Raw genomic sequence first — 72,089 nt, forward strand, 5'->3', positions numbered from 1 at the left:
CCTCTGGGTTAGCATCCCAATATCAGTGACTGCATATTATGTCTGTTCTTTTGTGACTGGGCAATCTCGCTTAGGATGATATTCTCTAGATGCAACCATTTTCTTAAAAATTTGGTTAAGTAATTGTTTCTGATTGCTGAGTAGTACTCCATTGTGTAAATGTACCACAATTTTTGTATCCATTCATCTACTGAAGGACATCTGGGTTCTTTCCAGCTTCTGGCTATTATAAATAAGGCTGCTATGAACATGGTGGTGCATGTATCTTTGTTGTATATTGGAGTGTCTCTGGAGTATATGCCCAGAAGTGGAATAGCTGGATCTTCAGGTAGTACTATGTCCAATTTTCTGAGGAATTGCCAGACTGATTTCCAGAGTGGTTGTACCAGTTTACAACCCCACCAACAGTGGAGAAGTGTTACTCTTTCTCCGCAACCTCACCAGCATCTGTTGTCATCTGAATTTTGGATCTTGGCCAATCTGACTGGTGTGAGGTGGAATCTCAGGGTTGTTTTGATTTGCAATTCCCTGATGGCTAAGGATGTCAAGCACTTCCTCAGATGTTTCTCAGCCATTCGATATTCCTCAATTGAGAACATTTTGTTTAGCTCTGTACCCATTTTTTAATAGGGCTGTTTGATTCTCTGGTGTCTAGCTTTTTGAGTTCTTTGTATACCTTGGATATTATGCCTCTATCTGATGTGGAGTTGCTAAAGATCTTTCCCCATTCTGTTGGCTGCCATTTTGTTTTCTTGACAATGTCTTTAGCCTTACAGAAACTTTACAGTCTCATTAAGTCTCCTTTGTTAATCTTTGCCCTTAGAGCTTGAGCCATTGGTGTTTTGTTCAGAAAATTTTCTCCTGTGCCTATGTGTTCTAAGGTTTTCTCTACTTTCTCATCTAATAGTTTCAGTATATCTGGTTTAATGTGGAGATCTTTGATCCACTTACACTTGAGCTTTGTACAAGGAGATAAGAAAGGGTCTATTTTCATTCCTTTTCATGCTGAGTGCCAGTTGGACTAGCACCATTTGTTGTCCTTTTTCCATTGAATGTTTACAGCTCCTTTGTCAAAAATCAGGTGAGATATATGTGAGGGCTCATTTCTGGATCTTCTACTCTATTCCATTGAGCGACGTGCCTATTTCTGTACCAGTACCATGCAGTTTTCAGCACAATTGCCTTGTAATATAGCTTGAGGTCAGGGATAGTGATTCCCGCAGATGTTTTCTTGTTTTTGAGGATGGATTTCGCTATTCTAGGTCTTTTGTTATTCCAGATGAAATTGCACATTGATCTTTCCAACTCAATGAAAAACTGGGTTGGAATTTTGATGGGGATTGCACTGAATCTGTAGATTGCTTTTGGTAGGATGGCCATTTTTAAAATGTTGATGCTTCCAATCCATGAGCATGGGAGATCTTTCCATTTTCTGAGATCTTCCTCGATTTCCTTCTTTAGAGGTTTGAAGTTCTTGTCATACAGGTCCTTCACTTGCTGAGTTAGAGTCACACCAAGGTATTCAATAGATTTTGTGACTATTGTGAAGGGTATCCTTTCCCTAATTTCTTTCTCCACATGGAGAGTCCTCATTTTTAAGAAGCTTCTGTAAATTAGTTTAGTGGATGATATACTTGCTGCTTTGCTTTTCAAAAGAATGGATGCCTGGAACTTTCTCTAGTGTATTGTGGAAACTGAAGCTCATTGTCCTAAGATTTCTCTCATGTGGTTGCTGCCTTGCCTTAGTCAAGGGATAATGATAAGTTTACCTGTTTCCTGGTGATATGAGTAAATTTTCAGGTATATAATGATGTTCAGAGTGTGATAGAAGTCAAAGAATGTTCCATGTGACTATTGCGACCTTGGGTTCTTGAATGCATCTTCCTGTTAATTAACTTAAAACAGTTTGGAAACAAATATGTATCCTTGACAACTACCATGTTATACCTATTTTTAAAAACTTGACTGTGGATTAGAGGGTGATAAGAGAGAGACAGAGAGAGATAAGACAGAGAGACAGAGGAAGATAGAGTGAGAGATAGAAGAGATGGAGACAGTTAAATAGAAAGAAAAATATGCACATCCTGGTCCTGATAGGCCAGAACAAAGACACCTACCCCTGTTCCACCGGCCCCGGGTGGCCTAAGGGAAAACACTCAAGAACCCAAGCCAGCCCAAGGAAGTCAAAAGATGGCAACCAAGTATCTTTTGTGTAATTCCACTGAGATTGATATAAATGTGATAGATAAATGGGAAAGATAGAGCATATGCTGGTTAAATAGAAAAGAAATTAAAGCTGTGTAGATTATACACGGTAGTGCCAGGAAGTAAAAATTCTTCAGCTGTAAGGAACAAGCAGATATGAGGAGGCTATAGGGAGGTCCTGGCCTGGAGTGCTACCAAGGACCATTTCTGGGTCTATGGTCCTGCTGCAATTAGACTCTATAATGATATGTGAGAGCTAAGTTACTAACAAAGGCCAGTCAGATATCCACAGTCTAATTAAGCTGCCACCAGAGACAATGTCGATATCTGATGGCCATGTTTACTCGGTGGGACATACTGATCTTAGTGCTATGTTTCCACCTGTGGCCATTAGGACATCCACGAACATGCTGCTGCCAGAGGCCATGTCTGTGTCCGTGGCCCATGTGACAAAAAAGAAAATGCAAATATCCTTGATCTGGACTGTTGGTGCTTGGTTGGTTCTGTCCTTTGCCTGCCATCACACTTAGGAGACTAGTCCCTGCACTCACCTGAGCAACACATTAGAGTTGATCCAAAAGCAAGAGAGCTGACCCTGTTCCTTGCTAGATGGGGCATCTGGTAAGCTAGTGAGGACTTTGCTGGAGAACACGCCCTGATGGTACTCTCCAAGAAGAGCTGGAGGTCTGACTAACTCAGATATTTGACTAGATCCAGATATTTGATATGGCTCACTCCAACATCTATTCCATGTATGATCTGCTGGAGAACATGAAAGGGCTGGTCCTATACATCCAAAGATGCTGGATCTTCATGACATAAGGCAACAGAAGGATAATCAGGAGAAGTTCTCTTGAAGATCCAGTATTAATAGTGTAGCAGCAGCCAGAGGCTTTGACACAGACTAATTAATGACTCATTGCAGTGAACTTTTGCAAGTGAGGAGTTCAGAGTTTAACACTATGAAACACTACAGATTCCAGGACAACAACATTTGGTTGTTATTGATAATGGTGCTGAAACTGGTAGTTGTACGTGGTGGTGGTTGTGGTGGTGGTGGTGGTGGTGGTGGTGGTGGTAGTTGTGCCTGGTGGTGATGGTGGTGGTGGTTGGTTTTCCCCTTATTTAATGTTCTTTGTAGGGGAAATATGAAGGGACAATAAGATGAATGTGATTGTGGTACATAATGTGAAATTTACAAAGAATCAACAAAACATTAAAAAAGACACTAAAGCAAAGGTCACATTCAATTACTTTTTTTCTTGGAATTTAGAGTGTACTACAAAAGTTATCTTTTTAATACTGAATATTTTGAAATACAAAATTTTAAGAGAGGGCAGCTTAAAATGATTGTCTTAGTTTCTTAATTTTTATGACAAATACCTAAAAAGAACCAATGAAGAAACACCGACGTTACTTTCACTCACAGTTAAGGTGGAGCACAACCACGTGGATGGGAGGACAGAGCATAAGAACACAAGACCCTGGTCATAGTATAACCCAAGTCAGAAAGAAGCCTATTTTGAATTCCAGTAATGCAGCTTGTTGCCACTCTTGTTATTTCTTTTGTGTTTCTATGACCATGATGGCCTCACCTCCTCAAGTGTCCCTGTGGAATGAAGAATCCTCATTGTAAGCTTCTGGTGGGCTGTTTGCATCAAAGTCTGACTTCCTTCATCACGAATACTCTCCTTGACCTCACAGCAATATCTCATATTTTTATCCAATGTCCCTTCTCCGCAGCCACCTGCACAAACACTGAAATCTTGATTTCTTACTTCTTTCATGCTAGATGTGGGGGAGCCTTTTCTATGTAGCAAAATTCATCATCTTAGTCAACACCTTTCACACTAGTAGGATATCAATTACTGTCCAAAATACCTGTTCTTATCAAATCTTAACTTTTAATTATTTAAATTTATATTGATTGCCATAATTGTCTGGATATAAAGAAAACATTTTTATTAAGCACAACTAAAAACAGAGTAAAAGGCTTATCTATCTAATCTAAGCACTGTAAGGATTTATATAGGGCTTGGTTTGAACCTTTGCACCCTAAGATTATGGAAAAGCAAGCTTACTTGATTTCCTTATTCCACAGTAAACATTTAAAAATGTTCTCAAAGTGAAGAGGCTTTTTTTCTTATGCTTGTTTCAAGTTAATATAAAACTAGCCAGGACAGCACCCAACTCCTAATTCAAGATGCTGTAAATTGTACCCCAGTGTCCCAGTCTTCCATATACTGACTCTGCATTGTCTAGCTTGTAAAGTGCCATGTGTTTCCCCTAATAACTGCTCAGTGGAGTTGTGTTTTTAAGTCCCCTTTCTTCCTTACTAGACTGCAGCTTCTACTGTGAATGCAAAGCAGGAATGTATCTCTTGAAGCTTCAGCCACAGTGCTGCTGATAGAGTTCATAAACAGGGAAAGAAAACCAGTAGTTGAAAGCTATTCCTTTTTTTTTTTTTTTTGCTAAGAATTTAAATAAAGCTTATGTTTCTTGAATATGCATGTTACAATAAATAAAACAAAGAAGCCAAGAACTAAGGCATCTAATCACAAGTGTGAAAGAAAGTTCTAGAGAAAAAGCTGTATCTGGATGTGAACAGAAACATCCTGGAACAGGGTTTTGTGTCTGCAGGGATGGGCAGACCAGTTGGAACTGCTGTGGTATAGAAAAGTTGGAATTTTGTAGGTTCAGAAACTAATTATTTCATCTTAGACTAGCGTTAGCCTTCTAGAGCAGCCATTCCTTGCTCCACTCTACATCAGAAGTAATGTCTAGAGATAATAAATAAAGACTTCATAGAAGTTATTAACATAGAACATGTGATTTAACGAATCAGAAAGTTAGGACTGTCATCAGAATACATTTTATGACTGTAACAAAGCTTTCCCCCATATCAATGTATCTGCCTTTTAAACTTGCTAATGCAATTTAAACTTGCCTTGATTTATAACTTTCTTTGTTCTCTAAAACTAGAAAAGCTTTATAAAATTATTTCAGTGTTAAAACTTGAAATTTGGAGTAACCTAAATATGTGTTTTGGGGTGCTGATCATTCAAAATGGCTCCAAAATGAACTCTCTCTTATTACCTTTAAGCTGAGAGCTGTGTTTTTGTTTTGTTTAGTTTTTGTTTTTTTTTTTTTTTTTATGATGTAAGCAGTTCAGCTTGATGTATCCTTATTGACCCTACCAAGGCCCTTTGTCCTCCCCCTGCAGACACCCTTGCTAATTCAGGAACCTCCCGTTCCAGGGAAACAAGTAGTTTGACATCAGAAACACACCTTTGCTTCTGCCACTCCAAGTCCATTTCTTCTGTCTGTCTAACTCTGCAGCTGAAATGGAACGGAAGCTTCAGCCTACCTTTCCTGCCCTGCCTCCTACCCCTTTTCTACTACTCATTACTTAATTCCAGCTCCCAACTCCAACAGGCTCCCCTGGTAGCTCACAGGCATCCAGACCAGAAAATAGTATATGGACTACAGATCTTTTCTCCCTCTCTTCTCGCAGCTCCAATCCCAGAGTCTCAGCCCCAGCCCTGCAGCAGAAACATCTGTGGCTACCTTCCCTACCCGCTTGCTCTGTCTCCTGCAGATCCCAAAGAATTTCTACCTTCTCTTCCTTGTCTTGTTACTTTGTCGCAGTTCATTTCTTTCTTGAAGACTAAGACTCACTCCTTTTCTTCCCTGAGCTCTTCCAAGTGTTGAGAAAAGATCATGATTCCTTGGCACTTAAACCTAAGTTTAATTAGGAAAAGAGACATGCGCACACAGCAAATGTGGTTATTTCTCAATCTGCATTCACGCCCTGTTGGAAAGGAACTAGCTAGATGCTTTCAGTTTCAGTAGCTCTGCACTATAGAAGAGAAACGCCATGGCTGGTGAGTTTTCTCTATTGTTAAAGGAGCTCCTTTGGGGAACAAGTTATTTGGAAAGGGAATCATTAGGCTCTGGAGTTATTTAGGTGAGCTGAATCTCGGCAAGGGGAAGACTGTGTAGAAATCTTCACAAAAGATCCTTGAAGCCGTAATCTCTGGCCCTGTCAGAAAGGAAATGGTGCTTTGGTGTATCCTGCCATTGTTGCGACCGTTTTTTGCAATCTTCGTTATTAAGTTTCTCTAGTCTGGCAGAGGGGACTGAATGAGTGACAGAAGAGGTAGGAGAAAAAAAAAATGCTTTATTCTTCTTGAGTTCTAACAGAAAGATGGTAACTGGGTACATGTGCCTCACACTACATGCTTTTGTGTAATGTTGACGAGCAAATGTAGCACAGAGATCAAAAAAAAAAAAAAAAAAGAGCAGGAGAAATGCTGTATGTGGGAGGGACATTTAGCTGATTCACTCTGAAAGATTGTATGCCTTTTATTACTACATGCAAAGAGCATGCAACTGTTTTCTTGACTTGAGAACTCTTTCTGCCTAAAACAGACAAGATCCTGAGGACAAAGAGGAGGCAATTTATCAACTCAGTGAGTGGAGGGACAATAAATGGATTGCTGGATGAACTTTTCGAGAAGAGAGTGCTGAACCAGGAAGAGATGGATAAAATAAAACTTGCAAATGTCACTGTAATGGACAAGGCTCGAGATCTGTTCGATCATGTGACTAAAAAAGGGCCCCAGGCAAGCCAGATCTTTATCACTTACATTTGTACTGAAGACTGCTACCTGGCAGGAATTCTGGAGCTTAAATCAGGTAAGAGCCTGCATCTTCGGCCAAGTTGAGAGTCTATGCGTTTGGGTACACAATGTCTGATTGATATATTTCTTATGTGGTGTGAAAATAACTCTCTCACCTCCAACTCCAGACTCTCATTTCTGTGTCCTTGGTCCTGTTGTGTGTCTCAAGGCTCCTTTACTCCTATTCCTTCTGCCTTGTCTCCTGTAGCTCACATTGGCCTCAGTCTCATAAAGGATGACTGTGCTGTGGTGAAATAATTTCTGTTGTCTCTCTTCAGGTCCATCAGCTGAAACTTCTGTTGCGACAGAAGATTCTAAGGGAGGACATCCTTCCTCCTCAGGTACGTATACCAGTAGGAGAATATTACCTGGTGGGCCCTCAACTCTTCTGCCATTATATTCATGGTGTGAACTGAGGTAGCAGTTCTATGAGTAACTTACACTTTTCTTTTCTGTATATCTGTATATCATGCTTAAGCACAGCACTTCTTGTGTTTTTATACTAAAACTTTCTTAGTTTGTGTGTAATTCTTAACTCCCTAGTTAGATACCAAACCTTACCTTTAGGTTCCTTACACATATATCTCCATTTCTTCTGGAAATTTTATCTAAACACCCCCCAAACATACAGTTTCCACCCTTCCCCGTCCTGCTTCTTAGCAGTTTTCTTAGTCAATGCTGTCATCACTGGCAGTTGTTTAGACCTGAAACTCAAAGGCAGCCTACTTCTTCTTTTCCCTCACCTGCTTTCAGTCTGTGTCTAGGCTGGAATGATTGTCTCTTTCAAGTCTTCTGTTCCCTTTCACACACTGATTATCATAGCACACAGTAGCTGCCAATTACGAATCTTTACAGTTATCCATGTCAGCTATAACTGTCTTGTTCATTAGAACGATACTTATCATATGCCAATTGTACTCCAGACATTATTCTCTAGGGTGTTCAAGAATAAGGATGACAAATTATACTTCTGCTTTAACTGAACTTGCATAAATAAATATTAAGTGAATATGTATTTAAAATTATCAATGAGTTAAAGCTACCAGCATGTCAAGCCTACTAATGATAATGCTAACTTAATAAAATAGTGTTCAATAAAGTAAGAAAGTCAATGTTCACCTTTGTTCTTACATGGTAGAAAGGTTGATTATTATTTATGAAGATTACAAAATAGTCATTCTTAATGAGAAAGGAGCTCTCTCCCATGCCAGACATCTTCCACACCGTGTCTCACACCTACAGCTGACAGCACTAACATCACCACACTTACAGTTATCTTGTAAGAGACATTTCGAAGAATGTGAGAAGATTATTTGTGGGAGCGTTTGTGAGCTCAGCGTAGCTGTGTCACAGAACAAACACATGTGTATTCTATTTGTCACAGCTGATCATTCTGACAGGATACATTCTGGAATGATGGTAACAATGACAGCTTGGTAGTGTAAGGTGCTGGTATCCTATGAACGTTGAGTACAGATTTTGGGAATGTAAAATCAAGATTACTATAAATAATAAAAAAAGCAAAAATAAGCTTCATTTCACACAACCTAGAATTCCCACAGAAAATATTTATGTCCTAAATGACAAAAGAACACCTGGTCTGCACTGAAATGGTCATTCTACATTATGGAAGCTGAGTCAGTCAGCACACACCACACCCCATATTAATAATGTTACTTTTGAGTAAGTTCATTTCTTTCTTAAGCAATACCTAAATCTGCATGTTACAAGAGCAGTTTTCCACCATAGTTCTGAAATAATTTCATCAAGAAGACAATTCTTTATCCCCAGGTCAGAAAGTTAAGTGTTTTTGTTAAAAAAAATATCAATTTTCCTACCAGATCTATTAATGGTGATTAATCCATGTGTCTTCTCAGACATTTCATCTGATGTGACATCCCTAAAACTGAATACTTCATTGCATTATGTGAAAAGTCTGTGTACATAAATATTTCTTTGGTCTGTTGTTGCTCTAGACATATATGTGCAGAAGCCAAACATATTTTACCAATTAATGAATATTTTCTAAAACTAACCGATTTTTCTGACTTTGTTCAACTTGCTAAGCACACAACTATTTATCTAAATGCCTTTTATAATCAGTTAAAATCTACCCATTTTGATTGATTAAGTTCTATTCTCCAGGTACCTAGGTAAATTATTCTTATTTTGAAATATACTAAGTTCATATCAAATCATTTAGAAGTACATCACCTTGTTTGATGATACTTTAAATCCAATAAATGCCTCAAAAGCTACTGACATTGTAAAAACACTTAAGAGATAGATGCAGTCAATAATGAGCAATATGAATTTATAGAATTTGTAAATTAACTCTACCATTCTATACTACCTTGCTTTTTTTCTAGTTTATGTATTCAATATTTTTCTGTGTTTTGTTAATGTGCAAAGCCAATGGAAAATAATGCTGGGGCAGAGGATATTTCCAAAAAGTACTTGATGCCTACAATTATGTATATATTTTTAAAATTATGTAAACATATTTTAAATTACTACTGTAGTCACATAAATATTTTCTACCCACTCTCACCATTTAAAATTTTCTCCTAGTCTCAAATACTTTCTAAAATAAATATTAAACATTTTAATACTCCTTGCTTTATTTTTATCTAAAAAAATTTGTCAAAATACTAATCCCAAGGCAGATTACCCATCACTCCACTAGGTATCTCTGGTTATGAATGTGTTCCATTAACAGTGATCTGTACCCTGTTCTGTTTTACGGTAATGAACTCACCGTTGTTCTCACCTGTCTTCACAGGTAGCTGAGGCTGTAAGAGACTGGACTGCAGACCACCAACATTGAATGCACTCATTGTATTTTTCAGCTCTTACAGAAACAAAGGAAGAACAAAAGGAAGATGTTGGCACATTTTCAGGACCGAGTGAGAGACTCAAGTTTTGCCCTATAGAAAAAGCCGAAAAATTATGGAAAGAAAGTCAATCAGAGGTGCTGTGCTCAGGATCTAGGGTGGAACAAGCTGAAGACTCCCGAGGCCATACTGAAGGGTGGTAGTTCTGTGTCATAGCTTAGTTAATTGCAATGTCCTCAATTTAGAGATTAGGAAACTAACTCAGATGTGGATGCACCATTAGCTCTACAGTTAGTGAGTCCCCCACACCCCTACAAAACCCACACTTTTACAATTTAAAGTTCCTAGTTACAAACCCCTTCATTTTTAAAATGCCCCTTTCAAAATGAAGGTCAGATGCTCAGAACTTACCTGGTGTTTCATAGACTCCATTAGCTCTCATGAATTAAGACCCAGTTTCCACTCTATTCTTAATCTAACTTTAACAAGGTTGGTTTCCTAAAACAACTCAGAGAAGGGAATTCTGAACAGCCATAAGCACATAAAGTAGATAATGAATTAAACAAGGCGGTTCATTCAATCTACTTTCCACACAGATTTATCCAATAATGAAAACAACCAATCGTACACGTCTTGCCCTCATTATCTGCAACACAGAGTTCCAGCACCTTTCTCGGAGGGTGGGAGCTGATGTTGACCTCAGAGAAATGAGGTTGCTGCTACAGGATCTGGGGTATACTGTGAAAGTGAAAGAAAATCTCACAGCTCTGGTAAGACTTCTCAAGATATAGAAACAGTGTCCATGTCTTCCTTACTCTTAGACAAATGATAGAAGACACTTTACAGATGCTAAAATTCTATACTGGTAATATTTTGGTGACTAGCCACTGATTATAGTGCATGCCTGTCAAATGCAAACATGGTTTAGCCAAAAAGTCTCACATAACATCCAACTGTAAAAAGTTTCTATCAGTTCAACAATTACAGGATAACTTCCTACAATTTTTTAGCCTTGCTTTATATAAAATTGAAGATTAGAAATGTTCATTTCCAAGCCAATCACTTTTATGTATTTATTCAAAAATTCCTTTTAATATTCATAGTGAAGTTACAGTGTACTTACCCCTGGTCTTGTCTCTTACAGGAGATGGTAAAAGAGGTGAAAGAATTTGCTGCCTGCCCAGAGCACAAGACTTCTGATAGTACTTTCCTTGTATTTATGTCTCATGGTATCCAGGAGGGAATATGTGGGACCACATATTCTAATGAAGTTGCAGATATTTTAAGGGTTGACACAATCTTTCAAATGATGAACACTTTGAAGTGCCCAAGCTTGACAGACAAGCCCAAGGTTATCATAATTCAGGCATGCCGTGGAGGTGAGCACTGATGGTTTGAAATAACAGGACATTCCTATCAAGATTTCACTGTTTATTGATAGACAGTACCACTCAATGTTTCAGGGTTGATTCCTAAATATGAAATATTTGTATCTATATTTTATCAAATATCAAATGTTTTATCACTCATGTACTCTGTGGATTTTAGTTCAAATTGGTAAATATTTGCCTCATTTTCCACTAGTGAATATCACAATCAAGAATCAATACAAACATACTGATCTTCAGGTATTATTGGAAAAATAAGGAAGAAAGATATTTCTGAGACATGGGTTGTAGTAAATATTTTACACATATGTATATATTCATACTCATAAACACATACATGCACAGACATAAATAAGACAGACTAATAAGTTTAGAATAGAGCTTAAGAGAAGTTTCAAGACAGCAATAATTCTCTTGGAAATTTTTAGTAATATGAATTCAGTTTTGTTTTCTAGAGAAACATGGAGTGGTGCTGTTAAAAGATTCAGTAGGAGGATCTGAAAAGGAATTCTTACCAGATGCAGTTTTTGAAGATGATGGCATTAAGAAGGCCCATATAGAGAAAGATTTTATTGCTTTCTGCTCTTCAACCCCAGGTAAACGGTTTATACAGATCACTTTTGTCTCTGTTACTGTTAGAAAGACAGACTCTATACATAGCATTACATAAAACTGTTAAGACCACTCTTAAATTTCATATCCAATCCCCCTTGTGTACATAGACAAGATATATGCCTTTTTACTAAATTAGTAAACTCTTCATGCTACATAATATTTCTCCTAAAACTATGAAAGATAACATAGAATTGAATAGATGAACATTGTCTCTAAAGTTTCATAGAATCTTAAAGGTGCACATCACTGAGCTTAGTCAGAAGACCATTGTACACAGGCATTAAATGCTTACAGAATCCTGATGATTGGAATATGGAGACAGAAATATTAATCTCTTAACCTGAGATTGTCAGAGCCCATGAAAACCTGGACATTCATCTATAATCCCAGTGTTCATATAAGTAGTTGGAAGTGTTGGTACAGGACAGTCTCTTGAAGTCATACAGGCCAGCTAGCTCATGCTACATATTAGAGCACAAGTAGGTTTTGATGTGAGACAGTTTTATAGATTAAAACAAATATTTGTATGTAACTCAAATGTATGCAAACTGGCAATATTCAGATAACATTCTTGCATTTCCATTTATGACATCTAATATTAAGTCTGTTTCACTGTGCTGAAATTTCTTCAAATTTCTCACCAATATAGGCAAATATACTGTCATTGTGACAAGGATTGAATAAGGTAATATTTGTGAAATACTGAAGAATTCTTAAAGCATCCATATTAAGTTACTCTTATTAAGGTTGTAGTTTGAATTTTAACTTAAGTTACTTACTACGTTAAGACTTAATTAAATACCTCAGGCTGGCCTTGAGCTTATAATCCTCCTTCCTCTACCTCCTTCAGCAAATCCTACCAACTGGAAATATTAAAACTCATTTGATTATTTTTATCATTTTTGTTGGATATTTTATGTATTTACATTTCAAATGTCATCCCTTTCTTCCCCTCTCCCATCCCCTATCCCTTCTCCTCCTTTTTCTATGAAGATGCTCCCACTCCTACCCACCTACTCCCACCTCGATGCACTGGCATTCCCCTACACTGGGGAAACAAGCCTTCACAGGACCAAGGGCTTCTCTTCTCTTCTGATGCCAGACAAGACCATCCTCTGCTACTGCAGTTGGAGCCATGAGTTCCTCCATGTGTACCCATTGGTTGGTTCTTATTTCCTGAATTTTACATTTTTTGAGACCTACATTGTTTTACTCAAATTCTTTTACTCAAACATAAGGCCTCACATCTACACAAATAGCTTAAAAATTACATTACTGACTACGTCTACACCCTGCAAATATAGCCTAATCCAACTCTGGGTGAACCATGCCTTGATGTACATTTATCTTACTACATTTTTTTCCAATGATAAAATCACAAGGGCTGTGGATACAGTGAGGGATTGGTTAATAAGTGGAAGGAAGGTAAAGAGAGAACAAGTCATAACAATCAGATGCATTTTACACATGGAAAAATTGTCAAAGGATAAATGTATTTAATTTTAAAGTACCATACCAAAGCATCCACAGGTTTTCAGTTTAAGAATGCAGCCAGCTTTATTATTAGATGTAACTGTTCTTTTATATCTTTTGTCTTGCACCATATATTAATCTCGGGTTCTAGAGCCTTCTGCACTCTTGCCATCCACCAGCTAAATTATATCTCCTTTCTTTTGCCTTCTTTACTATTCTGTATAAATGATTCTGACTCTGCCCTTTCACTACCAAGTCCAGCTGCATTTTGCCTCTATGAATTCCAACCACATAGTAAGACTTTTCTGAAAATTACTCCTTTGAATGTGTAAAGTGCTTTCAGATACACCAACTTCCACTCCTTTCTATCTCCTTCACCTCACTTAGATATTTGCAGTCTGTCATCTGTTCTTCTAATATCTGCTCTAGTAGAAATAGTTATTCTCATTGTATAGTTAAGAACACCTTGTCGTTAAAAGTGTACACTGAACTTCTCTCATAGTCATTGTGTTGCATTCTGGAGATGCATCCTCAGATACTTATTCTCTCAAACCTGATCACATTCCTTTCCCTAATGAGCTTTTCTCTCTACTAGATTTTTACCTCTTTGAAATCAGAAGCTACACTGTCTAAATATCTGTATTGTTTACAGCAACAATCTTGAGTAAGACGAAAAATGTACTCATTAAATTTTTTATCCACTAAAAAAAAATGGCAGGCAGTATATAAAATACAATATAAACTCTATAATGTGTCCACCCAGAGTGGAAAGGCTAGATCTGTATCAATGGTTAAGTCCATCTTAAGGTTTGGAATGTACTTTATTCACAGATAATGTATCTTGGAGACATCCTGAGCGGGGATCTGTTTTCATTGAGTCACTCATCAAACACATGAAAGAATATGCATGGTCTTGTGACTTGGAGGACATTTTCAGAAAGGTGGGGCTCTAGATGCTTTATCAATTCGACTTATTTGGCTCAAACTGCTTCTAATGGAAAAGTCCTGGGCATGTTTGTCATTCTTTCCAAAAAAGCTCTTCCTTTCTTCCTTCCTTCCTTCCTTCCTTCATTCCTTCCTTTCTTTCTTTCTTTCTTTCCTTCCTTACTTATTTACTTACTTAGTTATTGGTTAGTCAACAATTCATACATGGTGCCAATGTTTTATGATCAGGAGCCTTAAGAAATAATCATATATATTAACCTATATCCTTACCATAGTAGAATATAGAGCAGAATCTAATATACTTTTACCCGTCATATTTATCAACTACAGAAAGAGAATTTAATATTCCTGGAAATATTCTCATAACGTTGGTTCTTAAAATGCCATGAGTTATTGTTTCATTGTTCATTGTCATACTATTCGATGTAATCTTTGTCCATGCTGAGTCTAGATCCTACTTTCTGAAAATTATGGCTATAAAACTTTCCTTTTACTTCTAGGTTCGATTTTCATTCGAACAACCACAATCTAGGCTACAGATGCCCACCACTGAAAGGGTGACCCTGACAAAACGTTTCTACCTCTTCCCAGGACATTAAAATAAGTATGTCATATCCATATCTTTACACTTGTGTGTGTGCATGCGCATAGAGGTATGTGTGTGCATATGTATATGCGTGTGTGTGTGTGTGTGTGTGTGTGTGTGTTTGTGTCCAATAGAGGGATGTTGAATGAAGACCACTGAAAACTTATAAAAGTGACACCAATCCAAGTTTTTATGTCTGGTGTAATATATGGAGTAAGCAAGGGCAGACTGAAGGCATACCATATTTTCATTTCTCTACAAAGCACTTTGATTTTTTTTAACATTCTGATTTTGGTGATGCTTTATCAGATTTAGCTATTATAAAACAATTTTGAGAGACCCATGCTCTATATATCTACATTCTATCTTAGCAGAATAAACATGCATGCCTTGGGCTCTTCTCTGTTGTATGTTTACCAGCATTACAGTGTGATGCCATATTCTACACAAATCTTAGCAGAATGCTTATGTTCTTGTAATTTCTCTTTTCTATAGGAATCCAGGAGTTCATTCTTATGTACCTCTGTTGGAAGTCATGCCAATACGAAGCCAATAATTCCATAAATGGTGCAATAAATCTCAAAACCAAAAAATAAATTTGTTTTGTTTCTGAGTACACTCAAATAAAATGGTGCACTCAAAAGTCTATCCTGTTTATTGTTGCTGTTGCTATTTGATTTCTTTTTATTTGATTCTCAGAACACAAGAAGAGTAATTTATATCATTATTGTTGTATTTATTCTTTGAAAATTTTGCAAATACACACACACACACACAAACAAACACACATGCACGCAGGCACACAAATCTATAACCTCATACCCTCTATAGAACTCTTTGATCCTTACAATTGTTTTCCTCTCTACAATTCTTATTCAAACACCCATATCTTTTGTTTTGTTTTATTTTTGAGACTTACTGAGTTTAACCAGAGTTGCCAGTGTAACCATAGGAATGGAGTGTCCACTGTAGCCTGGTAGATAATGTCCTGGAAACACAAACTAAAGACAGTTAACTGACCCTCTCCCAGAATTTCTCAGTAGCCAGATTCTCAGCAGCGTTCTTAGACTAACTTCTTTAATGCAGAACTGGCTGAGTGCCATTTTTTAATGATATAATTTGCTTGACTTTTCCTATAGTCATACAGCCACCACTGAATTCTAAGAATTTAGTGCTCAGCAGCAGAGATATATAAAATATAACTGAGACAATGATAGCCAAAAAAATACATGGTAGCTCAAATGGAGTATTTACTTCTCACTCTGGAAGCTTTGACCAGAACAAAGCAATTTCTATGTGCTATGAGGCTTCATGGATTTCAAAAAATCATGGATCAAAGAATATTGATTTAGCCCAAGAACCCTAAAATTTCATACTCTGATTGAGATTATACAACAGTCAGTGACACAAACAACCAGGGAAGAATTACCAAACAAGCATGACACTGAGCAGATGGGCGGTAGTGGCATTACTTTATCCATTCTCTCAGCAGTATTTATTAAGTGCAGGAGGAACTGAAGGACACTTCCATTAATCCTGCCTATTAAATCCAACATCCCCCAAAGCCTCAAAGTTGAACATACCATAGCATTTTTCTTTTCCCTTTTTCTCTAACAATTCTCCTAATATACCTCTGTCCCAAAATCATGTGATTATTTATTTATTTATTTATTTATTTATTTATTTATTTATTCATTTATTTATTACAGCCTTCAATTACCCCATGAACAGTCTTTGTTTAGAGGGTACCAACCAGTAGTGGCAATCAATCACTCTCAGCAAAAATTTATACATAAAATAATTATACAGTTAATGAAATGCATTCATGGTGGGAAAAGGGCTTGCTCTGAACTGTCTAATAAAAGACTAAGTCTATAGGAATGTGTATAGAAAGGCTATATTGTGGTGAGCAGCACACTGGCATAAGAAAGTATTGCTGTATTCCTTTCCAGTAGAAATGAAACTGTTAAATTTCATTGACATAGAACTCGTGTTTTAGAAAGCAAAGGTGAAAAGAGGAGAAAAAAACAGCATTGTTCCTTACTGGGAGCTTGGAGAATAGAGAAAATACAAAGGCAAACAGCTTCAGAGGGTGGGACCTCCATGGCAGTATTTTTTTTTCTATTTTTACAGCCTATGTAGTTGTGTGTGCTAGTTCCCAAGAGGAACGGCTACAGTTCAGGAAAAGGAAGCCAGTTTTATGAGTTACAGGGGATTTCCCACAGCATTTGATACTTTCTGAGAAGCCCTTGTACCATCTCCTGGAAGTCTCCGCCTCCCTATGCTAAGTTTTCACAGTAACTTTCGTTTTACTCTATGAAGCTGTCTGCACTGGGTGAAGAAACTGAGGCTGTTTCTCATGGCTGGTGAGTCTGGGGGTGCTTCCTGAATAGGAACTGTGACTTGAGTTTTAGAATTTAGTCTATACATAGCTTTGGAACTGCAGAAAAATATTTAAGGGTGAGGACAGAGCAGAGCAGTGGTATGAAATCCTGGTTACCATACAGCTTGAAACTATTGTGTATCAGGAACTGTGGAGATGCTAAGATATATATGCAGCTTTGAGGCACAAAGAACGTGAGCCCTTATTTTCCTTTTTAGAAATGGAAGAGGAAGGTAAGGGCAGAATAGCACATATTAGACAACTCTAGGAGTCTGTAATGAACTCTAAAATTTTTATTTTCCCAAGATGCTTATTGGCACATATTTGAAATCTCTACCCATTTCCCAAGCATAGAGTTACATTCTTGTTTCATTTGAAATGATTCCATGTTTCTTGCTAGCTCTCTGCTTCTGCTAAAATCAGCTCTATTGTGACTTGTTCTTAGATTCTTATCACAATGTTTTGACTCATATCTTCCTTTCCAGGTCTTAGTCTTCTGTTCTGTCCTTGGCATAGCTTTCAAGTCACAGATCCTTACACTCAGAAGCTGAAAAGTCACAGGACTGAAAAAATTACTTGGTGATTTGGTAGCAAATGCATCTTGTCATTTCTCTAAATGTGTATGTGTGAATGTGGAGTGTCTAGAGATTTGAAATGTTGTAATGAAAGGAGTCATTAAGAAGTTTTCAGGTCACTACTCTTCCCTCACCCTGATTAATTAAATCTTAAAGAGACTTCAGGCATCTAGTGACAATTCTACAGCTTGTTTGGAACACATTTATCTATATATTCCTATGTTTAAGATTTGTAGTAAATTTTTTCTCAGTTTTGACATTTTAGATATCTCTATAGTTTCTTACTCAGGAACCTAGGTGACTACCTATTTCATTTAAACATATATATCTTCGTGTGTGTGTGTGTGTGTGTGTGTGTGTGTGTGCGTGCGTGTGTGCCACATAGAGATGATATCTACATTTCTGTAGTTTGATTGAAACTTGATTTCAGCCTTACAGAAATAAACAATGTCTGTATCCAACACAGTTTCCTTCTACTGTGTTTTTCTATTCCTGTGTGATTGTCCCTGGAGTGTAGGTTTTTTTCCCCCTTGTGCTCTGTGTCTCATCTTCCAATGTGTAATTTAAGTGTTAGAATGGCGTATCTCTCATGATGTTAGTAAGGTATTTGTTGAGGGCAGGGGTTAGGTTTTTGACAGTTTGTGTGTGTGTGTGTGTGTGTGTGTGTGTACACAACATACATATTTGTTCAGAAAAACCACAAAAGACCAAGTAAAAATTAGACCAAATTCAAATCGCCTGAACTTAAGTTTTTATTGAGGTTACTTACAAGAAGCAGGGATGACTCAAACACAGCTGTGTCAACAAGAAGTTCATGTCATCATGAGTGATAGCTCTTGAAAGCAGCAATTCGGGAGTTTCACAGTGCTTGCAGGACACTGCAGTCTGAGAATCTCTTTTCTTTTGTTCTGCTGGGCAGATTCTCCATCCACCCCAACAGATGTTTATTCTTACTGGAAGCCGTTGAGGATCTCCCAAGTTTTCATTCCTCAAAATGTGGCATTTGGTGTAATCCCTTTAAACCTCCCCATTCCTTCCAGATGGAATGTTTCAACTAAGAGTGTAACTGCCATATGACAAGTGGTATAGTCAATAAATTAAATTCACACCTGTGGCTGGCTGCCTCTTAAGCAGGCATGCCATCTTCTGACTGCTTATGAGACTGAAATAGACAGATAATTAAATAATAGGAATAAAAAATTGAATGGTATTAGACAAAACTTAGGATAATAACCTTATACATGTAAACATTCAAAACATTTTATTATACTGCTGGGACTAAAACTACGGACTGGATGAATTTCATCTTCAAAAATTTCCGTTTTGATTTCTATTACTGCAGACCCACCTAAGCAAATGACCACAGTAGCAGCAAAGAATCCCATGATTATTGTTGTTGAAACGTTTCCTATGTGACTGCTCTTCAGTTATCGCTATCTTCATGTTCACAGTTATGTGAGCATGTTTGTTGCCATTACTGTTTTGTGATGGATGAGAGCTTGCATTTGTCAGCTTAGGTCCAATGGCCTTTGGGCAGAATGACCTTGCTCTCACTCACAGGACACCAAGATTACCTTATTTTTCTGCAAAGGTCTTTAAAAAATAATGCATGCATCTGAACACTGCTTTTTCTGCTGCTGTTGCCCATGTTTGACCAGAGTTTCTAATACCCAGTCCCTCCAGATTTCTGTTTACACCAGACATTCTCTGAGTCACATTCAGCCTTGCCAGAAGAGTTGTTAGCTCTACAAACTTCCTCCTCTGAGACACTGTCTCCTAATGGATAAAAACTTTTAATAGTGATTTTTTTAACACACATCAGTCATTTAAATGATTATAGTGTCTTGTATTTTGTTTATTTCAAAAACTATTTTTACCTTTGCCCTATAAACTTTAGTGTACAGAGATTGACTTTCTAAATGCCATTGCCAAAGTTAGAAAATGTATAAAAAGACATGTTCAATAAAAATTGCTGACTCAAGAAAAAGATTAATGCACCTCCCCTCAACCTGACATCTTACAATGTGCTATATTACTTGTTTTGTATGCAAAACCTATCTTGCCATTATACATTCTTTAAAAGTTGAGAGAATAGCATTTTTTTTTATATTTTTAGTGATCAGTGAGTCACAGAGAATGTTTGAAGTCTACATTTATATGAGATGTTATGGAGACTGGTTGACAGCTCACAACTTGTAGAGTGTAGAAATTAATGGTGAAATACTTATATGTAGGCTGAAATCATAATTATAAAAGAAAAATACTAGACTAGGGAAGGCCAGGTACCTTAGAAACCAACAGCTTTGACATTTGGTAAACATTAGAGGCATGAACATAATTTACAAAATTTGGTGTTAACTAAGTGAATGTGTGGAGCATAAATGGAAGACAATGGGAATCCTGGAAGAAAGAAGCATTTAGGAGATTAAACATTGCACATATTTGCATGTAGAATAAAAGAGGACTGCATGTTTAAAACCAGTGAGCAAGTCAGATGATAGCTGAAGGTGGAGCTGAGTGATAAGGCCTAGATTTAATTTGAGAAGTTATAATACTCAATTTCATTGTGAAGAATACATGAGAAAGATAACATTTATTGAGGTCCACAAAGTAATTATAAATAGAAAGATTTGGACATAACTGGGAAAGGCAAGTGGGATTGATAAGAATAAACAAATTCTGCAAATATTTAGCAGGTATAATGGGGAAAACGTAGATTTAGGTAGAAAATAGGACACAAGCCAGAGTTGTATTGACATCAGACTTTGCTGCTGTTTTTATTGGAGGTAAAGTATTATTTATTTTTAAGTATATAAACAAGGATGATTTAAAACATGAGCCATTTCAATTTTAAAATCTAATATAGTGAGATTGTGGATTATGAAAAAGAGTTACTGAATTGATTATTGCATATGTGACTCTCACTATTGGTATCCAAGTGTGAAGATTGTAATAAAAATTACTTATTTATTTAGAGTTTATAATTTGAGCACTGAGAATATGTGGCTTACAAGAACAACCTTTGGTAAAAATATTAATTTTTTAGTAATAGCTTATATATTTATGTAATAGGCAATTTATATACATGGTTATTATATAAAATGTTTGAAAATATGTGTACACTGTTCAATACCTAAATAGGATTAATTAATTTATATGTTACTCTTTATTTTCTCTTATGTGGCAGTAAACACTTTTATTCTCTAAGATATTTACAAGAATCTGGAACATCATTATGAACAATCGTCACTGAAACCTAGAGAAGCTGTGGAATTTATCCTATCTAGAGAAAAGGGGCTTTTTTTTCAGCAGCACCTCCATAAGCTACTTCCCACCTCACCTCTACTCTTTTCCTGGCTGTCACAGTTGTGGATGCCACACCTAAGATCATACTGTATTTTAGATTTGTGTACTGGCTTGGTTTATTTCACCTAACACAGTGTCCCACAGTTTCATAAATATATTCACAGATGTCAGAACTTCATGTAAAATACTCTTATAAATGTTAAAACACTATCTATTTTTACATCTATACCTAGAGCTATATCTATCTATATCTATATTATCCTCATTTATACCTGTATCTTTACCTATATATATTCTTTTTCTTATTCACTAATACATCCATTGACATACTGTCTCTATATCATGGCTGATTAAAAAATAAACAATACTACAATAAGTAGTTTATAATATTGGTCTACCATCCTTATTTCATACAGAGGATATAATCAGGTACAGATTTGATTGACCCAAGGTAGTTAGATATTATTTCTAAAGGATTTCCATAAATTATTTTTATTATTCTACTAGATGTACTTGTTAATTCTGCCACCAATAATGTACAAAGTTCCACTTCTTTAGTAAACTCTACAACACTAGCCTTGTGTCTTTCTTTTTAATTTTTATTTGTTATTTCCTTGTATAGTACATCTTGATGTGACAATAGTTTTTCCTCTCTCCATTCCTCCCTGTTCTCCTTACCACTTCCACTTTCCCCTAAATCAACTCTGTCCCCACATCTTCTCTTAGGAAGAGCAAGCCTCCCAATGACATCAAACATACACAGAATAGCAAAATGGAAGGAGAATAGCACAAATATTCACATCAAGGGTGGGTGAGGTAGCCCAATAGGTGAAAATGGAAACTAACGGGTCCTCCCAATGTCTTCCCTTCTCTCTGGTTTCCACAACCCTCTCTCATTTCAAAGGGCTTTTCAAGCTTTAAAAGGAGGAAACCAATGGAGACTTTCAATTTAAGCTCTTTCCCACCCTCATGGTTTGGGTAAAGTCTTTGCATCTGTTAGCATTACTTGCCTGAGATAGCTTCTCTAAAGATGACTGGACTAGGCACCAGATCTATGAGAATAGCTTAAAACATCATTACTAATCATACCATTGTTCCCCCTCTCCCTTGTTCTATAGTAATGTTTGGTTTTACTCTAGGTCTCTGGCTATCCAGCTTCCAGTTTCTTACTAACCGGGCAGTGTGGGACACAGGCCTCTTTTACTGGCATGGTCCTCAAATTATACCAGTCATTTGTTGGCCACTCTAACAGGTTCTGTGGCATCATGGCCCCAGTAAATCTTGCAGACTAAACAGATGGTAGTATAAAGGTTTTGGTGGCTGGTTTAGTGTTCCATTGTCACCCCCTGGAAGTCTTGCTTATGGAATATTCAGGTTCAATATACTTTATCCCTAAGAGTCCTTACTAGGGTAGTCCTGACTCATAATTCCAGGGAGTTTCCACTACATTAGGTTTCCACATAACACCTGCCCAAACACCCTCTTATTCCAGTCATCTCTTCCTGTATCCCCTACACTCCATTACTCTCTCCCTCTACCTGCAAAATCTATTTCCCCTTCCCAGGGAGATCAATGCATCCTCCTCTAGGGACCTTCTTGTTACTTGCCCATCCTGGGTTTGTGGATTGATGCATCATTATCCTTTACTAAACATATAATATCGACTTATAAGTGAGTACATACTATGTCTTTCTATGTTTGAGTAGCCTCATTCAGGATGATACATTATAGTTCTATTCATTTTTGTGCAAATGTCATGATGTCATGGTTTTTAACTGCTGAGAAATATGTCATTGTGTAAGCACACAATATATTTTGTATCCATTCTTTAATTGAGTGAAAAGAAGGTTGTTTGCAATCTCTGGCTGTTATGAGTCCAGCTGCTATGAGCGTAATTGAGCCAACCATATGAAAAGATGGAGAATTATATAGGTACATGTTCAAGAGTCATGCAGCTAGATCTTCAGATAAATCAATTCCTAATTTTCTGAAAAACTGTCACATTGATTTTCTTTCTCTTTTTAAAATGTTGAATTGGTTATTTTATTTATTTACATTTCAAATGATATTCCCCTTTGAGGTTTCCCCTTCACAAAACTCCCTTCCCCATCCCCCCCCCCCCCCCCCCCCGCTTCTATGAGGATGCTCCCCCACCCACCACTTCCAGCCTCATCTATGGTGGGACATTGAGCCTTCACAAAACCTAGGGCCATTCTTCCCACTGATGCCAGATAAGGCCATCCTCTGCTACATATGCAGCTGGAGTCAAGGTTCTGGTGTTTCAGGTTGATATTGTTGTTTTTCCTATCAGATTGCAAAACCCTTCAGCTCTTTCAGTCTTTTCTCTTACTCCTCCATTGGGGTCCTGTGCTCCGTCCTATGGTTGGCTTCAAGCATCCACATCTGTATTGGTAAGGTTTTACCAGAGCCTCTCAAAAAACATCTATATTAGGCTCTTGTCAGCAATCAATTCTTGGCATCAGCAATAGTGTCTGGTTTTGGTGGCTGCATGTGGGATTAATTCCCCAGTTGGGGCGGTCTCTGGATGGCCATCTTTCAGTCTCTACTCCACTCTTTTTCCTTTAAACAGGAGCAATTCTTGGTTAATATTTTTGATATGGCTGTGTAGCCACACCCTTAATCAGGGGCCATGCCTAACCTCTGGATATGGTCTCTACAGATAATTTGTCCCCTTTCTTGGGTATTTTAGTGAATGTCATACATATTAGGTCCTGGGAGACTCTTACTTTCATGTTATCTAGGACATTTTGTTGGCTACTCCCAGTTCCCCATCTTCCATTATTACATACCTCTGTTCAATTCATATGGCCTGTGAGTTGCATTATGGGTATTTTAAGATTTTTTTCTAATATCCACTTATCAGGGTGTACATATCATATTGATTTTTAAAATAACTATACAAATTTGTGTCATTTTCTTTATGCTCATTGAGTTAGATCAGATGATATCTTACTGTGGCTGTAATATTATTTCCTATTAATTAGAACCACTATTTGCATACATATGTTTATACATATATATTGACTACCTGTACATTTGTGTAAATTTGTTTGTCCAGTTCTTGTCACTATTTTATTTCTCTGTTTTCTTGCTTGTAAAGCTATTAAGTAGTTTGGCTCTCTGATATAATCAAGGTATTAGCTTCTCAGATTGCAAATCTGTTCTTCAGTTCCACAAGCTGTGTGTTTTCAGATTGTTTCCTTTAGCTTCAGTTCAGTTGCTTAGATGTTTTTGCTTGTTTATTTGTTGTTCACATTGATTTGCATTAATTTTTCTTAATTGCTTTTAAGGTCATTAGGATAAAAATCTTTGCATACAGAAAATTCTCTTTGTGTTTTCTAGTGTTACATAATTACTGGTCTAAACTTTAGTTATTGAGGTATTTTTCTTTTTCTTTGGTCTGAGATATAAAACTTATCTTATTCCTTGACAAGTGTATACAAAATTCCCCTAAAATGTTTACTGAAGAGGCAATCTTTACTATTGCAGGTTCACAGTGCTTTCTTTGGAAGGGAACTGAGGCAAGTCTTTGGTTGTAACTCTTCCCTGTCATATGGACTTTCATGTTTGCGTCTCTGTGGGCCCCATTTCCCTGTGATTATTTTAGCTTTGTAGTTACAGGGTTTGTCTTCCCTTCACCTTTAACGCTATAGTCAGGGTTTCTTAGTCTATTTTGTATTTTGATTTTAAGATTATGTTAAAATTATGTCATCTTCTTTTACTCCCACAAGCCCTCTCCTTGCTTCCTTGTTCTTTACTGTGATCTAAATCTTGTTCTTTTTCACACTAACAGCCTCTTTTGTTTATGAATTCCTGATGCATACAAATATGTGTTTCAAGTCTTACAATAGTATAGGGTATGAATTGAAGTTTTTTACTTTTATTAAAATGTCATTTGATTTTTGATAGAGATTGCCTTGAAATTTTAATCTGATTTGATGTTGTAGCTATTTTAAACTATTTTAACATGTCCATTCCAAAAACCCAGGGTATTCCTTCTTTTATATATAACATTTCATTTATTTTTCTAATATGCATTATTTTTCATGGTATGTATCTTTCACTTCTTTTGCCAAATTTATTCTTCTGTTGATTTTAGTGGAATTTATTTTTTGAGTTACTTTTTAGACTTATTGCCATAGAATGGGTAGTCTTTTATGTTGAATATTTTAATATTTTTATTGAAAATTTTATACAAGACATTTTGATCAATGTTTCCATTGCTTCAACCTGTACCTGATCATACCTACTTAACCACCTACCCAGCTCCATTCTCATTCTCCCCACCCCTCTCTATCTATCTCTCTTTCTCAAATAAAAAACAAAACAACCCCTCCCCACAAAAAGACAAGCAAAATGAATCAAAGTAAAATAACAAAACAACAATAAGGGAAGAAGCACAGGAAACTACACACACACACACACACACACACACACACACACACACAAAACTAATATAGACATAAATTTTAAAAACCATAGCATATAATCAAAATACAAGTAATGAAAAAAGCAATATGACACAAAATTTCTAAATACATGCATTTGGATCTATTTTCTATTGGAAATCGATGGCTGGGCATGTGAATACCCTTAAGTGTGGTTTCTATATCCAATGAGACTCCATTGGAGAAAGCTAATTGTTAAGTCATATGATCTAGTAGTATAAGTAGTTTGTTTTATTATTATTTCTTTGAGCAGGTGAGCTTGTTGAAACAGGCTCTCCCTACACACCCGAGTCTGGCCCCATATTTATAGTCACTCTTCTTTCTCCGTTTTCCAAGTGTGAGAATCCAGATGTGTATCTCATTACACCTGAGTTCCTAGAGCTTTGGTAAAATGTTAGAAACTCCTGTCTATAAGCCCTACTTTCAGTTCTCCTGAATCAGATGCTTTCTGTTTTGGTTTGTTTTATGTTTTGTTTTGTCTTTTAATTTCTAAAATTTTCAACATTTTATGTAACAAAAGTGTAGAGGGTAATTTGTTTCTGATCATAGTAAAAATCATGTTATTTGTGGCCATTGAATATAATGTTATTCATGGCAAATATATAATTTATTATATTATTAATCTCTTTATTCCATCCTATTGATTACCCCATTCAATACTGTTCTGTTTTTTGAATATACAAATTACTAGGAACAGAGGTCAGGCAAAGTAGATGCTTCAACACTAACCTGAGTTCTATTTACATTATCAAACTCTATAAGATGATGATTTTAGACTCTCATTGAAGACCGGCATCTCTTCATCTCTTCTATACAGTATCAACACTAAGCAAACTGGTTTTCTTTCTTGTTTTTCCGTGTCCTGAAACATTATATTAGTATGTTTTCAAGCATCTCTTCACCAGATGACATGAAACATCAGATACTGTTATAAAAGAGTGACCCTAATGTATGACCTACTATGTTCTGTTTGTTTTATAATATTTTTATGATTTAATCAATTAATAACTAAGTTATCTGTGTATAGGGTGTAAGGCTAACTAATATCCTTTACTCAAAAACTGTTCTTCTGACATTTTGGGGGAAACATTTATCTAAAATGATTGGTGCAATGCAAATCAGCAAAGTTTTATTGAGCCTATGTCATGCCTGAGTATGTATTATCTTAAATTGTATAAATTATAGTAACTTCTTAATTAACTGATATTACATAATATTTAGTTGAGCTGGTCATGAAATAAGTAATACATATTAATGCACAGGCTTATTGTGAAACTCTGGTATATTAATATGTACCAAAACCTCCAGCCTACAGATCTGTACCTCAAAATGGTTTTGCTGTCTTTTATTGTTTTGGGCAGAAGGGGGGCTTTCACATGTAGTCATAAGTGCGCAAGTAATGCTATACCTACTGAGTTAACTGATATTAGGTAATTTTCATGATTTATAATTTTTATGTGTCTTTTTTCAGAACAAATGCCCAGAAAATGCTGAAAAGAACATACAAGACAATAAAAAAATTAAAAATTTTAAAAAGCTCTGTGAACTGGGCTAAAATCCTTGTTTATTATGTTGATAATTATTCTTTGACTATACCATTTTGATGTGAAAATCATTTTTACATTGTCATTAAATAATTAATGTGGCAATGTTAAGTGAGAATTGTTTTAATATATTGTCTTTCCATATACTCCATGCTCCGGTCTTTCAAACTAAAATTTAAAGTGGTACTTTGATACCTCTATTTTACTACCCTATAAAAATTTAATCGTCCTAAGGAGTAATACCTCAACTCTTAATTTTACTATACTAGGATATTAATATTCTTAATATATTGAATTGCTAATTCTTTTTATGAGCAAAATCAAATAATTAAGAATTTTGATGCATTTATTCATAATTAATAGGTTTATAAATAAACCCATTAATAAATTTAAGCACAAACACATGAGTATAATATAAGGTTAATATCATGAGAATAAGAAGCTCACTGCTTTCACTGAACTAAACACAGAGGCGTGGCCATAGACACTCCTGTTGATAGGAGCTTTGCCTTCCCCTAAAACACATCTTCTGGGTGAATCATTGTCTCTTCAGGACTGAACAAGAAATTGGTAAAAATAAAGCCAATAAATGATGAATGCTACACAATAAAGAGAAGCAGCTACCAAAACAACTGCACAGTGAGGCCCTTGTAAGCATAGTCTGCTGCAGACTTGCAAGGTTGACCCATTTTTCTAAGTACAATGAACTAGGCATGTAGCTTCAAGGTAAATGGGAAAAGCGAGCTTGTTTTCAGAAAGGTGGGTTATATTGCAAAGACTATTTAAGGTGAGTCCAAGCTCTACCTGCCTTGTAATTGAAAAAGTCTTTTGTCTCTGACAGAAAACAACCACCCTGACAAACCACTTAAGGCATTGGAGCAGCTGGGCAAAGAATTCCTTACGGAGTACCTGGAAAAATTGGTACAAAGCGACGTATTGACGTTAAATGAGAAAGAGAAACAAAAATTTAACAATGCTGAACACAGGGACAAACGCCGGGTTTTTGTAGATACCATGAAAAGGAAACACAGCAAAGTGGGCAAAATACTTCTTCAGACATTCCTTAATGTGGACCCAGGCAGCCTCCCTGGTGAAGGTGAGAGCCGAATGCACTGTGAGCAGTCCAGGTGCCCATGATCTGTTCAGTTTTCAGGCCCAACACAGCCTTTGATGTTCTAACCTCTGTGTCACTAACGTATCATTTTTCTGTAAAATACATAACCATTTAGAAATTGTTTTATCCTACTTTCATGGGTAGGATCCTGTTTCCAATGCGGTTAAAAATCTAAGTTCTATGTTCAAGCTATTTTGAGAAATAGCTAGTCACATGACAATTATAAAATGGAGCACTAATCCTAAAGTTTATCACATTATGATTTTTATGGCTCTCATCAATCTTAGCATCTGTAAAGCAGGAACATTCTAGTACTTTCATGTTTTTGCATAGTTAGAAATATAACTCACCAAATACTGGCTCTCATTCATTTCTGGACTACATATTCACTCAGCATTACCTGACCAGTTAGTACTGCTGAGCACATGCTTTATTGTTTCATAAAATGAACACATGTAAAGCTAAACACTGTCTTCTCCATTAATTCAATTAGATAGTTTCTCACAAACTGAAAAAATATCTCAAGGATAGAACTAAACTAACAACATTGCATGCAGTAAAGATTAGAATCATAGGAAGGTGCTCAAAATAGTTTCAGTAATTTCAGAAATCATACTGAGGTCCAAACTCTGAGCTTAATTGAACTGCATCTTTAGCAGAAAGGAGGCACATGTGGGCACTGTCTTGGAGAACCCTGGGCTTTGTACTGGAATCCCCAGGGTGATCCCCAGCCAGCATGAAAGCACTGGTCCAGTAGACCAAGCCACCCCCCCTCACCTCCTCCTCAACTCTCCCCCACCCCCCTTACCTGCTCTGGCTAGTCATTTGCATATGGAATTAATTCTGAAAGTCTGACAAAAGAGAGTGAAGGGTTGCAGGAATCCAAGATATTTGACTTTTGCCAGAAACTATTAGAGAGAAGCACTTGGAGTTCTATTGGCCAAGCTTTACATCTTTGTCTTAGCTAATGTTGTCCCTCACTTGTTATATTAATTTAATGAACTTTTTATCAGTTTATGGAAATCAAAATTAAACATTTATATAAGGTCCTACTGTTTTATAATCACTTCCCCTTTGACAGTAGCTAGGAGACACTAGTGCTTAGGAACACATGCTTGAAATGGTAAAGTTTGTGATACATTCCACTGAAGAGTATAGGAGTATTGCTAAAATTCTGTCCTTAAATGTTTTTTTTCTTTCCTTTTATATGATATTAGAAAAGCTAAATTGGAATGTTAATTAAGGTGATTTTCTAGTGGATAACACTCTGGAAAGTCAATTATTTTGGCAAATAAACAAGTAAAATAAATGAGAATGAAGTGGGTTTTAAGAATAAAATCATCAGAAATTTAAACTTGTTTGTTTGGAAAAGTCAGGTTTGATCTGAAATTACACTGTTGTTCTCCCAAGAATGACCAGAATTCAGGGTGTCATTGTTGGGCTGTTTTGCAATGTTCTATGCTGCTGATCACTATTGTAATAGCAGTGCTTTTACTAATTAGTGCTATAACTAATCATTACATATCAAAGTGCCATCTTCTCTTGATTTTTTTCTAGACCATTCTGCCCAGCCAACAATTGGGTCTGTAAATTAGACTGAAATATTTACATTATGTGATGTATTTTACAGCTAATTTGGAAATGGAGGAACCAGAAGAATCAGTGAACACTCTCAAGCTTTGTTCCCCAGAGGATTTCACAAGACTTTGCAGAGAAAAGATGCATGAAGTACTGTTCTTTGTTGTTGGAATAGAGATACCAAAACAAATGTTCATATTAAAGACAAGTTTTAAACCTCTGAGTCTAAGAGATATAACTGTTATAGAGTATGATTTTGATTATCAACAAATTCAATTTGTCTTTTAATTCAGTGATAAAAATCATGGTGTTCATTTAGTTCATTCATTTTTTTCTCTCCTGTTCATAAATTATAAAAATTTTATCTGCTGTCATAGAATCAAAATATCTATGAGATAACACAGTTGATAAGTAGTTATCTGTAAATTGGTTTAATAACCTACACATACTGAAGAAAGTGTATTATTACAGTATACAGAATATAATATTGACAGAGTAAAAATGGCTTCACAATAGCATTACTAAATATACTTTTTAAATAAACTTTTCTTTACATGAACTGATAATGTCTTTAGATTTTATACATATGCTAACTCTTATATTCTAGGGAGATTTGACTAGGAACTAGTCAACTAGAGAAGAGAGTAGTAATTATCCTACATTTCTCAACACTTATGTGTAACAATCCCAGTTACATTCTTGTTCTGTCTTTAGCCCTTGAGAAGAACACAGACAATATCTTTCAGTTACAGGTTGAAGGAGAAGGAAGCTATATGAGTCCTTAATAAATCAACTAAAGTAATGTTTATGGTAGTCAAATAGGCTTTCAAAAAAACTCAAGTAAGCCAAATCCATTGTATGTGTATTTTCTACAGATTTATCCAATAAAGGAGGCCAATGGCCGTACTCGAAAGGCTCTTATCATATGCAATACAGAGTTCAAACATCTTTCGCTGAGGTATGGGGCTAACTTTGACATTACTGGCATGAAGGATCTTCTTAATGACTTGGGCTACGATGTGGTGGTGAAGGAGAAGCTTACGGCTGAGGTAAGAACCACTGCAACCTACTCTTCCGGGCCCATGACGGATTGTATTCACAGATGAGCATTAGCATTATAATGTTAAGGAGAATCCTCTACCAAACTTAGGATACAGACACATGAAGGTGTGTGTGTGTGTGTGTGTTTGTGTGTGTGTGTGTGTGTGTGTGTGTGTGTGTCAGAGAGAGAGAGAGGAGAGAGAGAGAGAGAGAGAGAGAGAGAGAGAGAGAGAGAGAGAGAGAGAGAGAGAGAGAGAATGAGAGAGAATGGGATAGAAATCAAAACAGACAAATTAGGTAAATGAAATCTGTGACTTTTTGAGATTAAAATCTTTCATGTACCATACAAAAAGTGCCTCTTGGTATGGGTTCATGCAGTATTCTTAATTCCAAAGTGGAGTAATTGAGACTCAGTGCCAGAACATGATGATGTAGCAAGCACTGAATAGGAGTCAGTCAATCCACATTTTGCAATACAATATAGAATAAAGAATGGCAATTGGCTATAAGAAAAACATATCTTCAGAGAATGGTGTATGTACTTATCTACGTAACTAAAATTGAATGCATGTTAACTCAAACTAAGATAGGGAAGAAAGTTGGAGAGTAGGGTCGGGTAAAGGATGAGGCTGTCTAGAAAACCTTGATGAAGACAATGAAGACCCTGGAATGCATGCACTGAGAGCAAAGGGCTCTGAAAAGGTATGAGCAGAAAGATTTTCTAGTTAAGAGAAATGCATAAAGTAATCAAGATTAAATGGTACAAGAAGGCACAGAATGATGTTAAGAGACAAGTGTCCGAGAGATACAGTAGATGAGAAATATAAGGAGATCGAAGGCCTAAACTTAGTAGTTCTTTAAGTACATAGAAAGGCCTTTTAAGGATAATATTAAGTACTAGTAGAACAAGTCAGTGCCTACAAAATAAAAGATAACATATACATGGAAAAGGAAACATAATCAAAGAAACTATGACACTAAGAATGAAATGGCTCTATGAGTTGTCACCAAGGCAGCTCACACTATATTACTAAGTATGGGGACTCAAAAACTTTTGGACTTCTAAGAACAAAAAGAAACCAACTAAGATTATTTGGTACCCACCAAGCAAAGTAACAGACTTTCTTTGTATGTTTACAATGTTGATTTTACTGAAATGAGGAGGTAAACTTTGTGTTAACTATCATCCTAGTGAAGGGAGTCATTTTTTTTCCCAGGGCATGGAGTCTGAGATGAAAGACTTTGCTGCACTCCCAGAGCACCAGACATCGGACAGCACATTCCTGGTGCTGATGTCCCATGGCACACTGCATGGCCTCTGTGGAACAATGCACAGTGAAAACACACCAGATGTGCTACAATATGATACCATCTATCAGATATTCAACAATTGCCACTGTCCAGGTCTACGAGACAAACCTAAAGTCATCATTGTGCAGGCCTGCAGAGGGGGTACGTTCTTAGCTGAACTTGTGAGCTCCTAGTCCACCACCTATGCAGGTGCTGGCAGGGTAATGGCACATGGGATCTGTGTGTAGGAGAAATAACTTTAGATTCTGTGAAGTTGTCAGAAATTTATGGAACCAATGGGAAATGCTATCAAATATGCCATTACAAAAATTTGTCTGTATAGTTGCAAGATTTTTATATAGGATTTATCCAGTTTAAGTGATTAAGAACTTTTCTAGAATCCCCAAGTGAATTGGGAGAAGTATACACATAATAGAAAAAATGATTTTAATTTTTAATATACTTGTGGTTTTTATATTATCATTTTGAAACTTATATTTGAAAGTGGGAAAATTCCCAATACAATTACTGTATCTGAACTAAGTGCTCTACTCTCGGTAATGGATGGACCATACAGAAATAAGGTCAGCAGAAAAACACCATGCTTAGAGTACATTACGGTGATCAACAATATCTACAGAATACTGTAATCAACATATACAAAATACACATTTGCAATCCCAGGTCTAGGGAGAAAAGGAAAAGTAGATCCCCATGGAAGACCGCACAGACCAATGGCCAAACATCAGAATATATTTGTCAAGTTTGTGGCTAGTACATACAATGTATCTATAATACATTTACTCCTAACCAAATTACAATTCAAATTATCCACCATACCCATGTTTTTTAAAGATGTAATAAGTAAAATATTGAATTGGCCTATGTTAACATCAACATATGACTGGATAAAGAAAATGTCTTTATGCATGACTTGGTACTCTAAAGCTATAAAATGATTAAGTTCCTGAAATTTGAAGAGAAATGAATAGAACTGTACATCCTCATGTTAAGCACAGTGAATCAGTCACAGAGTGATGATTTTTCAATGTTTTTTTTAGATTCTTATATATGGAAACTAAATAAAAATACAAAAATGTGATCTAAAGACATAAGAGTGTTTGTACGTGAGAAAATGAGGTCTCAATACTGGTAAATATGGCAAGAAGGGAGAGTGAGAAGAAACAACAGAGGGAGTTGAGGCAAATGACAGTGGCATGGTCGGGGCAAATATGTCCAGTGTGAACGTGCACTGTGTTATGTTTACTGCTGTAGTCTCTGCACACATATAAACCAGTGTATGAAAACTCAGTACTTGAATGTGTCTGCATGCATTCCGCCTTTGATTTTATCCTGTACCAATAATATTGCTTTATTATGAAGTTCTATATGCTTTCCCTTGATCTGATCAATCTATAACATACCCACCTTCAATTTCTTCATGCGTTTCTTGCTGGTCTTCTTTAATTGAAACATTTTTACTTCCACATTTGTTCTTCTCTTCAGTTTTTAATCTGGACAAAGATTAAAGCTAATCTAAGACTAGATACAAGTAAAATCACCTAATACTGTATTTCCCAATCTGGCATATTTTGCTTGATGTGACAACCCCCCCCCCCCAGTTTAACCCATTTATTTTCAAATAATAAAATTTTGATCTTCATTGAATAATGCTTTCTTGTGTATATTAACCTCATTATTCATATTTTAATGGGTACCTATGCTGATGTTACAATTTAGATATGATGAATGGTAAAACTATACATATGGGTGCACGCATATGTCTATTGTATATTTTATTTCATTTACATTGAAACAGAGTTTTAATATATATTTTCAACTTTTCAAGAACTCATAGTAATCTCCTGCCTCAGTCCCTAGGTAACTGGGATTATAGTTGTGTACTATTACATACAACTTGTAGATTGTAGATACGACTGAATGACTTTGAATTCACATAACTATAGACCTAAAAGTAACTAAAGTATAAATAAATTCTATATAGCCAGGTAGTAAAAAATGTTGCAGATCTAAAGTCCTCTGCTGTTTTTGGTAAACACATTCTTACAACTTTATGACTCTGTATGTAATTTTTCTTACCATGTAACCTTTCTCAATGATCCTACAGGTAAAGAAATTTTCTCAGTCTCTGTCTCTCTGCTCTTTCTTTCTGTTTCTCTCTATGCCTCTCAACCTCTGTCTGTGTGTGTGGAGGGGACATGTGTGGGTGTGCTCCTATTTACGGTGCTTGTGTGTGTGTGTGTGTGTGTGTGTGTGTGTGTGTGTGTGTGTGTGTGTGTGAAACTAATGTGAATGAGCTCGTAAAATGACTTAGGTAGAAAACTGGAAGTCCCGCAGTGTATGATTAGTGCTTTAGAATGTATTGTTTCTTCAGGGAACCCTGGAGAAGTATGGATCAGACAGTCTTCAAAAGCCCGGTCATGCAGAGCTGTAGATCTTCCTAGGAATATGGAAGCTGATGCTGTCCAGCTGAGCCATGTAGAGAAGGACTTCATTGCCTTCTACTCTACTACCCCACGTATGTGTTTTCTCAAACATAAAGCTCTGCAGGCCAAAATCTATCTTTAGGTAGCAATGATCTGATACAATTTTTTAGGTTAACAATATATGTTATATAAATCTTATTTTTGTTTTTAGGGCATGTATTTATTTATTTATTTATTTGATATATTTTACTTAAATAAATCTTATTTTTGTTTTTAGGGCATGTATTTATTTATTTATTTGATATATTTGATTTACATTTCAAATGTTAGCCCCTTTCCCGGTTTAACCTTCATAAATCTCTATCCCATGTCCCCTCCCCCTGCTTCTATGAGAGTACGACCCACCCTCCCCTGCCCCTTCACCCCGACATTCCCCTACACTGTGGCATCAAGCCTTGGCAGGACAGAGGGCGTCTCCTCCCATTGATGCACAACAAGATCATCCTTTGCTACATATGCAGCTGGAGCCATTGATCCATTTATTTGTACTATTCGAATAGTTGTTTACTTTCTGGGAGATCTGATTGGTTAGTATTAATGTTCGTATAATATTTCAAACCCCTTCAGTTCCTTAAATTTCTTCTCTTATTCCTCCATTGAGAACCACATTCTCAGTTCAGTGGTTGGCTGTGAGCATCCGCCTCTGTTTGTGTCCTGGTCTGACAAAGCCCATCAGACTCCTGGCTACATTCCCTTCTTGGCATCATCAGTATTGTCTGGGTTTGGTGGCTATATATGGGATGGATCTTCACGTGGGGCACTCTCTGGATGGTCTTTACTTCAGTCTCTGCTTCAAACTTTGTCTCCATATCTCCTCCTGTGAGTACTTTGTTCCCCCTTACCAATAAGTGGATATTAGCCAAAAAGCTCAGATTACCCGTGAAACATTTTACAAACCACATGAAGCTCAAGAATAAGGAAGACCAAAGTACAGATGCTTCAGTCCTTCTCAGAAGGGGGAACAAAATACTCATAGGAGGAAATACAGAGACAAAGTGTGGAGCAGAGACTCAAGGAGAGGCCATACAGAAACTGCCCCACCTGAGAATCTGTCCTACATATTGTCACCTAACCCAGACAATATTGCTGATGCTTAGAAGTGCATGCTAATAGGAGCCTGATATAACTGTCTTGACAAATACATAGATAGATAGTCACAGCCAACCATTGGAATGAGAATGAAGACTCCAGTAATGGAGTTAGAGACAGGACTAAAGGACTTGAAGGGGTTTGCAACCCCATAGAAAGACAATAAATCAAACAGAACTCCTCCGAGCTCGAAAGGACTAAACCACTAAAGAGCCATGGTGGGACCCATGGCTCCAGCTGCACATGTAGCAGAGGATGGCCTTGTTGGTCAGTGATGGTAGGAGAAGCCTTTGGTACTATCAAGGTTCAATTCTCCAGTGTAGGGAAGTGCCAGGGCCCAGGTGGTAGGAGGGAGTGGGTGGCTGGGTGGGGGAGCACTGTCATAGAGGCAAGGGGAGAAGGGATGGGATAGGGGGTTTCTAGAGGGCAAACCAAGTAAGGGAATAACATTTAAAATGTAAATTTAAAAAATATCCAAAGAAAGAAAGAAAAACAAAAAAGAGAAAAAATACTTTGTAGAGGCAAACTTGATAACCTCATACAGCACAGGTTTACTGTTTACATTTATTGAGTTTGAAAATATATGTAAGATACCATCAGCACACAGTATGGCATCTGCTCACCTCTCTCCTCTCAAAATATATCAGTTTCATCTATTTTCCTTTTTGAGCATGTTTTGTATAAAAACATTATGCATATACTTTACTGAGCACACTTAATAGATCAGTATTATTTGCATATGCAATATATGTAAATACAGCAGACCCTATGAGTTTTTTATCTTCTGTATCCAAAGGTTTGGTTCTGTATAGTATTCTGTTAATTATATGGTAAGAAACAAACAGACAATCAACAAAACACAATGACATAATCTACAGACAACTTAAGTTGTCTATCAGTAAGAAATGAGTTACTGTACGAAACAAGTTAAAGCAGGTATATCTATACTTACCTTGACTGCACATTAATAACTAGGCTCTGCTAGAAAAATAAAAAATAAAAGTAGAGAAAATCTGTAAGCAAAGGTAATGCATGACACTTTCTGTCTTCACAGATCACTTGTCCTACCGAGACGAAACAAGAGGCTCGCTCTTCATCACCAAACTCATTTCCTGCTTCCAGAAACATGCCTGCTCTTGTCATCTCTTTGATATATTTCTGAAGGTGAAAGCTTTGCAGCTCATTTACATTTTTAAAAAGACTTCACTATACTCACTTTTCATATTTCAATAATATAGTTAAACATGTAAAAAATTGAATTTGTCTTTTATTCACATGTTTAAAATACAGTTTGGATAAAGATGTCAATATATCACAGTGAATGTTTTAAACAGATTAGAAAAAACAAATTATAATCTTGCATATTATGAATTATAAGACTCTCTCATTAAATTTCAGGCTCTTTCAAGAGAAGTATTAGTTTTAGAAAAATAGTTATTAACATGAGCAAGAGAAAAGATAGCTGTTTGTAATTCAAAATTATAAAAGACATTACATATTTGTGAGAAAACAAAGATATTTTTACAAGTTGGAGAAGGTATCTTTCTTATAGTGCTCGGATATCTGTGAACAGATTCCTAGGAAGTTAATTTTTTATTTAAATATAGATTATTTCCTTAAATAATATATGCTGATTATGATATACCCTTGCTCTACTGCTCCGAGTTCCCCTCCACCTCCATGTACAAAACGGAAGTACTCCTTTTCTATATCTCATTAGAAAACAAACAGGTTTCCAAAAGATGATAAAAAAAGTAGCAAATAAATAAAACAAAGTAAGATTTTAGTGATGATGGTTGTTTTTGTTGTTGGTTGGTTGGTTGGTTGGTTGGTTGGTTGGTTTTTTGATTCTTCTTGTTGTTGTTATTGTTGTATTGTTTGTTTTGCTTGTTTGTTTCTTTGCGTGGTTTACTGTTGTTTGTTTTGGTTTGATTTGGTTTGGTTTGAGGGTTTGAGAAATGTAGCATATAGTTTTACTCTAGTTTTCTGGAATATCTAGTCTCAATTTCAGATATGGGCCCCATTACCTGGAATGAGTCTTCAATCAAATAACTTACTGGTTGGCAACTCCACAAACTATGCCATTATGTACTGCTCTATGTGACAAGTAGGACATTGTTTGGGTAATATTTTGCATATTAACTCTTGGTCAAATATGTAGAAAAAATCATCTTGCATTCTATAGGCTATTGGTTTATCCAAATGACAGTTTCCATTGCCAGGGAGAAACTTCCCAGCTTCACTGGGAGTTTCCATTTATTAATTGTTAACTTTAGTGCTTGTGCTAATGGTGTCCTGTTCAGAAAGTCCTGGGCCAGACAGTTCAAGGCTGACCCTTCACTTTCTTGTATATTAGGTACAATGTAATCTATAATATTATGTTGAGGTCTTCGGTCTCTTTGGAGATATGTTGTGTGCAGGATGATACATGTGGATCTATTTGGATTGTCCTACATGTCTTCATCCAGTTAAACAAATATTTGTTGAAGGCTCTATCTTTAATCCAATGTGCATTTCTAGCTTCATTATAAAATATCAGATATCCATAAGTATGTAGAATCCTATCTTGACTTCTAATAAGATTGCATTGATAAATATGTCTGTTTTTCAGACAATTCTGCCCCTTTTTTATAACTATAGCTCTGGAATAAAGATTGAACCTTGGAATACTGAAATCGCCTGCAGTTTATGACTCAGGATTTTTTTTTTTTTTAACTGTCCTGTGTTTTTTGTGTTATCAAGCTTTGTGGCACTTGTCTTTCAAGGTCAATGAGTTGAAATTTTTATTGTAAGTGCATTAAATATGTAATTACATTTTGTTTGATGGTCATTTTTACTTCATTAATCCTATCTACCAATGAGCATGGCAGATAGTTCCACGTTTGATATCTTCTCAAAAATTTTTTAATGTTTTTAAAGTTTAGAGTTAGCACAAAATACAGTTTTAAGACTATTGTGAAAGGTGTTGTTTACCTGATTTCTTTTAGTCTGTTCAACAATGTACATAGAAGAGATACTGATTTTTGTAAGAAAAGTGTCAGTCCAGATGCTTTTCCAGAAGTGTTTATTGGCTGTAGGAATAAGTCACTGGGATTTTTATGATCATATCATTTGCAGATAAAGGTACTTTCATTTCTTCCTTTCCACTTTACATTTCTAGTGTCTCCTTCAGTTGTGTTATTGCTCTAGATAATAGTTGAAATATATTCAATAGACCAGGAGAGAGTGAATAACTGTCTTGTTCTGGTTTTAGTGAAATTGTGTTTTGTTTTTCTCTATTTAAATTGACTTGCCTATGGGCTTGTTGTAAACTTCCTTTATTGTGTTAATATATGTCTCTGGTATCCCTAATCTCTCTAACACTTTTATCCAAGGGTGGTGTTGGATTTTGTCAAAGTCTTTTCTGGACCTAATAAGATGATCTTGTAGGGAGAAACTTGTGGTTATATCTTTCAGCTTTGTCTTTATATAGTGGCTTTCATTTGTCACTTTACATATAATGAACCATCAATGCATCTTGAAGTGAAGCCTACTTGATCACGGTGGATGATTGTTTAAATGTGCTCTTGGATTCTATTTGTGAACTTTTTTATTGAGAAATTTTGGACTTATGTTAGGGCAACTAGTCTGTAGTTTTCCTTTTTAGTTGGGCCTTTATGCTGTTTGATTATTAAGTAAGTGTGACAGTGTAAATGGATAAGGCAATGTTTCTTCTGTTTTGTGGAATAATTCAAGAAGTAATCAAATTAAGTGTTTTTTGAAAGTCTTGTAGAATTCTGTAGTAAACGTATCTGGTTCTGAGATATTTCACTTGGAAGAATCTAAGTGCTGTATGACGGTATTAGTCTATCTATGATGAATAGAATGGGATTGCTTAGTTCACGGAAAGAGAACAAACATACTCTAAATCTAGGCCTCTCCTCATACATGTACCAAATGTGGAATTTGGTATTCACATCTGAACAACTGAAATAAGGGCTATCCCCAAAACTGTGACCTGTATGTGGGGTATCTTCTTCTACCTGGGCTGCCTTGCGAGGCCTCAGTGGGAAAGGAAGCATCTAACCTCACAGATACTTAAAGTGCCAAAGTGAAGGAATATCTATGAGGGCACCCACCTCCTCAGTTAAAGGGAGAAGTTTGAGGAAAAAATTGTGAAAAGCAGGTGGGGGGTGCACAAAATGTAAAGTGAATAAGTAAAAATTGCAATTAAATTAAGTAAAAAAGAAGTTACTGAGATTTTAATTTTCTTCAGTGAAGGCTCATTTTGGTTAGAGCTTAAACACAGGTCATTTTGAAAATTGAATTCTCATGAATAGAAGGGAAAAAGAATAAAGATTGGAAGGTCAATGAAGAGATATAATGCTTATTCCTATGTAATCGTATAATGCCCAAGCAACTCAATTTTCAGAGAAACTCCATTCTGTGGGAGACCATAAGCTAAACTGTAATTTCAGAAAGAAAGGTCACCTCAGCAAACATGTTATGACAAATGCCATCCCCTTAGCAAAAGCCAGGATACAATAGCAGGATTAAGGTACATAGAGATAACTTAAAACATGCTGCAGAGAATAGATAACCTGACCATACTGTCTGTTAGATGGTTCTGTCCTAGTGTTCGGTTCCTGTACATTATGCCAGAAATGTAGTTTTTAAAATATTAATTTGCTGACCCATAAAAAAATTCCTCAAGCTTTCTGTAACCATAATAAAAACTCTGTACATTAAGACTAGGGTGTCTTACTCTCTGACCCAGTTCCAGATTGAGAGCATGAGAGACCTTGCTTCTAAGCTCTTAATAAAAGACCCCTGGGCATTTGCATTAGAATTGGCTTCATTATGATCACTGGGCTCCCAGTGACTTGGGCATAAAAATCTTACCTAGAGTAGGGTATTAATGTTGAGTTAGAGTTTCCATTAGCCTCATCAAAACAACTCCTAAGTTCTTTTCATTCTATAGTTTTCTGCAATGCAACAAAGCATGTTTTCTGTGACTCTTAAAGCTTCTATAGTACACATCTTACTTTTGGTTTTAGGTGCAGCAATCGTTTGAAAAGCCAAGTATTAATTCCCAGATGCCCACCATTGATCGGGCAACCTTGACAAGATATTTCTACCTCTTTCCTGGCAACTGAGAACAGTAAGTAGATTTTGTATTAAGGATCTGAATGTTTGGACCGCCAAGTTAGTCTCTAGGTTGGTCTAGTTCCTTGGCTACTGAACATTTTTGTTATACTTCCATGCATTTAGATGCCAGTTATCACCTCTAACAATTAAACAAATGATAAAGGTTATAGAAAAAGCTAAGATAAAATGAAAAAAACAACAATAAATGGTAGAAGATTAATTTGACAATTATTGAAGTAAATTACATTATGCTCATATATTTATTAGTGCTTCTATAATTTCTCACTTGTGGTTTATCTTTTTATCTTCTGAATGAAGCACAGGGAATCCAAGTAAATATCAGGGGGTGAATAGGAAGAACATGACTGGCGATAAAGACTGAGTGAGGGAATGGATTCTGTGAAGAATAAACATATTTACCATCTATGTATTTTTTGTTTCTTCTGCAGAAGCAATAAACAACTAAAGCTGATTTCTTCAGATTGAAGAAGTGATCTTGGCCAAGGATCATGTTCTATGCATGCAATTCCAGAACTAGGGAAACTGAGAACAGAATAATTATGAATTCAAGACCAGTCTGAGTAATACAATGTTACTTATTCACAAGCAAACAAGCAAAAACAAAACAAAACAAAATTTCTAAAGAAGAACGTGTATTTATTTATATATGTAAATACAAAGAAAGTAAATAATTGTGTTAAGATGGGTTCTTTAATAGAGAAAGTTATTTAAACTAATACGATAGTAAATTGAAGTAATAGGGAATAGCAAACTGTAGTGCCAAACTTTAGAGCTCGTATGATGCCCACATTACTAGAAAATAGAAGCAGGGAACTTAACGTTGGTGTTTGGATGAAAGCAAACTGTGATTGTAATGGTCAACTTTTAAAACCGAAGTTGACAGAATATAATGTATTTTAGAGATAAACCTCTGACCAAGCCACTGAAGCACTATGTTGATTACAAGTGATGCATAAAAACCTAGACCAATAGAAAATCATATCCTAAGTCTGAGCCCTGGAAAGGAAGCTGTGCATCAGCACCCATCCCTCTCTTCTTGGCTATGAGCACAAAGCTCTAAGTTTCTAGAATATTAATGTCCTTCATGATGGATTGTACCCTCACAACTCTAAAGCACAGTAAACCCATTCTTTCTTCAGTTGCTTTTGCTGTAACATTTTCAAAATAAAAGTACAAGTAAATACGATAGTTTATAAATGATTGTTTGATATGCCTTGGACACATTAAGATGCTATTAAAAATATATCAGAAAGGACATTGAGATGACTCAATGAATCAACACTCTTGCTGAAAAGGCTGGAGACCTTAGTCTCATCATGGGGTCGCACATGATAAAAAGGGAAACGTGACACATTTCACAAGTTATCTTCTGGCCTCATATAGGAGTGGCATATGTAAACACACACACACAGAGAGAGAGAGAGAGAGAGAGAGAGAGAGAGAGAGAGAGAGAGACAAATAAATGTTCTAAACATCTTAATAACATATATTACCAGGAAGTATTTTAATCAGAATCCTGTTGCACTATTGATTATGGTGTGTTCTTTTATAGCAAGCATGATATACAATAAGGTGTTTATGCATTTCAAGTTCAATCTGTGTGTTTAAACAAAATGATTAAAAACAGCATATCAAAGAAACATTTTGGTCATAGGCAGAACAAGCACACTGCCATCAGGACTTGTGGCCTGCCCACAGAGAACTAAGCACTCAGAGGAGGCACAGAGGAGCTTTTTCTACTCATTCCATAGGGGAGTACACATTATGTCTCCACTGATTATCTAGGGAGAGACCTTCCAGAACTTTCAGGGTGCAGGAAGAACAGTGCAGTCTGGGATCAGACTGGTTGGGTCTCCATCTCTGCGCAGAGCCACAGGCAGAGCTGTCATACTGCCATCAGGATTCATGGCCTGCCCTCAGAGAGCTGAGCACCCAGATGAAACACCGGAGCACATGGGTTAGCCCATACTCGCTCCAGTATCTGGGGAAAGACCTCAAGAAACTCTCATGGCACAGGTATCCTATGCTTGGGTCTGTGTCCTTGAGGCCTCCATCTGAACCCAGAACTAGAACTGGCCCAAAACCATCAGAACTCACAGCCTGCCCGTAAAGTGCTGAACACCCATGGCTGATATCCCTCTGGAGCCTGTGACCCACAGACACACAGGAAAGACACTCTCCATTCAGTGACAAAAGGATCAACTAACATTAAAGATAAGATGGCAAGAGGCAAGTACAAGAATCTAAGCAAAAGAAACCAAGACAACCTGGCAACTTCAGAACCCAGATCTCCTACCACAACTAGTATGTATTTGGGATCAACACTCCATAAAAACAAGATTTGGACTAAATCATGCCTCATGGTAAACATAAAGGGACTTGAGAAGCACACAAATAAGTTCCTTAAAGATATATAGGAGAACACAAAAAAAAAAAAAACAATTACAAGCCCTTAGAAAAACACAGGAAAACACAAGCAAACAAATGAAGAAATTGAATAAAACCATTCCTCATATAAAAATCAAAATGGAAACAATAAAGAAAACACAAAGAGACACAACACTGGAGATAGAAAACCTAGGAAAAAGGTCAGGAGTCACAGATACAAGCATCACCAACAGAATGCAAGAGATGGAAGAGGCAGGGGCAGAAGATAACATAGAAAGCATTGACACAACAGTCAAAGAAAATGTAAAAATATAAAAGTACCTAAACCAAAATATCCAGGACATACACAGCACAATGAGAAGACTAAACCTAAGAATAATAGGTGTAGCAGAGAGTGAAGACTCAAAACTGAAAGGCCCAGTAAATATTTTCAACAAAATTATAGAAGAAAACCCCCCTGACCTAAAGAAAGCCTGCAGAACTCCAAATAGGTTGAACCAGTAAAGAAATTTCTCCTGATGCATAATAGTGAAAACACCAAATGTTCAAGATAAAAAAAAAAGTATACTAAAAGCAATAAGGGAAAAAAGCCAAGTAAAAAATAAAGGCAAACTGATCAGGATCACACCAGACATCACAACAGGAAATATGAAAGCTAGACGATCCTGGACAGATGTCATACAGACCCTAAGAGAACACAAATGCCAGGTCAGTTTACTATATCCAGCAAAACTCTCAGTTACTATAGATGGAAAAACCAGATATTCCAAGAAAGACCAAATTTGTACAATATCTGTCCACAAATGCAGTGCTACAAAGGATAATAGATGGAAAACTCCAACACAATGAGGGAAACTACACCCTAGGAAAATCAAGAAAATAATTCTCTTTCAACAAAACCAAAAGATTTAGAAAGGCACACAAACATAATTCTTCCTGTACTAACAAAAATAACAGGAAATAACAATTATTATTCCTTAATATTTCTTAACGTCAATGAACTCAATTCTCAATAAAAAGACATAGACTATCAGAATGAATAGAGAAACAGGACCCAACATTTTGCTGCATACAAGAAAGTCATCTCAGCTACAAAGACAGGCACTGTATCAGAGGAAAAAAAACTATCCAAGCAAATGGTCCCAAGAAACAAGTTTGTGTAGCCATCCTAATATCGAATAAAATAGATTTTCAACCAAAAGTCATCAAAAAATAAGGAAGGACACTTTTTACTCATCAAAAGCAAAATTTATCAAGATAAACTCTCAGTACTGAACATATGTGCTCCAAATACAAAGGTACCTACAGTCATAACAGAAACTACTAAAGCTCGAAGCATATGTCATACCATACACAATAATTAGTGGGAAACTTCAACACTGCACTCTCATCAATAGATAGAGCATGGAAGCAGAAACTGAACCAGGACACAGTGAAACTAACAGAAGTTATGAACCAAATAGATTTGACAGATATCTATATAATATTTCATCCTAAAACAAAAGCATATACCTTCTTCACAGCACCTCAGGGCAACTTCTCCAAAATTGACCATATATTCAATTAGAAAATAGTTCCTAACAGATACAAGAATATCAAAATACTCCATGCATCCTATAAGATCACGATGGACTAAGGCTGGATTTCAAAAACAATAACAACAACAAAAATTTCACCTATACATGAAATCTAAACAATGTTCTATTCAAAAATAGCTTTGTCAAGAAAGAAATAAAGAAAGAAATAAAAGACTTTTTAGAATTTAACGAAAATGTAGGCACAGCATACCAAAACTTATGGACACAAGGAAAGCAGAGCTCAGAGGAAAACTCATAGCACTTGAGTGCCTCAAAAAACAAAACAAAACAAAAAATACTTGAGAGTGCATACACCAACAGCCTGGCAGCACACCTGAAAGTTCTAAAACAAAAAGAAACAGATAAAACTGGGAGGGGTAAAAGGCAGGAAATAAGTTCAGAGCTGAAATCAACCAAGTAGAAACAAAATGAAGTATACAAAGAATCAACAAAAGCAATTGCAGGTTCTTTGAGAAAATCAACAAGATCGATAAACTGTTAGCCAGACAAAGGAGAGGGCACAGAGAGAGTATCCAAATTAACAAAATCAGAAATGAAAGAGTAGACATAAAAAGAGAAGCTGAAGAAATTGAAGAAGTCATCAGAAACTGCTACAAAAGCCTATACTCAGCAAAACTGAAAGATCTAGAGGAAACAGACAATTTTCTAGAGAGATACCAGGTACCAAAGTTAAATCAGGATCAGATGAAACATCTAAATATCTCACAACACCTACAGAAATAGAAGCAGTCATTAAAAGCCTACCAAGCAAAAACAACCTCAGGACCAGATGGGTTTAATGGTGAATTTTATCAGACCTGCATAGAAAACTTAATACTAATATTTTCCAAACTATTCCACAAAATAGAAACAGAGGGAACACAAACAACTTATTCTTTAAAGCCACAGTTATGCTCATAACTATACCACACAAAGACCCTACAAAGAAAGAGAACTTTAGAACAACTTCTCTCATGAACATTGATGCAAAAATACTCAATAAAATTCTTGCAAACCAAATTGAAGAACACATCAAAACGATCATTTATCATGATCAATTAGACTTTATTCCAGTGAAGCATGGATGGTTCAATATGGAAATCCATCACTGTAATCTACTATATTAAAAAACTCAAAAAAAAGCACACAATCATCTCACTAGATGCTGAGAAAACATTTGATAAAATTTAATAGCCCTTCATGTTGAAAATTTTGGAAAGATTAGGAATTTAAATCCCATATTTAAAACTTAGTAAAAACAATATAGAGCAAACCAGTAGCCAACACTAAACTAAATGGTGAAAAACTTGAAGCAACCCCACTAAAGTCAGGGATTTGACAAGACTACCCCTACCTATTCAATATAGTACTGACAATAGTAGCCAGCAAAATCAGAAAGCAGAATGATGTCAAAAAAATACAAATTAGAAAAAAAAAAGGTCAAAGTATCATGATTTGACCCCAAAAATTCCACCAGAGAAATTTTACAGCTGATAAACACCTTCAACAAAGTGGCTTCATATAAAATTAACTCTAACAAATCAGTAGCCTTCCTCTACTCAAAGGATAAACAGGACAAGAAAAAAAATTAGGGAACCAACACCCTTCACAATAGTCACAAAAAATATAAAATACTTGGTGTGACCTTGACTAAGCAAGTGAAAGAACTGGATGACAATAACTTCAAGTCCTTGAAGAAGGAAATTGAAGAAGACACCAAAAAGAAGAAAGATCTCCCATCCTCACGGATTCGAAAAAACAGCACAGTCAAAATGGCCACCATGCCTAAAGAAATGTAGAGATTCAATGCAATCCTTATGAAAATTCTAACTCAATTCTTTATAGAGTTAGAAAAGGTAATTTGCAAGTTTTTTTTGAAAGAAAAAAACTAGAATACCAAAACTATTCTCAACAATTAAAAGACTTCCTGGTGAATCACCATCCCAGACCTCAAGTTCTATTACACATCAGTTGTGAGAAAAGTTGCAAGATACTGGTACAGAGACAAGCACATAGATAAGTGAAATAGAATTGAAGACCCAGAAATGACCCCATACATCTATGGTCACTTGATCTTTGACAAAGGATCTAAAAATATTCAGTGAAAAAAATGATACCCTCTTTAACAAATGGTGTTGGTTCAACTGGCAGTAAACATGCAGAAGAATGAAAATTGATCCTTTCTTATCCCCTTGTACAAAGCTCAAGTCCAAGTGGATCAAAGATCTCTACATTAAACCAGATATTCAAGGTCACCATTAGAAGGAAAAGTGGGGAAGTGCTTAGAACACATAGGCACTGGGAAAAATTTCTTGAACAGAATACAAATAGCTTATGCTCTAAGCTCAAGAACTGACAAATAGGACCTCATGAAATTGCAAAGCTTCTGTAAGGCAAAGGACAGTGTGAACAGGACAAAATGGCAACAACAGATTGGAAAAAGATCTTTACAAATCTTAAAACTGATTGAGGGTTAGTATCCAATATTTACAAAGAACTCAAGAAGTTAAACTCTATGTAAACAAATAATCCTATTTAAAATGGGGTATAAAGCTAAACAAAAAATTATCAGCTGAGGAATATTGAATGGTTGAGAATCACCTAAAAATGCTCAACTTCCATAGTTACCAGGGAAATGTAAACCAAAACAAACCTGAGATTTTACCTCATAACAGTCAGAATGGCTAAGCTAAAACCTCAGTTGATAGCAGATAATGGTGAGGATGGGGGGAAACAGAAATAGTCCTCCACTGTTGGTGGGGTTGTAAGCTGGTACAACCACTCTGCAAATCAGTCTGGCAGTTTCTCAGAAAATTGAACATAGTACTACCCGAGGACTCAGCTATACCCCTCCTGGGCATATACCCAAAGGAATCTCCAACATCTAACAAGTACACATGCTCAACCATGCTCACAGCAGCCTTATTTATAATAACCAGAAGGTAGAAAGAACCCAGATGTCCTTCAACAGAGGAGAGGATACAGAAATTGTACATTTACACAATGCAGTAACTACTCGGCTATTAAAAACAATGACTTCATCAAATTCTTATGCAAATGGATGGAATTTGAAGCTATCATCCTGAGTGTTGTAATCCAGTCACAAAAGTACACTAATGGTATATACTCACTGATAAGCTGATACTGTCCCCAAAATCTCGATTTACCCAAGACACAATTCACAGAAATTATGAAGCTCAGAGAGGAGGAAGGCCGGAAGGGTGATGTCTCATTTCTTCTTAGAAGGGAAAACAAAACATTCAGTGGAGAAAATAATGGGACATATTGGGACTTGAATAATGGGACTGGAAAAAAGATCATACAAAACTATCTCACCTGAGGATTCCTCCCATATGTAGCCACTAAACCCATGCACTATTGCTCATGCCAAGTAGTGCTTACTGGCAGAAATCAGATAAGGATGGGGCCTCAGAGGCTCTGCCAGAGTCATACTGATACAGTGGAGGATGTTTGCAGGTAATCATCAGACTGAATACGGGGACTCAAATGAAGGAGCTAGATAAAGGACTGAAGCACCTGAAAGGTTCTGCAACCCTATGGGAAGAACCAAATTATTAACTAACCAGACCCACCACAGCTCCCAGGGACTAAAACACCAACCAATGAGTTCTCACAGAGAGACCCATGGCCCCAGATGCATATGCAACTGAGGATATCATTCTCTGGCATCAATTAGAGGAGACAACCTTGGTCCAGCGAAGGCTCATTTTCCCATGTAAGGGAATGCCAAGGTGCTGATGGAGCAGAGGGAGGTTGGAGAAGGAAGCACCTTCATGGATGTAATAGGAGGGGGTGGCGAGATAGGACTTGTGGAAAGGAGATATCATCTGAAATGTAAATATAGAGAATATTCAATAAAAATTTATTTTTATTCATGGTAGTAATATTTACAATACTGAAAAGATGGCAACACACCAAAGGCAAATGGATAAGAAGAATGAAATGGCATTCCATTCTGTCTGCAAATATGAACATTAATCACATGTTCGATCAAGAGCATTTTGCTTTCTGCAATGAGGGTGGCTATGATGGTACCATGCAATGAGAAGGAGAGGGCATGTAATTGTTCTGTATGTCTACATCTATGCCTAGAATAGTCAGACTCATAGAGAGATACAGGGGAAAACAGCAATGGCAGACACTATAAAAGGAAGAAGTTGGGAATTTTTAGTTTTGGGTTGTTTTGGGGGTTTTTTGTTTGTTTTTCTTTTAATTTGCATTATGAGGATGGAAGCCTGAGTGGTCTTTAAAGACTAAAGTGATTCCTTTTCTTTGTAGTTCTGGTTGAATTAGGGATGGAGCATTATCTTAGCAGACAATTTATATCACACAATGAAGAAACACTGGAAGGGAAGTAACTGAACACAGAACGGATCAAGTTTACTTGTTTTTATCAAACCATAGTCCAATATCATCACCTCCTAAAGGTGCATCACAGTGGCAAAAATTTGTAATTGTGGAGTGTATTTTGTAATAATCTGTTTTTATAAAACCCACAATTATGTAAAAAATGATTCCAGCACATGAAGATTGACATGCTCAGACCATAGAAGATGATATATGTTTAATTGGTATACTGATTTAGTTCAAAACTTGGAAAGAAAAAAAAAAAAAAAAAAACAACAACAAAAATCTAGGAATCAGTCCGGACAAGGTAGTCTCATCAATAGGTGTGAAAAGCATTGTAGTCCAAAAAGTATTCAAGATGGTAAATTTGTATTATTTACATGTTTGCCACAATAAAAACATGAATATTAAAATGCAGTATGATTACAAAGAAAATCAAGAGTGGGTCTCAATTATCTTAAACAAATGGAAGCGAAGCCACTTGTTAATATTATAAACTATAAAGGAAGTTAAGTGTGTTCCCCGGTCAGTATGATGGTACAGCCTACAACCTCAGCACTCATCATGCCGACGGAAGAAAACCTGACTTTGAAGCCAGCCTGGAGTTATAAAACTTTCTCAATAAATAATTAATTTATAATATGTGGTGAAAGAAAGTTACTAAAAACCATGATATCAGCAAAAAAAAAAAAAAAAAAAAAAAAAAAGAAGCTAGCTACAGTTTGCTTTTATATTAAATAGTCAATGACAGGAAATATGTAAAGCAAACATCCTGAAGTATTTGGAAGAGGAACAGATGTGCAGCAAAATGATATTGTCTGATCATGAAACAGCTGCTACCATCATGAATTCAGTGCAGCTCTGGCTAGCTCACAGGAAATCACTATGTCTCTGCTTATCTCAGAGGAAGTCACTGTGGCTGTGTCCATGGTTAGGCTTTTTTCTAAATTCTGCCCAAGTTACCTGGAAAGAGCCAAGTATGCCTGACTCAGTTATATAAAGGACTGCTTGTCACACACCTCTACCTTCCTTCCTTCCTTCTTTTCTTTCTCTTTTTCTTTCTTTCTTTCTTTCTTTCTTTCTTTCTTTCTTTCTTTTTATTTCTTTCTTTCTTTCTCTCTTTTTTTTCATTTTGCGTTTTTTTTCAAGTTAATTGATTTTTAAAAATTTTTTATTGGATATGCTCATATTTGCAATTCAAATATTATCCCCTTTTCCCCCACTCCCATCCCACCTATCCTTCTTCTTGCCTCCACAAAGGTGCCCCTTCTGTCAATCAACCTCTCCCACTTTAGCTCCCTGGCATTCCCCTATATTGGAAAAATGAACCTCCACTGGACGAAAGGCCACTTTTCCCACTGATGGCCGACAATGACTATGCTGTCCTCTCTTTTATATGCAACTGGGGATGTGGGTCTCTCCATGTGTACTCACTGGTTGGGGTTTTATCACCCTCTTGTTTCTCTTGCACTTGTCTTCCTGCTCCTGCTCTGTCCTCCCTTCTTCATGTGCTCATAGTTGGTCTCTCTCTCTCTCTCTCTCTCTCTCTCTCTCTCTCTCTCTCTCTCTCTCTCTCTGCCCTTTTCTGCCTCTACTACATTCTTAAGTCCATTCCCCATGCTCCGAATAAGCTCTACATTGTACTGTCTTGTGACTGGTCCCTAAGGGGGAAGGGATGCCTCAGCATGGGCCTGTGAGGCACCGCTTCCCCCATAACTGACTATACCTCCATAGAAAATACACCCCATTCCCTTTATCATCCTATAAACACATTATCCATCTCTCAGGAACTCCCCTTGGCTCTGGCTATCTTACAGGATGATGATGAACTTACTGTTTCTCTGGCTACCTTACACGATAGCCTCACTATTAGTCCCATCAATATTTCTTCATCATCAGTAAAGGACAGGCTGTCCCGGGAGTGCTATTAGAACCTGAGGGTTGATTGAAGAGGTGTTGTCAGTCATTTAACCACTGCTAAGCCTGCCATGATACAATAAACAACCTTCCACCCATGGTCAGGAAAGAAACTAACAAAACACAATGGGACCCTCATCAAAACCATCTATGGCAACAAGGGACTTACTAAGAAATGCTTCAGAACAAGACAAGAAGAATAAGAAGTAAACGGGGTGAAAACAGCATCATTTACTTCAGTATCCAACAGTCAAGCAAAATTATTTAAGAAAATTTTGCTACCATTCAAAAAGCATAAATAATTTAGTGAAGTTCTATATAGAATATAGGAATGAGACAAGTTGGAGGGTCCGATTTTCAGTCTAAACTTTTCCACATTGTACTTATTCATTAAATGTGTAATGTGTTGATATAACAAACATTTTAAAGTTGTGACCTCCCACGCTTGAAAGTTCTCAACTTATCAGACTATATACTTTTACTATGGTGTTTTCAAGGAGCAAGTAGATTGATTTCTAATACATTTGTCTGCAACTAGCACTGTGGTGGCCTTTTTATTGAAATACATGTCTTGTATTGTCAGTGAGGCAAGAATGATTCTGAGGGAGTTTCTGGAAAGTGCTGGGGTGGGGAGCAAGAAGCTGACCTAGATATGCTTCCCCTTGTATTGAGATTTTGAAGAGTTTAAGAAATAGAAAAGGAGAATTACAACTGAGTGACTGCATTCTGCTTCCTCTTCTGCCAAGAAATAAGGACACTCTCTTCCTCTTGTAGTCAACATGTTTTCTACGTGAACTTTCAGATTTCCAAGCTGGATAGGTCCACAAGGTTTTTGGAAGGCAGGCCTGGAACTTCACTTAATTCGTTGAAGGTGAGATCAGGAAGTAACTCCTGTGAACAGTAAGGCAAAGAAGGCTATGACCAGAAGGCAAATGGATGAAGTCAACCGCATGAGAATTGTTTGAAGGATTGTATGAGGAATAAGAACAATTCACAAAGAAAGCCACTAACAGGCAGCATCCTGAACCGTGAAAGTAAAGAAGCAATGCCGCATTCTTTTCCACTTTCCCTTATTTAACTTTTACTGCCATTATTTATCCATAAATTTTCAAAAGTTAGAGGAAAGACTGTCCTGTACATTTAACCTACCACGCTCTGCACTGGAGTCTCCAGATAAATACTATCTCAATTTGACAAATCAACCTGCTTACTTTGAAGTATGTAAGCAAGATAACTTACCAGGGTTTTGAATTGGTGGCATCAGCATGAAGGCATGGCATTTCAGTCAGGATCTCTTTCAGCTGAAGTCCTGTGAATTGACACATTCCAGGTTGAACATGTGTCAGTTTTGTGATCTCTTGTCTACACGAAGGCCCATAGAGGTGCTAAGAAAAACAATTCAGAGTGCATTTTGAAATTGTGCTAAAAGTGCACTAGATTGAGAATGAATTGTATGTGAATATGCATTTTCAGTCATAAAACTTTGTGGAGTCAAGAGAATCTCTGATTATTAAAGGAAAGCCCTGGTTTCTGGGCAAAGAGTAGGAGAATTTGGCAAGCAGGGGTTTTCCGTGAGACAGCACCATCGGTATGTTTCTGGGAAGGAAAAGCAGCCGGTTTCTCAGATTGCTTTCGGTTTCATTGCTTTTATGCCCAGGAGTACTGCATAGTCATGGCTGGTAAGTGAGCCCTTTTGTTTTTATGGTTGTTATAAGGGAGTTGGTTACACATGGATTTCTGAGAAGAGATAACAGTGTAGAAGGGACTTAGCAGAGCTGCTTGTCTGTAAGTCGGGGAGGGGTATAGTAGCACTAGGTGAAGCACACTGCATGCAGATACTCAAAGGCATTTTCAACTGCCGGAGAAAAAGGAAAATGGATCATCTCTAGACTCAAGCTTTTACTCTTTCCTGTGGTCTAATTTTACATATTCCTTTTGATTCACCGACTAGAGGCTCTCTCCAGGTGTTCTGTTGTGAGGACGAGATGCTTTACTATGAAACAAAACCTTGCATTTCCTCCATCTTTCTGCTCTGTATCTGAACTTTCAGCAGCATTTAAGCCAGCTAGTTTGACTTCTCCATTTCTACACAGAGCCCTTTTGGAGCACTGGAAATATAAACAAAATGAGAGACAATATAGCTGTAATATGTTCACATTATACTGCTACATAGAGAATAAAACGCCATTTTAAGTTATTCATAAAAACAAGCACAAGCTGAAAGAACACGAGCAATCTGCAGCAATGTCAGAGACCATGTATCAATGTCTGAATTTCCTGATGGAGTTTGTTCTCTTCTCTCCATCTCAGTTTACTCCTGTACAAATTTGGAATGTGTTGGACAATGTAAATGTTCTTGAACGTTCATAGACTAATTGCTACTCAACTCTCACCTAATTAATTATATTATAATTTCAAAAATGAAAGACTTTTTAAAAAAGAAAAACGCAAGAGTCCTGCCTTAATGCAAGAAGTATCATTTCCAAGAAAGCTTCTCAGGGAGTCCTGTTTACTTAGCTATGTGGATGATTCTTGTCTGTATTTGAATGTGAAAACTAGTAGAGTAGAAATAGATATCTGAATATCCTTCCATGTCTAGACACTATTATTTTTACAGCCAGGAGAACACATAAAATAGATCCAATCTACAAGATCAAAGGTTTGGCCAAGGACATGCTGGATGGGGTTTTTGATGACCTAGTGGAAAAGAATGTTTTCACTGGAGATGAGTTTCTCAAAATTGAAGAAGGAGCAAACTTCATCCTGAACAAAACCGAAAACATGATTGAGAGCTTGTTTGAGAAAACAGAAATGGCAGGAAAAATATTTGCAGACCACATTGCCAATTCCCATCACCAGCTGACTTTAGGTGAGTAGTTCTGGCCAAAATGCATCAGCTCCTTTGTTTCTACTGCCTACAAGGCTTCTGTGTTTACTTTTCCTGTTCTTAAGGAAATCTAACCTCCTCATAACTCTTATGGGGTTGTTTGCCTATTTGTTTAACAGATGAAAAATGCCCAGAATCACCCAAACCACATTTCTACTCCTCAATATTTTATTTTACCCTTAACAATTGCACCACTGATTACTGCATGGAATTTATGTATTTATTACATTATTGTGTTTCCTTGTTCTAAAACACAGTGGTAAAAAGGCAAGCCTCATTGGCTGCTTTATTCATGAATACACATTGATAATGTAAGAAATGACATGTGACAGATGGCAGGTACTCAGCACATATTAAGTCATCTCAATGAAGAAAAGGCAGGGTTTTTTTTGTTTACTTGTTTTCGTTTTTTATTTTCTTTATTATTTGTTATTTAATTTGTTTACATTTTAAATGTTGTCTCCCTTCTTGATTTCTTCTCGTAAAGCCCACTATCCCATCACCCTTTCCCGGTCTCTATAATAATGCACCCCCACCCACCCACCCACTTCTACCTCACCACCTTAGTATCAACCTATGCTGGGGCATGGAGTCTTCACCGGACCAAGGGCCTCTGCTTCCATTGATGTAAGATAAGTCTACCCTATGCTACATCTGTGGCTGGAACCATGGGGTCCCTCCATGTGTAATCTTTGGTTGGTGGTTTAGTCCTGGGAGCTCTTGGAGATCCAGTTACTAGATAGTGTTTTTCTTCCTATGGGGTTGCAATCCCATTCAGCTTCTTCAGTCCTTCTATCTATTCCCTTGGGGACCCCTTGTTCATACCTATGGTTGGCTGCAAGCACCTCATCTGTATTGATAAGGTCATAGCAGGGTGTCTGGAAGAACTACAATACCAGGCTCCTGTCAGCCAAAGGTTCTTGGCATCAGCAATAGTGTCTGGGTTTGGTGTCTGTGGATGGGGTGGATCCCTAGATGGGGCAGTCTCTGGATGGCCTTTCTTTTAGTCTCTGCTCTACTCTTAGTCCCTGTATTTCCTTCAGACAGGAACAATTCAGGGTTAAATTTTTGAAATGGATGGGTGTCCCCATCCCTCAATTTGGGGCTGTGTTATTCACTGGATATGTGCTCAACATTTCCTATCACCCCTGTATTGAGTATTTTTGTTCCCCATTGTGTCCTGGAAATTTCTTGCTTCACTAATATCTGGGACTTTTTAATAGCTACCCCTAGATTTCCATCCCCTATTGTTACAAAACTCCACTCAATTTCCTGACCCTTTGTATTCATAGCCTGTCTTGTCTCACACCTGATCTTGATCCTGCACATGCACACATGCACAGCCACACACACACACACACACACACACACACACACATGCACACATACACATACTTTTATTGTGATCTAACCTTCTGTTCACACCATGGAGATATTAGAGTCATTCTCAGATATTGAATGCAGATGAGAGCAGAAGCCACTCTATTCTCTTCTGTGTAGCTCAGTTCCAGAGATGAAAATTTTTGCTTTAGTTTCTATTGGGAAAAAAATAAAACAAAACATAGTAAACAAACAAAAACAAAAATTTGAAGCTTAATGGATCATTAATTTGTCTCTACAAACAGCAAGTATGAATGTTGTGTAAGTAGCTATTTTGTTTATGTCTCAGGTTTTCTCTTTTAGTAGGACAGCATCGATCACTAAAGAATCCTGGGTGTCTATGTACTCCATTAAATACTTAGGTGGTAGTCCTTGGTCTGCAGGTCCACAATCCTACCCTAGTGAGTTATATAGAAAATGTATATTTTAAATTGTTGATATTTTGGTCTGTGCTATTTTTGTTGTGTAAGAAACAACTTTAACACAGTAAAGTATAACTCTGTTCTAAGAAAAATAGATACTATTATAAAGAACCTCTGGTAAAGTTTTTGCATCTTTATTTATATAATAATCACAGGAAAAAAAGTTCTTGTTTCATAGAATCTGTGCCTCCAGTTTTTATTTTTAAAAGGCTAGAATGCTTATAAACAAAATTGAAACTTGGAAAACAGATGGAACATCCTGTTCCAAAGAGCAACTTGGGCATTTGTTTATTAGAGCTTTCAGAGGGATTTCATGTATATAGGTCCTAGAAATGTTGTTAAATTTGTTAAATCTGCTGTTTATATTGTTTAAGAATTTCCTTCTGATGATGAAGAGGTTGAACTTCAGAAAACAGGTATACCATCTTCTCTATCAGGTAATTACCCCGATGTGACAGACTATCACAGAAACCGTTAGATCTCTATTTCTATGTCCCAGAAAAGACTCAGAGGAAATAAGGGCTTCTACATTTTCATTCTCAGACATGATCGTGGTATATAACTGCTGAGTAAAGTAGAGTCACTTGACACTGGATACATAGCCATTGGTTTCTCATATCCAGTGGATGACCACTCAGCCCTCAGCAAATAGACAACAGAATTTGGATTCAGGGATTACTAATAATGACACAATATAAAAAAAGAAATGGAGATGACACTAGAGGTATAAGGAATGGAGAAACAAGAAGGAGTTTAGAAGAGATAGTTTTGAACCTGGAAATTACAAGGGGAAAAGACCAAGTCCATTATTGTCCAGTTAAGCTGTCCTTTGGAGTACACCAGGGACAGGCCAACCAACTACCTTACCCTAAGTAGAGATTTGACAGATGAGCCCCTGCTAGCCTCTTAAGGCCCTTTGTAGAGAAGAGATGAGTTGTTCCCAGGATTGAGAGAATTGGCAGCTATACACTGTTAGAAAAATACAATGTAAGGGAAGGAACAAAGGAAAGGCCAGAAATCCTGTGATCACAAGTTTAGTGTAGATTAAAAAATGTGTTTTTGCAACTTATGTCACACCTAAAAAACAGGAAAAACATGAACTTATTCATTCTCTATTTTAACTGTAAACAGAGCCTTTAGCTCATAAAACATGTTTTTTCCTGTTTTGGTCTGAATAGTAATTAATGGGCATGGCCACAATGTAATGTATCAACATATTGAACTTCCAATAGAAACCATAAATAAACAAAAAATATCTTTGAAACAGAATACTTATTCTCCTTTTCTTTGTCTGTTCGAGATTCTGAAAACGAAATTAAAGACAGCAATGATGAGGGACAAGCTTTACTGAAACAGACATCATGTTTATCTCTGATGGGTAACTGCATCAAATTCCATTTCATTGGTCTTATTTATTAATGGGGGATGGGGGGTCCCAGGTTCCCTGACTTACTGCCGAGAACAGTTCATGGAGTCTCAGAAACTCTGAGGTTTTTCAACCTTCTCCAGCAGAAAGTCTTTCAAATCCTGATTATCAACTTCTCTTCAGAATCCAGGGGGAAAGTAAAAGATGAAGAAATGGGGCTAAATGCTGGAGTGGCCTGTGCATCACATTTAATGCTGACAGGTAATGTCAATCCCAGGGTATATGCTGATGCCATTTGAGAGAAAGCAAATTTCAAAGCTTTCATGGGTTGTGGGATTAGGGCCACAGCCAAAAAAGCCTTAAAGCAAGGCCACCATTATCATTGACATGTGCTATAATAGCCCATGTTTTAAAATGATGTTAATAATGTCTTTAAATTTATAAAATATTAAATGTTTCAGAAATTACAGGCACAAGCAAAATGTAGTTAAGCATGTGTGCATACTGTATGTTAAATTTTATATATAATTACATATATATACTTATGCTATGAGTCACATCCTTTGTGTTCACAAAAGAAACTGATGAACTATTGGGGTTTATTAAGGAATTAAGCTTGTCAGGCAAGGGGAGTGATAGTGTTTTAAGAATATTATATTTTCAGAAGTTCTGACAACTAAGAACTAAAACCTTTGCAATTTTTTTATGTTTGTATGCCCACACCATATATTAAACATAATATTGAATTTCTGTCCTGGATATTTGGTTTATATAGCAGCAAAAATAATAGATGAAGACCCCTCACTACCGTTGAGTTTATAGCTTAGTGAGTAGTTATATACAGTGAGCACAGAATAAGTAGTGTAAATTAACAAATAAAAGAAAGAGAATTGGATTTGAACAATAAATTGAATATGTAAGGGTAGATTGAGTCTTATGGATAAATAAGAAAGGGTATATGCTCAAATGTTTAGCCATGCTTATACCCAATGAGGAGATAATGTAAAATATACCCCCAAGGTGTGCATGTGTGTGCATGTATGTGCATGTGTGGATGTGTGCATACATGTGTGCATGCCTGTATATGGGTGTGTGTTTGTGTGTGTATAAATGTGTGCATAGGTGTGTATGTGCATATGGGCAGGCAGGCATGTGTGTGTGTGTGTGTGTGTGTGTGTGTGTGTGTGTGTGTGTGTTTCGATCAAAACTGCTCTCATTAAGAGTTGTCATTCTCTAAAAATTAAATATAGAGCCACTGATCAGCCTAGTTGTCTATATGACTTAACCAACCCCCAGCACTGGACTGTGTTTCAAGAATGTGTGAATAGTAAGGCATCCTTTGTGTGTAAGATGTTTTTTTAATCTCAGCTTGCTTATTCTAAATCAGAAAATTTGTTGGTAGAGCCAAACATTATTATTAAAATGTGGGAAAAGCAAAGGGATAGAAGAGGAGAGAAAAATGTAAAATCACATGTAAATGTACCAGGAAATTTTGTGAAGGAGTGAGAAGGTGTGGGAATCAAAGCAGAAAGTGGGGCAGTGTCCTTAGCAAGAATATCCACTTTTTTGTAGTATGAAAGGAAACACAGAAATAGGTAGAGGCACGGGTAAATAAATGCTTTGTTCTTATAAAGATCAAGAGGGAGACTGCTTTAAGAAGTTGGAGATATTCAGTCATTGGTAATGAAGTTCCTTTTCTGCTCCTGGGCATCAGCCTAAATTCTAGGAATATAATGATTAAAGACTATTTTTTTTACTTTTACAAGCAGTAAATATGGAAAATTTTGTGAGTTTTTTTATAAAGGTGTTAAATTTTGTCTACATGATCCAGATATGAGGGCGTGTATTTTGTAATAGCTAGAATTGTAAAAAAAGAAAATATTAAATTGGTCTGGGCTTCCTGTCACTGAAATGGACTGAAAAATAGTACAAGGGTAAAAAAATTAAAATATAAATTACTTGTTTAATTCAACTAAATGAAGCTTGACTTCCTTACAAATTTTAGATCTCTGCATTCATGGAATTCTAAGTTGTTGAACATGAAAGACTATATCATGTTGCAAACATTAGAAAAGCCCAAAAGTGTTAGTGATAAACAGAAAACAAAAGAAGGGGAGAAGTTGAATCTTTCACTTTAGTCACTTATATATGAATTTGTTTTTCCTGTTCATTAGTTTTCTGAGAAGCACCCATGAGTACTTCAGAATTATGAACTGGGGACCATGGTATGTGCATGACTTATGGGGCAGTGTCAGTCTTTGGCTCTGTTTTCTCTTTCAGTTCCTTATGAAATCCAGAGCACAGAAATCAAGGATACACTGAAGCTTTGTCCTCATGACCAATTTTGTAAGATGAAGACAGAAAGGGCAAAAGAGGTGATGATCTTTGGAACCAGGGCACTGGAGTTAGCCTATTCAGGCTATGCACAGAGATTTCTTCAGATAAGACAAAAGAAAATGAACTTCATCTAATCAAGTGGTGGTCATCCTAATTTCTTTTCCCATTTTTAAATCATATCTCATAGTATGTCCTCATATCCACTCCACCACATAATTCAAGCTATGACTCTAGACAAAATGTATATCCTATTCAGGCCCCAGTATGTTTTCAGTCTCACATGTTATCATTTCATCAGCAGAGAACATCTCCATCAGCAGCATTCTCGTGTTCACAGTAACAGTTTTCATCTACATTGTACTAATTATAAAGGTATGTGGAGGTCCCTTTCTCAAATCCCATGTGTCTGATAACTGCAGATATATCCAGTGATGGAGAAGGAAGGCCGAACCCGCCTGGCCCTCATTATCTGCAACAAAAAGTTTGACTACCTTTTTGATAGAGATGATGCTGACACTGACATTTTGAACATGCAAGAACTACTTCAAAATCTTGGATACTCAGTGGTGTTAAAGGAAAACCTTACAGCTAAGGTAATGGCTCCAGAGATAGGGGCAACCTTCTCTGTGCCTTCCCCTCTTTGGGTGGTAACAAGAACAAATTATATTTGCTCCTGAGCAGAATTTTCTAGGTTTCGACCTTCTCCAATATGTTGTCTCATAAAAAGTACTCACAGAGTGCCTTGCAGCATTATTTCCATAAAACAGGAAGTATTTCTTAAGTGCTAGTCTGGATGTTTCTATTAACTGATGTTCTAAGAGAAGCAGAAGCTCTGAGTCTTGAAACTTGCAGGGCCCAGAGAATAAACACATACAATTTTAACAATATTGAGAAAGATCTAATTATTGATAGCTATGTTCTGTCCAAAGCAACCTGGGCAAGTTTGATTAAAGCATGTAAAACTTGTTATTGCCTGATATCAAAAATGTTTTCAATTTTTTCAACATAAACTCTGTGTACCATTTCTTTTAAAGAGAAATTTCCAAAACCTAATTGTAATGAAGTTGGTTTTGATTATATTGCATCTCTCAGAGTCTTTAAAAGTCCAGAATTCTCCTTAAAAACCATAGAAATAAAAGCTTTTATAAAAAAACAACTAATGGTAACACCATTTTCTGACCATATGTAAAAATAATACTTATCGGTGAGGGAAGGGGGAGGGCTGCTAGGAAGCCACAGCAGAATTCAGGGTGAGGAGGACTCAGAGGGAGCTGGGTCTCAACTCTGCATCTAAGGGGAAGCCATTGGAGTGCTGTGTGTTTTCGGAAGCCGCTACAGCAAACCACCACACGGCTGTGACTGACACTACTGCTGTCAGCCTGCAGACTAGAAGTCCAACATGGCCTCACCGGACAACGTGAAGCCATTGATGTGACTGCATCTCCCACTAGAAGACTCGTAACCAATTCCAAAGGCATCTAGGATGCTATTTCCTGATACTAGTGTGGAAAAAATCTAATCTGATGTGACATCGTTCACTTTCCCCAGTGGCTTTATTAAAGTTTCTACATTAAAAAAAAAATAATAATACTTATCTTACAAAGCCTACTCCTCCTAAATTACTTGATTGCTAGAAGTTGCTTAGTTTTTGTGAACTTCCTCTGTTACTCTAATACAAGCTTCATTTAGAGAATACATCAGAACTGACTCTAGAATCTTTATAGGACATGGAGACAGAGCTAATGCAGTTTGCTGTCCGTCCAGAGCACCAGTCCTCCGACAGCACATTCCTGGTGTTTATGTCCCATGGCATCCTGGAAGGAATCTGTGGGGTGAAGCACAGAAGCAAAACACCAGATGTTCTTCATGATGACACCATCTTCACAATTTTTAACAACTCTAACTGTCGGAACCTGAGAAACAAACCCAAGGTTCTCATCATGCAAGCCTGCAGAGGCAGTGAGTCAGAGTCAGGGTTCTAGAGTGTTCTAAAGTTTACTCCATTTGTCTGGCATGCTCCATTTGTCTAAATGGGGGAGGGGCATTTGAACACTACTGGTGTGTCTGGTCAAAAAGATACCATCTTATATCCTGTGTTGTAAATAAACAATAAGTATCCTGGGGTAATAGGAAATGTCCCAGTCATTTGCCAATATGGTGGGTGTTGTATTGTTCTTGTTCACTGGCACATTCTATAATATATTTTTGAGGCAAGGGAGGTGGCTTAGTGAGGAACAGTGCTTAATGTGCAGAAAAAAATCCCAAAAAAAAATCTATGTGAAAAAAATGCAAGTATAACGTGTCTTCACGTAATGCAGGGAACACAGAAGGTAGAAACAGGAAGATTATGCATGCATTGCTAGCAGGTAAGCTCCAGGTTCACTGAGAAATCCTGTCTGAAGAGTAAGATGAAGATTCATAGAGCAAAACAATTGACATATTTTTTTTCTTTTGTCCTGTGGGTGTTCGAAAGGACATGGCTACCTTGCACTCATACCTGTATATGTTTCAGAAACATGTAACAAGCACAGGTCAATGTTTGTATAAAATCATAGTTCAATGTAGCAAATAAGGTATATAATAGCATTTTTGTATTTTATGCACTGTGAAAGAGTGTATGTATACTACATTTGTTTTAAAAAGTGCAATCTCTCCTAGGACAAACTGGAACTGTTTGGGTATCCACAAGCGAAGGGATAGCCACTGCTGATACAGACGAAGAACGTGTGTTGAACAGTAAATGGAGTAAAAACATAACAAAGGCTCACGTGGAGACAGACTTCATTGCTTTCAAATCTTCTACCCCACGTCAGTGACATCAGATGCCTTGCTTTATTAGTAGTTGCTTTTAAACAGCATGCTAGGCTGAGATAATATATTTTCAGTAAACATTCTATGTCTATTGGGATGTTGTCGGTGGTAGAGATATTTAAAGTATTTGGGATTTCATAATTAGATTTGCTTTAGAAACAATTAATGTAGACAGGTAGTTTTGGGGAATCCAAAATTCAGGTATTTTCACTGTAAAAAAGTGAATGCTAATTTCTTTTTAAAGATGTTGTGTTTAAAAACTAAGCTAATGTTAATACTGTTTTCTTTTTAAACATGTTGTGACATATCAATGCATAACCTATAATTTCCCAAAACTCAACCAGTAAAAAGTCCTAGGCTGATAGCACACACTGTGGAAACTCTTAACTTATTATTTTAATCTAATTTTTAGAAATTACCTTAACACTGAAATGTCTACCTTCATATAAATATAGCTAACAAATGATTAACGATCTTCGTAAGACTGAGAAACTACAGTATGGGTGATATACATCCTAGAATTAAAGCATTCCCAGTAGCTGAATGTCAATTTAAACAACCATTTTTTTAAACAGCCATCTGCAGCAGGGCTGTGCCGAGGATTTAGAGAATGAGACAGCGTATAAGAAGTTTGTACAAATCATGGTTCCTTGCACTCACATGCTGTGAATATAGGTCTCATGCTCGTATGAATCATTAGGAGACTGTGATACTCACATTTCTGATTCTGTATGTCAGCTGTGAGTACTGGCATGCAATCTTTCTAATAAATCATAGTGTTATATCTGCTGCTGACACATGGTCATACGGGAGCTAAAAGAGTTTGGACGACTCCTTAAATATAGACCAGAGAAGGAAAGCTGAACTAAGAATAGCCACCTACACCTAGATAAGGCATACTGTTATTTGTTTTATGTATTGAAATTTTAATGAGATTTTTATCTGAAAGAAAAAGAAAAAGAACTAAAAATTAAATGTAATTTGTTAAGGACACTAAAGATTTTTTATTTTTTTTTTACTGGTAGAAATGAAGTATCATATACAAAATTAGTTCATTCTTATTGCTTATGTAAAGTGCTTTGCTACAATTGGGCTAATGGAAAACACATATTCCACAATAAAATGAGATGTGGACCCTCACTTCTCTGAGCCAATTTTCAGGGTTACAAGGCAGACATTAACTGGAGGGAAAACATAGCACATTGTGATAGAAACAGTAACAGTCACTTTCATTAAGTACTAAAATGGAATATGTGGCTCACAGCATGAAGAGCTTACCCACCTCAAGAAAAGGAAGGCATATTCCACATTGGACAGAGTCCATGGGGGACCAGAAAAAAAAAAAAGTGGGGTGGAGCTTGGAAGAAAATCCAAAGTCCTGTAAGCACAGAACCATGAAAGAGGCCATATAAGAAAGCCTCTTACAGTATCTTTCATGGTAGTCACTTTGGAGAAATGTAAACAATGAAATGATGCAGATTTGACTGTGAGTAAAACGAATGAAATGCAGTGTAGTGGGAGGAGATGAGGCAAAGCAGGTTAGACCGCTATTGCAGAACCGAGACCCAGAGAGGATAATGATAGCATAGAGTGGGTCGTCATTAGCTCCAGTAATTAGTACACGAAATGAACATGACTCATTGCTTTAGTTGACTTGCCTGGAAAGGGATAGTAAATATGGAGGAGATACATTATCCAAAAAGGTTACTACACTGAAATCATTTAACTAAAATGTTTTATTTTCCCAAAGATTGTTCTATGTTCTTCATTCTTCCATTAAAATTCTATTTATCAGAAACCTATATGGAAGGATGTACTATACATATTCACCGATAGGTTATAATTTAACATGGCTACAGATGTTTTTACGTTTTTAAGTAACTGTTTTAGAGGAAAGAGAAGAGAGATTCTGCCAAAGAGTTTGATAGGGCATTGGCATAGCTGAAATCAAAATGATAGATAAAACAGTTTAGCAATTGTCGATTTCCAGAAGATATCTGCTTTAAAGTTTGAGTTTGGGGGTTGTCAATGGCCAAAACAGTATTTTCCAGTGCTAAAGACAGAAAAAAAATCTATGGAAAATTGAGAATAGTGTTAGAAAAATTATTGGAATGAAATGGGAAAAAAACTCTTAAAAATGAAGACTAAAGATGAAAAAGTAGCCAGCATGCTTGACTTACAGACCAATGGAAGGAAAACCGAGAAATGTTTCAGAGTTATTGGTGAGGACATCGGCGCTACCGATAAGACAGTGTAAATGACAGGCCACGTGCAGGTGAGGCTGGTAAGTGAGATTGATTTGGGGATTTAGAAATGTTGGGTGCCAGGGGGTCGATGGCAGGCCTGTTTTGTGACCTAGGTATCAGATCTATGAGGAGAAGCCAGAAACAAGTAGAGTCTTGTGAAAAGGAGCTGCCAAGGAAGGAAAGCTTTAAATGCACTATAGGAAAACTTGGCAGGTTGATGCTCATTATGTGGCAAATAGAGAACTGATTCTCTGTGCTTTAACAATGAAAGCTTTGTTCAAAAGGCAGAGAAATGGTCTTCTTAAAGAGCACTGGGGATAAATAGGGATAAATGTGCAAAAAAAAAAATCTAGCAGAGTAGAAAAGGACTCGTGACAGATGACTTTGTCTCTACCATGAAGTTGGGCCTGGACAGGCTGTTTCACAGAACTTGCTTGCTGTAGGCTGTAACCTTGGGCTCACCTATTAAAATGAAATGCTGTGGCTTTATGCTGGATGGTCTGCACAGGTTCGACAGGTGTCTCTTACGGAACATCTGACTTTACTCACCCTTAGCCCTCTGTCTTCTGTGAAGTGTCCAAATATCATACTCAGTTCTTAAACTGTCATGCCAGGAGTTTTTCTCACTTCCTTTTCATCTTTCCCATGCTTTTATTTGCAGATAATATATCTTGGAAGGTGGGAAAGAGTGGCTCTCTCTTCATTTCCAAACTCATTGACTGCTTCAAAAAGTATTGTTGGTGTTACCATTTGGAGGAAATTTTTCGAAAGGTAAGGGTTTGGTTGTAATCTTTCATGTTCTCTAAAACTGCCATATGCTAAGAACCATAAATGGTTTCATTCTGATTATAGTTAACACTCTGTTTATTTAAAGAACACTATTTTAGAATACCACATATAAGCAATATGTGTTTTTCTAAAACCTTGTGATTTTCAGACACTTGTGCTTTACATAAGTTCCTAAGTCACTCTGTCTTTATATCCATGGATATATTATATTATATAATTATATCCATGGAAAAGCTAAACATGGTTAAACTGATAAGCCACAGCCCTAACATCACCATGATTTTGTTGTGTTGTTGTTGCTGTTGTTGTGTAGAGCAGCAAAAGCAGTTCCCTTCTTAGAAGAACTCTAACGACTTTCTTTGCCATTACAGGTTCAGCATTCATTTGAGGTTCCAGGAGAACTGACCCAGATGCCCACCATTGAGAGAGTATCCATGACACGCTATTTCTACCTTTTCCCTGGGAATTAGCACAGGCAATTCTCCATTGTGTAAATATATGTGAGGAGTGGTTCTGGGAACCCATTTACAGTCTGCATAAAATCTGAATAGACTAGAAAATGAAGCTGACACTCCAGCTTCCTGCTATTGGGGGTATTTGTTAATGAAACTGGGCAAAAATCTTGATTTTATTTGCTTTCATTATAGTACAATAATTGCATAAAAAATTCTTAGTCATCTGGTACCCAAGTGGAAACCCACTGAAAATTCGAGTCTTTTTACTGGAATTTAATCAGTGAAAAAAAATGTATTTTGACACAAGCACAACATTCTGTAACTGGGAATAGCGTGCACAGGAGTTATCTCTTATGAAGAAGTCATTTTGCTGAACCACATACAAAGAAGTCATTTTACTGAACCAAATACTTCGTGCTTGCAAAACACATGGTCTGAGACACATATAAACTTAGAAGAAATTGCCTAAACTGTGCTGAAGAGTCTTGGTGTGCAAATCACCTTTCCCTGGGGAGCCAAGCAGACCACAGCCATTTTGTACATATATTTCTAACTGCAGAGACCATTCTAGATATACCTTAAAATTAGTACTGTGAAGATCTATTCACTTGCTACTTTTTTTGTTAGTGCTTGATTTTTTTTTTATAGGTTTGATAGTATATATTGAAACCTTACTAGTTACTATAAGTACATGTAAAAGTAAACATAACATGAAAATAGTAAAAGTTTTCTTGGTGTGTATAGGTTAAATATAATGAATTTTTAAATACAAAAAAATTGCCACAAGGCTATCTTCTTTGTTCTTGAGTTATTGATGATTTAAGGGGTCTAGGTGTACCCCATTCTGAGTGGGTGCTATATACTTGTTTTGTGGTTTTTTTTTTTTTTTTGAACTTAATATGATCTCTGAGTTGTTTCTTGGGTATTCAAAGCTTTCTGGGGCTAGTATCCAATTATCAGTGACTGTATATTATGTCTGTTCTTCTGTGACTGGGTTACCTCACTCAGGATGATATTCTCTATATACATCCATTTTTCTAGAAATTTCATAAAGTTATTGTTTCTAATAACTGAGTAGTACTCCATTGTTTAAACATACCACAATTTCTCTATCCATTCCTCTACTGAAGGACAACTGGGTTCTTTCCAGCTTCTGGCTATTATAAATGAGGCTGCTATGAACATTGTGGTGCATGTGTCCTTATTGTATGTTGGAGCATCTTTGGGATATATGCCTAGAAGTGGAATTACTGAGTCTTCAGGTAGTATTATGTCCAATTTTCTGAGCAACCACCAGACTGATTTCGAGAGTGGTTGTGCCAGCTTACAACCCACCAGCAGTGGAGGAGTGCTCCTCTTTCTCCACATCCTCCTCTTTCTCTACATCCTCCACTTGCTACTGTTGAAAGTATATGAAAAAACTGTAACAAACAAGTTCTTATACAAGACTCATTTTTCCACAAAGAACTTTTGAACCACACTTTCTATCTATAAACCTTTTACAAATATCAGGATCAAAAATGCAATCATAACTGGACGGAAAAACAAATAAATCCTGAAAAACTATATTTCTTATTTTATAATATTAAATCATGCTCACTACAAAGCAAATATCAAAGGCATATTTTTAAAAATAATAACTATTCACTAACGAAATTTTTGAAGAGATCTTTTTGTAAAGATGTCCACTTGTATTCAGTTCTACCAGTTATTTATTTATTAGAGCCTTTGATAATGGCAAAGCAGTGGTTCCTACACTTTTGCTTCTCATGATGATACTCATGTGAAGCATGCACAACCCACTATTGACTCTAATTTTTCCTTTAGAGTTGTTGATTATTTAATTCCTATGCATCTCTCCATAGTGATAATTTTATGCCTTTACTTTTGTTAACATAAAGTTAATTTTCTCAAATATATGTCTACAATCAAATTAGTGTATATAAACACAGCATTTTTATATATAATAATTCCAAAATTACATGCAAAAATGATATGCATATTAATAATACAGGACAAACATTAATATACAACAAAAAATTCTTCTTAAGACTTACATACTTTCAATAGTATTCAAAAGTTGCGAAATTCATTATAGCACTGTTGAATAATCACTTGGCTCCTCAGAAACCACTTTCCAGGTGTTAAATGTTTACACTAACATCCACAGGTTAGTTTGTGCATAGCAGGTCTCTCCTCTATTGCCTAGCATTTTTGTCACTACCGTCTCCGACCAGCAGAAAAGGAGCACAGACACAGTGTTCTTCTCAAAACAGTTTATTCAGGAACCTTACAGCATGCCAGTGAAAATCTTTCTGTCTCCTTCCTGTCTCTCTCTCTCTCTCTCTCTCTGTTTCTCTTTCTCCTCTCTCCGGCCCCAAGCGCAGTCCCTTTTATCCTCTCTCAACTCCACCTCCTCAGTCCATGTTGTGTGGCTGCAGTTCATAGGTCCACGTCATCTGGCCTGATCTGGCATCATAGGTGCGCCTGCGTAGGTCACACGGTGGGAGTGGCTAATCTCGGGGCGGGGTGGGGGGGCAGGAGGAAGTCAGGTGCTAGTCATAGACTAGGCCGGAATCCCAAGTGCCATCTTTGGACTGCTGCCACACCCGCTCTCCACACATTTGGACGATGATTTACTGTGTAAGCTATCATCATTGCTTGTCTTGATTTGCTTCTCAGTGGTGAATGCCATCCCTTCTTGAAAACAACCAAGATTGGGGTATCAAGTATTGTCTATATTTTTCTTATTTATTCTGATTTTGTCTGCTTTTCCAGGTAATTTCCATAACAATCTTACAGCTATTTTTGCAGCTCATATATTTCGATAAGATCTTTTATGTCTAGGACTGTGCTCTGCTAATTCATTGTTGCTTCTTTTTTTTTTTTTAACCAGGAGCTTTATAGTCTTATTTTCATAAACATTTTGAAATTTTTAAAAAGAATATTTCTAGCATATTTTATTTTGACATTATTTTTGAATAAGATCCGTTATTCCTATACAGTTGCCAGTCAAGTATTGCTGTGGATGAGAAGAAAAGAAAATCCCAAGATCCCAGAATTTTTAAATTTGTAAAACCTTTCAGTTAGATATTTTATAGAATATCAGAATCTAGATAATTTTTCATAGGTTGATTTTGGGGGCAAATCTGACACACAAAATTTTACATGAAAAGTGGAGATTAGTTCCTCCTTTCCAAATCTCCACCCCTTTCAGTTTATTAAATATATGTTCACACATCTCTGTAAAGTGACTGAAAGACAAGGACACTAAAGAGCACATGGATGATACCTCTTTTGGTGAACCACTTTCACTTATAATTTAAAATCAGGATTTGCTCACAGAGCAGATTTATATATAATAGAGCTGAGAAATGAAGTATTTATTACATACTGGTGCATATCTAGCTAAAACTAACCATCTTATAGGAATAAGATAAAGGAGGCTTACTTCTATTGTTTGTATTTTGGCTTCCATGGCTACTGGCTGCCTACCATTCCTTTTGAAAGGATTGTTAGGATAACCTTGACAAATGTATGCTATGCTTACAATTTTTTCTCTTATGTGTTTTTGTAAGAAAAATGCCCTCACACATACACATTTAAATCTTGTCTGTTAGTATTATTGAAATAAATTCTCAAGATACAAAATACAAGGTTAAAGAATTAAAGGCAACTTTTGGCACAAAATATTGTATAGGACTCTATGCGAAACTGAATTCTTCAGGAGCAAGATGTGATGAGACCCAGATACTTATATTTTTGTCAACTTAAGAATGTTGTATCATTCTTTTTGCTTCATTGAGCTAAAATTAAAATCATTATTTGTTCTATGTTTTATAAACTGTTTAAGAATCTTTCTTGTCTGCATAGTAACTCTTAACTCATATCATCCCTTCTTAGTGTTCTTCAAGTCATACCAGATCTGTGATCTCTTCCTTGAAGTGTTCATTAGCAATTCAAGATTTTTACCCTTTCTCCCTAGTCTTGCTGACTTTTCAGACTATGTTAAATCTGCAGCTATCAAAAATATGTATACCAAAAAGCTCTGCTTCCTACAATTTGCTCTGATGGGCTCCTACAGAGGTTGTTTTTGCCATTTATATGTCCATATCTTCCCACTAGAATAAGGGCTCCATGAGAAATCTTCCTTTTCTCCACTATGCTGTTTCCAGTGCTTAACACAGTGCTTGACAGAAAGACTATTCTCACTTAGTCTCTATTAGAGAAGGGTATTTGTATATTTTCTATTGAATGTTTAGTGGTTTTTTATAAGTGCCCTTAACTTATTAAATTAAGAATTGCTTTACTTAAAGAACTTTTCCCCTTGATTGTTCTTGGAAACTATTATGTGTCCAGAATTTATAATCTGTCTTTTTATTCATGGTTTCAAATCTTATCTACAAAAACAGAACTTGGGTGTTAGTTAATGTAACAGTACAAAATAAACACGATAGGCATGTGTTCTACTTACACAGAGATGCACAACATAGATGGCTAAATGTATGAAATTGTAAACTGAACTGAAGAATCTTGGCTCACATTTTTCCCTTTTCTAGGTCAACCATTCCATCTTCACATTCATGCTTATAAGATAGATCCCTAAATATGTAACTTTGTTCTTGATTTTCTTACACACTGTGTGTCAAACTAATCACCTAACCTGCCCATTCTATTTTCAAATCTCCTCTCTCTTGCTGCATCTTATTGTTTTACATCATCTCATTAATTTCAGGCCTGGAATAATCCATAGTCTTATCATAGGTCAAATGAGATCCCGATCTTCATTCATGTATCTTGGTTGATTAGTTTATTTTGTTTTGCTTTGTTTCAGACAGGATATGACTGTGTAGCTCTGACTGACCCAGAGCTCACTTTGAAGACCCGGCTAGCATTGCACTCAAAGAGAGTTACCTACCTCCGCTTCATGAGTGCTAGGTTTAAAAAACATTTTGCTGCCTGTTTATGATACTCAGGAATTGCCTTGAGGAATTATTGTTCAGGAATGTGAACAGCACACCCTTTTGTTAATTCACTTTCTTAAGCAAAAACACAACACATTTTCATAATCTACAGACATTCTTCAGTATTTTGATCACATGCTATTTAATCCCTAGAGATCCCTAAACTATATTTAATGTGTGTCTCAGTGTTCTGTAAGCATTTGCATATACCAATCTAGCCTCCTAAGACTATTCATTTTCTACTCCTTATGTCCTTTTAATTAAATAATACATGATTGACTCTCATAATAATAAGTGTTAATCAACAACAATTGGAACATAAAGAAGCATAAAGAAAAATTCACTTCTATCATGTTTATATACTAAAAACCTCATCAAACTTTGTATAAACATTTTCTAGTGTGGATTCTTTAATTTCAGAAAAGTTTTCTGGAAAAATTCTTTCTCACTACTGGAATATTTTCCAAGATATCTATATATTTGTATATGTTTATCACTTAGGGTCCAAGCATACAGCAAATCATGTAGTTAAACAGACAGAACTTAATTTGGAGACTATTCAATCTGGCTTTGTGAGGGGATAATAACATAAGCAAAAGGTATGTTGACAAAATACAGAAGTACTTATAGAAGGTATCTACTAACTCTATGTCTGGAGTATATAAATGTAAGCAGTAAGGGTTACCAAGACGAAAGTGTTTGGAGGAGGTAAGGCCTGCAGATTTATGTGTCAGATCCACAAGGAAATGTGTTATTTTTATGTGATTTCCTGTGAAGTAGACTTGTTCATATTTGGCTTAGCAGTTTCCCAGAGTAATTCTAAAGTGTGATGAGGCTTTTCTTAGGTGTGTAGAAATAAGATGTAAAACTAGCCAGACTTTTAGAGTAAAGCAACATTAATGCTCCAATACATAGAGAAAAGTGTTAAAAACAACACTGAAAAATAAGTGCCTCAAGTGTCCTTAAGCATTCTCATTTCTACTTTGACATTTCTACTTTGACTTTTCTAGTAAGTTTTATGCAGATTGTTGTTGACCAAAATATACAAGAGTTTACAGAATTTTAATTCTAGTATCACAGACCATAGATGATAGTCCTTAGGATGATTAAATAACATTTAATTAACTGTGACAGTGTACTGTGGTATCCTGTGTAGCTTTGAAAACAATACTAGTCATCCCTTAATAAATTATCGCTAACATACACATATATGCAAAGACAAATTAAAACAAAACCAGGTTGCTCATACTTATCTTATTCTGGAATTGAACAAAGGACCAGAAGCTCTCCTATACTTTAGTCAAATACCCTATAGGAAGCTAATGCCCCTGTGTCATCTGGAGATTGAACATTACAAAATAAAAAAGATGTGAATGACATTAGGGTTGACACAAAGAAAAATTAAACAAG

At 36.5% G+C, this 72,089-nt stretch overlaps 3 protein-coding genes across 3 annotated transcripts; all 3 read left to right on the forward strand.

Annotated features, from left to right (window-relative positions):
* The first annotated feature begins 6,079 nt into the window (after positions 1-6,079).
* Positions 6,080-15,353, forward strand: CASP1 (caspase 1). Its single transcript, XM_080932248.1, has 10 exons — positions 6,080-6,089; positions 6,637-6,903; positions 7,166-7,228; positions 9,737-9,858; positions 10,318-10,491; positions 10,866-11,100; positions 11,565-11,705; positions 14,029-14,138; positions 14,643-14,746; positions 15,224-15,353. The coding sequence occupies exons 1-9, from the start codon at positions 6,083-6,085 to the stop codon at positions 14,739-14,741; spliced, it is 1,218 nt and encodes a 405-aa protein (XP_080788374.1). The 5' UTR covers positions 6,080-6,082; the 3' UTR covers positions 14,742-14,746; positions 15,224-15,353.
* A 1,714-nt stretch (positions 15,354-17,067) lies between these two features.
* On the forward strand, positions 17,068-41,890 carry LOC308432489 (caspase-4). Its single transcript, XM_080932249.1, has 9 exons — positions 17,068-17,094; positions 27,847-28,101; positions 29,750-29,847; positions 30,573-30,746; positions 31,956-32,190; positions 34,424-34,567; positions 36,679-36,788; positions 40,661-40,764; positions 41,201-41,890. Exons 1-8 carry the CDS (start codon positions 17,088-17,090, stop codon positions 40,757-40,759), a joined length of 1,122 nt encoding a protein of 373 aa, XP_080788375.1. The 5' UTR covers positions 17,068-17,087; the 3' UTR covers positions 40,760-40,764; positions 41,201-41,890.
* Positions 41,891-52,694: 10,804 nt separating this feature from the next.
* Positions 52,695-66,819, forward strand: LOC308432676 (caspase-12-like; the record flags this gene model as incomplete). Its single annotated transcript, XM_080932442.1, has 11 exons — positions 52,695-52,701; positions 53,640-53,891; positions 56,086-56,148; positions 57,012-57,089; positions 57,261-57,338; positions 59,358-59,452; positions 59,834-60,007; positions 61,139-61,373; positions 62,073-62,222; positions 65,133-65,242; positions 65,632-66,819. The coding sequence occupies 11 exons, from the start codon at positions 52,695-52,697 to the stop codon at positions 65,728-65,730; spliced, it is 1,341 nt and encodes a 446-aa protein (XP_080788568.1). The 3' UTR covers positions 65,731-66,819.
* Positions 66,820-72,089: the final 5,270 nt, after the last annotated feature.

Source organism: Micromys minutus (genome assembly GCF_963924665.1).
Source record: "Micromys minutus genome assembly, chromosome: 18".
Lineage (NCBI taxonomy): Eukaryota > Metazoa > Chordata > Mammalia > Rodentia > Muridae > Micromys > Micromys minutus.

Excerpts from the sequence above, each read along its gene's own strand:
- CASP1 (XM_080932248.1), top strand. Across the intron at positions 7,229-9,736 it reads AGGACATCCTTCCTCCTCAG|CTCTTACAGAAACAAAGGAA; the intron begins GTACGTATACCA and ends TGTATTTTTCAG. Across the intron at positions 11,706-14,028 it reads TTTCTGCTCTTCAACCCCAG|ATAATGTATCTTGGAGACAT; the intron begins GTAAACGGTTTA and ends CTTTATTCACAG.
- LOC308432489 (XM_080932249.1), top strand. Across the intron at positions 29,848-30,572 it reads GCAGAGAAAAGATGCATGAA|ATTTATCCAATAAAGGAGGC; the intron begins GTACTGTTCTTT and ends TATTTTCTACAG. Across the intron at positions 36,789-40,660 it reads TCTTTGATATATTTCTGAAG|GTGCAGCAATCGTTTGAAAA; the intron begins GTGAAAGCTTTG and ends TTTTGGTTTTAG.